Source organism: Dipodomys spectabilis, unplaced genomic scaffold (assembly GCF_019054845.1).
Source record: "Dipodomys spectabilis isolate Male_0828 unplaced genomic scaffold, ASM1905484v1 ptg000054l, whole genome shotgun sequence".
In the NCBI taxonomy this organism is placed as follows: Eukaryota; Metazoa; Chordata; class Mammalia; order Rodentia; family Heteromyidae; genus Dipodomys; species Dipodomys spectabilis.
Window position 1 is genome coordinate 16,098,443 of NW_024870731.1, and position 72,089 is coordinate 16,170,531.

A 72,089-nucleotide genomic window follows, 5' to 3' on the forward strand; every position below is an offset into this window, starting at 1 on the left:
TTACAACGTTAGTGCGGGGGGGGGGGGGGGGAAGGGGGGGAAGGAGAAGGATTGGGATTAGGGGGGAGGGGGGAGGCTGGGAAGGGATATGAAGGGTAAACAAAGGAGGAGGTTGCAATGCTTGGTAAGAAATGTACGCATTATCCTGCCCATGTAACTGTAACTCCTCTGTACAGTATGTTCACAAATAAAATTAAATTAAATTTAAAAAAAAATACAATGAAAACAGGGATTATACTGTGGGGGAGGAGCAGAAAAGGTCAAAAGCTCTGTACATATGACCAGATAAGATGATGTTAAGCAAAATTAACCCCAAGATAGGGACACAAGTGGTTTTTTTTTCTTGCTTGCTATTGTTTCTAACGTATTTATAAGGTACCGTGTGACTTTTTTTGTTGTTGCTTTGTATGTCCCTCCTTTATTTTTCATGTGTGTGTGTGTGTGTGTGTGATTTTTCTAAATAAGAATCTAGACAGCAAGTGTGCTGTTGGGTTTTAATTATAGCAAAACAAACGGAACGTCTTTTTTAACACTAATAATTATGCACATCCAAAAAATAGCTGTTGTGTGGCAGTTTACAGAGCTTTGGGAAATGGTAACAATTGGTATCTCTACATCCAATTAGAGCCCACTTAAAAAAAAAAAAAAAGGAAGACGGAGGTTGGAAAAGAAGTGACTGACTCCACGTGAAAAATATATCAACTAGCAAGTTTGCTATTTTCCTAAGCCTGCTTTGACATGATCAAGGAACTCTAAACAAATGGATTTTTTCCCCCTCGATGTGCAGAGAGCTGGGCACCGCTAGGAGGCCATGCCAGGCAAGACTGCAGGGGGCTGTTGTGAGAAATTCACTTTTAAGGATCACTGAGAAATTAATGAAGCACCACACTCACGTTCATCTCACATAGAAAGACGTGTTGAATATTAACCTAAGCTGGGGGCTCCCAGAGCTGAGCCATTTCCACATTCACCTCCTCAACATTCTCCACCTCAACTCGAACATTGGACCTGCTCCTCACTGGCCGGGACAAAGCTCAGCCCTGAACTTCAGTCATGTTTTCTGTACTTATTATCTGACTTATGAAATGGCAAGCCCTCTGCATAATCATCTTTATAATAACAAAATAAAATTAGATATGTGGAAAAAAAAAGTTATTGTCATGATTAGGTACTGGCTTCAGTGCGGGGGGGGGGGGGGTTGGAGATATAATTTAAAGATATAACCAAAATGAAATTAACAGAGACTAAAATTCTACATGTTACATTCTGTCTCAACAGACAACATTATCCCAACTCACCATCCTTCAACCAGGACTCCCATTTTGGACACTTTCTGGAGTGAAGGACACTATTTACACCAGGCTTCATGATCCAAGATACAGGGGTGGCTTGGCCACCGTAGCTGGCCTAGCCTTCAGGCATTGTCCTCTCAATTCCTGTCCCACACACCACAGTACCACTCATTCTTCTTATTCCTAGTAATGTCATGCACAGAACCCTTCAACGGCTCCTTCACTGGTGCCTCAACAGTATCTCTCTCTCATTCTTCCATCTAAGACCTTCACAATCTGATCCCACGCTACCTATGCACGTCGATTGCTCACTGTGGTCCTCTATGAACCAGACCCTTCAGGTCAGGGACTATCCTCCAACCCCCTTTTGTATCTCCTCAGATCTCTGCCTTGCTCCTGTTCCCTGTGCCTAGTACGCCCCTTCCCACTCACCCACCACGACTCCAAGCTTTCCCCTTGTGCAACCTCATGCTTGAAGTCTTTCCTTGTCACCTCTACTTCAAGTCCCTTCAATTCCTTTTTGTCTCAGTTCCAGCAGTTTTCTTTTTGTTTTGTGTTGAATTGCTAGCTATATAACAAGTATATGTTAAATTACCTGCCTCCTTCTAAGATGAGAAAGTCCTACAGCCTGCTGCCTCCCCCCACGCTGTAACAGGCACTCCATAATTACTTAGTGAATCAATGAACCACATAAACAAATTATAACCTCCGTGTTCTCTGCTAGTTTTATGGATTCCATATTTAGGAGCTTAAGTTGATCTTCTACACATTTTTGCACTCTTTCCCCCTACAGGGAAGCCAACCACATTTTTTTTTAAATGAAGCAATTCCGCAGAAGTGACAATCCTGTAAAATATTGGTTAATTCACAGCGCCCTCCCAATTTGACATAAGCGCAGCCCTCTGAAACACAGTGCCTGATCTGAGGAACGGCACGACTCATTTGCACTGCAAGCTGACTTCCAGTTGACTCATCAACCTTCAGCAAATCCCGGAGATCAGAGCCTCTGGCGCAGGCTGGGTTGGGATTTTGTGCGGGGTGTTTATGAAGAGTGCTGTCCAGAACGCTGCCTTCACAGGTAGGAAAGAAGGGGCAGGGCAGGGGGAGAAGTTGTTCAGCAGCCCCGTGCTCATGGTGAACCCTGGTTCAAATCCCAGAAGGGACATCAGGCCTTTCACCTGATCTGAATTGGTTGGACACAGGATGTGGACCACCTTGAAGAGGAAGCACTCAAGCCAGGTGGCTCTTTTCAGTCGAGGCCATTCTCAAATAGGGCTGAGACGTTTCATGCCAACAGCCTTCCCAGCAACTAAGGGAATAAATCCTTCCATTCAGGAAGGCCAGCACAGTCCAGCTCCCATAACTAGGCCTGAATATCAATATAGCTAATGTCTCTTTCAGTAAGCCCTAGAGTGGTTTTTTTTTTTTTCTTACTTTACATGCCTTAATTGTACAAGGCCAAGAACAATCTAGATCTTGTTTCCCCTATATACTATTCCTGTCCAAGTATGAAACATATATCATAGTACATTCCCTTGAGCCCCAGTAGGTTTTATTTTTAATAAATTAAGCACATGTTTCTATCTCTTCCGTTGCTCTCACGGTCACACTGCAAGAAGAATGATGAATGGGAAGGCTTATATTTAGAAAATAATGAGGAGAAAGGGAGAATGTGTACCAAGTGGCTTCAGGAAAGTTCTTTTGATTACAGTTAAGGCTGGGTTGAGGGTAGTATTTTATAGAACAAAGCATTCTGAAGAATCAACAAATATCTGGCAATTTGGGACAAACAGATGACCCGGTGTCCTATACATATTTACTTGTCCCTTTGCATGACTATCTTCGTTTCAAGTCTGCATTCGAGTCTAGAAAGTATTTTTCCCAAATATTCTTTCATCATTTTACCAAAGATGTGATAAAATAGTTGAACATTAGCAGGGGAAGGAAGGGATGGTAGGGGAAAAACAAAGAAGGAGGTAACAATGCTGGATAGTTACTCATGTAACTGTAAGCCCTCTGTACAGTATCTTTACAATAAAAAATATATATTAAATAAAAAAATAGCTGAACATCATAACTATTTCTCCCGGAAAAGGTACACACTAGCCAGGTACTGATCACTCATGCCTGTAATCTGGTTCAAAGCCAGTTCAGAGAGCAAAGTCTCCAAATACTCTTATCTCCACAATAACAAGCAAAAGGCTGGGGTGGAAGCATGGCTTACGAGGTTGGGTATCAGTGGAGCAAGCTAAGCCAGAGAGTATTGAAGTCATCTTTTGTTTTTCAACTTTATACAGCCAGCAGAGAGAAGATCCTTCAGCCCCATGACTATAAAAACATGGACAAGACCCTGTCAAGCAAGAGCTCACAGAAACTACCCTCCATCTACCCTGAAAATGTCAAAAGCATTGGATGGAAGCAACAGAGAAGCTTATATGTAAGGCGTGTGTGTGTGTGTGTGTGTGTGTGTGTGTGTGTGTGTGTGTGTGTGTGTGTGTGTGTGTGTGTTCACACGTGAATGTCTGTCTTGTTTGTGTTCTGAAATGCTTTTTTCAGGAAGGAGGAGGAGTGGGAAAGCATTGAGGCACTGGGGGAATGAATTGGACGTGAGAATATCATTCATCAAATGACTCGTGGTGGCCCATGGCACCACACCACTCTGCCTCCAAGATCCACAACCACAGCTCCTTTTTTTCCATTCGCCTCTGCCAACAGCTCCCGAAGCCTGACTTTGCATCTAAAGAGTCCCTTTTCAAGGCAGGCTGAACCATTAGTGTTTCTGTTAAAGCTACTCATGAGTTGCTTGTAGCTTTGTCCTAACCAACGTTAATAAAGCTCACCCTCAGTCCCCATTTATCTCTTCATGCCCAGTCCCTTGGAGTATTCTACAGCTACTTCAGTGGCAGGTGACATTTCATCAGGAAAATGCTTATGAGGTTTAGAGGACTGAACTCAGATTAACAATGAGAAGGTTGGCCCATGAGTGATTGTGAAATCCAGCCCACATATCAAAGAGCAGGTTTCCACTTGCAGGAGGCCGGGTCAGGAGTCAGAGAAGGCTGGTCACAGCCATCGCCAATCAAGGACACTGGAACATTTCTAAAAACACACCCACTGTGTTTTGTACACAGGAAGTAAGACAGCAATCAGAAAGAGAGATTCCTGGCTAACAAAATCCGATGAACTATACAATAAATGAGAACTGTGTCTTAACCTATGTTAGTATAGGAAGTCCTCAGAACTCCCTGGGCTCCTCAGGAGGTGGTCAAGAGGATTGTGGTTCCAGACTAGCCCAGATCAGAGAGTTACTAAGAACCCCCATCTCAACAAGAATAAGCCAGATGTGGTGGCACACATCTATAATCCCAGCTAACGGAAAGGCATGCATAGAAGGATGGCAGTTCAAGAGAACCTGCTTAGCAAGGTTAACACTCTGAATTCAAAGCCCTGGATCACCAAAACATAACAAAGGAAGTTCAAAGAACTCCTTCAAAGCAGACTGTTTTCAGGAGGTGATGCACAATTCTTACTTACCTGAGCCTGATATTATCCAGCTGGGGAGGTAGAGGTAGGAGAATTGGAGTTTGAAACAAAATTTGGGAAAGACCTTGCCTAAAAAGCAAACTAAAAAAAAACCAAAGCTGGAAGCGTGGCCCAAGCAGATGAATACTTGCCAAACATATACAAGGACCTGGTCCAATAATTAGGAATCTAGAAACAAAACAAAACAACAACAACAAAAAAAAAACAAAACAGAAAACAACCTAGGCATGATAGCATACACCTGTAATCCCAACTACTTGGGAGGCAGAGAGAGAAGAATTACGATGAGGTTCAAGGCCAGCATGGGCCTTATCTCATATACAGGCTGGAGGCTACCACTTACTAATAGTCCCAGTTACTTAAGAGGCAGAAGTAAGAAAACTACTATTCAAAGTCATCTCTGATGTTAATCCCCAGTAACACACACACAAAAAAAGAAGAAAATGGAAAGTAACGATGCCTATTGCTGTTGCTATAAGATAAGGAATTCGATTTTTAACAAACTGATTCTAAACTACAATCAGACAAACAGGTGTTACTCTTAAGAAGAGCTGCCGGCTGGAAATGTGGCTTAGTGGTAGAGTGCTTGCCTAGAATGCATGAAGCCCTGGGTTTGGTTCCTCAGTACCACATACACAGAAAAAGCCAGGTGGCACTGTGGCTCAAGTGGTAGAGTGCTAGCTTTGAACAAAAGAAGCTCAGGGACAATGTTCAGACCCTGAGTTCAAGCTTCAGGGCTGGCAAAAAAAAAGGAAAAGAAAGAGAGAAAGAAAGAAAGAAAGAAAGAAGAGGAGGAGAAGGAAAGGAAGGAAGGAAGGAAGGAAGGAATCACAATGAGAGATAAACTTGCATTAAGTCCAAAGCTACATATGAAAATAAGCCTCCCCATGGTTCAAAAAGAATTGTATTCATTACCTGACTCCTGTAACTGTAACCCCTCTATATATTATTTCCACAATAACAGTAAAATGTTTAAAAAGAAGGAGAAAAAGTCTCACTTGTGATATAGCTTCAGCCTAGAACAGTCTACAACTCTCTGTGGACTATTTCATATCAAATGGTAATTACCAATCACAGCTCTGACAACGTGCTGTGCACAGAACAAACAATATGACCTTTTGCAAAAGCTGCAGGACAGGACATGGCTCTCATGGCTGTCATTACCTACAGGTTCCTGATGCAAAAAACTGAGGCTCACAAAATGGTAAATTGAAAATCGCAACAGTCCCCAAGACTCAGAGCTAACAAGTGAAATCGCCAGTATTTGCACCTAAGTCTTTCCTCTTCCACACTTTCTGGTGTAGACACATAGGTGGAATTTGTTCTGATTAATACTGGGCTCTTTCTAAAAAGATGGATCTACCTGCAGGACAAGGCTTCCCCACTCCTAGAGGAGATTTTTTTTTTAAATGGGGAAAGAAAAGGTGATGACAGCCAAAATTCAAAATGTAGTGAGTTACTTGCCTAGTATGCATAAAAGCCCTGGGTTCCAATTCTAACACCATAAAGAAACAAACAAACAAACAAAAAAGATACAGCTTCAAGGATCAAACACAGCATGTGCTGAAAAATGATTCCAGATTAGACTTAACTGTGAAGTCTCTTGAAACAGGATCAGACTCACACAAAATTCCATCACTTAGCCAAACATCAGTGGCTGTAACCCTACTTTTCAGGAAACTGAAATCACAGAACCACAGTTCAAAGCAAACCTGGGAAGAAAAGTCTACAAGACTCCATTTCCAATTAACTAGAAAAAAAGCTTGGCTGTGGGTATGACTCAAGTGGTAGAGTGCCAGCTGTAAAGCAAGCAAGCTAAGCAAGTGCAGCACTCTAAGTTCCAACTCTAATACTGGCAAAAAAAAAAAGTAAGAGAGAAAGAACTTCAATAAAGCTAGTAAAAAGCTCACTGTGTCAAGTTCTTCAATAATTTTTTATTTACCTTTTCTAACTTGTGCAGTGCTTTCACACTTCACCTAATTTACAATACCTTCCTGGGACAGATAAAATGAAAATGAGAGAGTACAATCTATCCAACTTTATATGATTTCAAAATGCATCAAGCACTGGAAATTAGCTAGAAAAAAAAGAATTTGGATAACTGAAGATAATTATTCAAGCTAGAGACCAAGGAAATTCCAAGACCAAGGAAATTCAATTCTTGAACTACTGAATAATTGTCCTCAGTCTTCAGATCATTAATTGTGAAAATAACACAATATTGAGACTAGAAATATTTAAGAAATATTTCACACTAACTTGAGAAAGAATTTCTAAATTATAGCAAGTTTGTTTTATATCCCTAGAAAATGTTGCATTGTGCAAAAATAAACCAACTTGGCAAGATTTTTCAAAAATCCCAAGGTGCTTTATTAAAAATTAGTATCTTTGGCTGGGCACCAGTGGCTCAAACCCAGAAGGCTGAGATATGAGGATCACAGTTCAAAGCCAGCCCCACAAGAGATACTTATCTCCAATTAACCATCAGAACGCCAGAGGTCAAGCTGTTGCTTAAAGTGATAGAGTGCTAACCTTGAGCAAAAATGCTCAGGGACAGAGCCCCATCCTATTTTCAACCCCAGGAGTGGTATAAGATAAATTAAAAATGAACATCTTTGTTAAGTACAAATTATCCATTATCAACCTAATTGACTTCTAAAATTACCCAAAATAAGAACAAAGAAGTAAAAATATAATAAAGGAAGAATTTTTAACAGTTTTCCTTATGGTCATTGCATCTTAAATGAAGAAATGTGTACAGGAGATAGAATCCAAATATAAAGTCAAGCTGGGAAGGGATGTGAAGGGTAAATCAAAGGAGGAGGCTGCAATGCTTAGTAAGAAATGTACGCATTATCCTGCCCTTGTAATTGTAACCCCTCTGTACAGTATGTTCACAAATAAAATAAAATTAAATTAAATTAAAAACAAATATAAAGTCAATTATTACCACTAGATGGCGCTCTACAAATTAGAACACTTCTTGATGACTAAGATACCAAACCAATGATCTTGGTGTTTCATTACATCATTCTGATTTTTAAAATTACTGTTATCATAAAAAAGTAAGCACTCATCTGATTCATAAACTTATGCAATTGGACTAGGAAAGCATGCTTCTAAAGAGATTGCCTGTGGATATAGGAAAACTAATTTGTATATACTGTTTGTCTTTGGTAAATAGAAAGGATTGAGTAATAAAGTCATGCCTGAGTCAGGCACTAGTGGCTTACTCCTGGAATCATAGCTACTCAGGAGGCTGAGATCTGAGGATCAGAGTTCATAGACAGCCAGCTTGAGCAAAAATATCCAAGGGAGAGTGTGAGGTCCTGAGTTTAAGCCCCAGTACTAACACACACACACACACACACACACACACACACACACACAAACACACACACACATACACACACACACACACCATACCACAACACATCACACTGAAATGCCTGCCTAAAAATTCAAAGATGAATAAGACAAGGAAATTCAGTTGTTTCTAATGCTGTCTGTGCACTGCATTCTGACAGACTTGCTATTCATAGGCAGGCACTGGAACAGCTGTATCAGACTTATTAAAACCGTAAAATACTTTCCAGCCAGCTTATAAATAAATGCTATGTTTATCCCCCCCCTTTGCCCTCCCACAGCCTGACCACCCCGCATTCTTCCCTAGCCCTCACCTCATCACCAACACACAAACATTAAAACTGTCCCAACAGGAAATCTATGGCTTTGCTTCTTTCTGGTTGCTATATATTTTTAATATCATCCATGCAGAGAGACCCAGAGTCCATTGATTTACTCAGAGTATTTTAGTAGCCATTTCTTTGCATTTGCAGAGTTTGAAGGATGCCAAAAAACAAGCAAATCTCAGAAAGAAATCCCCGACCAACAGAAAATGTTAGTACGAGGAGGGACATGTAGGTAAAACGTGTGCCTTGTGAAAATCTCCTTGTGGGCACAGTGATGACAAAACTTGAAAGACCATAATGCTATGATTCAACTTTAAATTCTGCTGAACTATGAAATAATCCTCTACGTTTGCCCTCCAGAAGTTTAAGCAGCAGGTACAGCAGTGTGTTACTGCTGTTTGGGGGAATGGAAACAAATGCAAAGATTCCCCTGGCTGGGAAAATATGGAACCAGTGATAAGAGCAGAGGCAACAACGTAATCTGCAGCACAAAACCGTTCAACCGGGAAGATTAATAAATGTGAAGGTGTAGTACCAAAGCCATCCAAAATGAAAGACAGAAAAAAAGACAACCCAAGACAGTAAACAGCTATGGGACAATTTTATATAGCCTCATAAACATGAAATCGATGTCCTAAAAAGAAAAAAGATAGAGGTAGGTTGAGGAAAGAATATTTAAACATACTAGCAAAAAAGATTCTAATTTTAAGGAAAGCTATAAACAATGTGTCTAAGAATCATAGCAAACTCCAAGCACAAGTAGTATGAAGAAATTTGTAAAAAGATAAATCACAATCTACTAGTTTAAAAACACTAATAAAGAAAAAAATCTTCATTGTGCTCAATAGAAGAGAAAAAGACATGATACATATAGAACAGAAATGAGGATGGTAGTGCTTATTCCTCAAAGAAAAATGGTGCCACCATGTTAAAGTGCTGAAAGACAATTAAAGGCAACCTGTAACGCAATTACTAAGTACTTTTCACAAAAATTACATTAAGAAGCTGGAAGTATTCATTCCCCACAGCTAAAGAATATTCTTTAAGGCAGGATAAGCATGATTTTTTAAGGTAGAGATATAGATTTATTCAAATCTGTTGAAAGAAAACGTAGAAAGAAGGAACGATGAGCAATTAATATAATAGCTTGGCAACAGTTAAAAAGTCTGAGCATACAAAATGCTATGAGGAAATCTCCTACAATAACCACACAATGAAATACTCCTTGTTCACAAAAATGAATGAATAACCACACAATGAAATACTCCTTGTTCACAAAAATGAATGAATTCTTGATACCCACTAACATCATGAATGAATCTCCACCTAAGTATGCTTAATGAAGGAAAGCAGGCAAGAAAGAATACTGACTGTGCAGGTGGGCACAATGGCACAGAGCTCTAATACTAACTACTTGGCAGGTGGACCCTAGTATTACAGTTGATTTGAAGGCAGCCCAGGAAAAGTATTCAGAAGACCCTCATCTTGATCAATAAAAACTGGGCATGGAGGTGCCCTTGTCAACTTAGTTCTGCAAAGGGGTATAACTAAAGGGGAGCTGTGGTCTAGACCAGCCTGGGCATTAACATGAGACCCTGTTTCAAAAAATAACTAAAGCAAAAAAGGACTGGGGGTGTGGCTCAAGTGGAAGAGCACTTGCCTAGCTAGCACAAAGCCTAACCCTAGTACCACACAAAAGGATTGTGATTACATTTATATAAAGGTCTAGAACATGAGAACCAATACAGGCTGACGAATACATGTGGTGGTAGTGAAGGGAGAGGAGGAAGGACAACATTACAAAGGAAACTTTGGGGCGTGGTGAATATCTTTATTCCCTTCATGCATACCTCTGTCAAAGCATATCCATTGTTAAAGTTCACTTTAGGTCAACTATATTGTAATAAGTGGAGTTGAAAAGCACTATGTGCCATGACCCACACGGCGCCTTCACCTCTGAGGAACTTTGCCTCACATATGTTTCCTGCCAAGTGCTTCTGCCGTCTGGATCATGAGCAAAAGCTGGAGGGATCCAACACGTGGGCACTCACAATCAGGTGGAGTACTTACCTTGCATTCACAGGCCCCGGGTTCTATGGGGAAAAAAATCCCTTATTTATTAATAGAAGCATGTCTCATAATTATTTGGGTTTGGGGGCTTTGATTTTTTGCCAGTACCCAAGTTTGAACTCAGAGCTTGCTCAGCTGGAACTCTATCACTTGACCCAAGCTTCCAACCTAGTTTTCTATTGATTATTTTGGAGATTGGGGGGAGTCCCCTGGACTGTTCTGCCCAGGATGGCTTCAAACCATGATCCTCCAGAACTCAACCTCTTTAGCAAGGAGTATTACAGGTATGAGGAGCCACCAGTGCCTAGCTAAAGAAGAGAGAGAGAGAGATTAGGGGGAGGAAGGTGGGAGGGGGGAAAGCAGGGAGGGAAAAAGGGAGGGGGAGAAAGGAAGGAAGGAAGAAGGAAGGAAGGAAGGAAGGAAGGAAGGAGGGAAGGAAGGAAGGAAGGAAGGAAGGAAGGAAGGAAGGAAGGAAGGAAGGAAGGAAGGAAGGAAGGAAGGAAACTTGATGAATAGCTCAGGTGATAGAACATTGGCCTAACATGTGCAAGGTACTGAGTTTAATCCCCAGAACAAATAAAATTAAAGTTTTGCTCTAGGTTATGTTTCTGTACCTACTTTTAAATCCTTGAAGTATGGGGGTCATCATGCCTTAGTGGAATTTTGCCCGAGGTGAAATCCCACCTGCAGCTGGCATTGAACTGAAACTGCACTATCTGTAATACCCACCAGTTGATCAAAGTCTTCTCCTGTGTAACCTACACAAAAATGGTTCTTCATAGGGAAACAAATCTCTCAACATGAGACTAAGCCAAATAGCAAGATAGTTATCAGTGGTTACATACTTTACTACCAAATTGGGGTGAAGTTTCAACAAAACAAAATGGAACCAAGCCAGGTGCCGGTGTCTCATGCCTGTAATCCTAACTACTCAGGAGGCTGAGATCTGAGGACTGTGGTTCAAAACCAGCCCAGGCAGGAAAGTCCATGAGACTCTTATCTCCAATTAACCACCAGAAAACTGGAAGTGGCGCTGAAAAGCTGAGGGACAGCACCCAAGCCCAGAGTTCAAGCCCCATGATCAACCAAAAAAAAAAAAAAAAGGCACCAGAATCATTTAAATTATAATCTTAAAAGTGGCATGTATTAATTAACTATTAGGTTTAATTACAGAAGACCTGTAAAGAGTCTAAATCAATATGTGTATGAGGAGACACAAAAGTAGAAGGATAAGCAGTGAACGAAAGAAGCAATGGTACTCACTGGACGTTTATATTGAAAATGAGCTATACAACATATGGGAAGGGAAACCGTAGGAGAAAGCAAAAAGAAATGTCCAAAACAAATGTACTCTTCACCTGACTTATGTAACTGTAACCCGACTGTCCATCACCTTTATAATAATAATACATTCTAAATCAAAAACATCTTCAAAACATTTCTTTATAAATGGAAAAGCAAAAATGGCACCTAGGAGTAGATCAGAAGCAAAAGGGATGTGAAGGGTAAACAAAGGAGGAAGCTGCAATGCTTGATAAGAAATGTACGCATTATCCTGCCCATGTAATTGTAACCCCTCTGTACAGTATGTTCACAAAAAAATAAAATTAAATTAAAAAAAAAAAAGATCAGAAGCCAGATGAGCCAGTAGGAAGCAAGCCTGTGGGAGCAATGACCTTGGCAAGGTCAAACACAGGCCACGCCAGGTGTCAGACCATCACTGTTCTTGCTAACCACCCTCAGTTCTTCATCTACTCTATCTTCTTCAGGATTCCATTTCCTCCATCTAGCAAGACACACTTCAATATGAAAACATGAACATGTTCTTGATGAAGTCTGACCGGTGCACAGCACAATGAAGCCAGCATCCATAAATCTAACGCCAGATTCTTCCCGCACTCCCTTAACGCACTACCCTCCCAACAGCTGCATCTATATTGTGCAGCTCATAATCAACTGAAATCCTTTGCACACAAAGTGCCGATAAACTTAGCCTTCCTCCTTATAAACACTCACAAAAGATTTTATTTTTAAGTCACAATTCAAAAATTGTATCTGGTATATTCAGGTGATGACAACAGTCTATTCGTAGAGTTCTTATCACTGGCTTGTCATACCATATATCATCTGTCCTCATTTTTGTGACATTCAAAATTTGTTACGCAAATTATATACATCTTTCACCCATAGATGCCTTCATTAATTTTTTTAACAGAATAGGGCCCAAGGTAGACCAGTACCAGCCATCTGGTTAATCCACTCAGTAACATTTCTAGAACCATATTTTTTAGCCAGGTAGCTATCTTCTCAATGGACCCATTACTATGTACCCCATCTAACAGAACATCACCAAAGACATCATTCAAGCCCATCACCCCCTTTGAATGGAAGATGACACAATCCTCAAAGTAATTCTCTAACCATTTTCCATGACAGATAGTCTACTTTGTCTCATAAAACCATCTGAAGGTTTTTCCAGTAGCAGGAGATACCAGTTATATTACGCTTACCACACATTCCAACAGACCAGCTGTTCAATGGCCCGTGAAAGCACATTGCAAAAAAGAAAGTGAGCCACTTGGACAACCGATTTGTTTTAACTGGTACCAATGATAGATCCTCCGTGTCCTTCTTTGGAGCATCTCTGTCTCACTAATGGACACCCAGAGTTGTTTCCTCCCCCAAAGTTTGCACTAATGTTGGACTGAAGTGCTGTGCAAAAGACCCACCATAACCACACAGAGAGGAAGAATTAGAGCCAAAGATGAACATATAGAGAACTAAGACCAAGAAGAAGCTCTTACCAGGCATGGCAGAAGTGGGGACACTGGTGACTTTTATAATACAAAATTTACTTAAAAATAAAATAAAATAAAATGTCTGCACTCTGAACCAACTTCAAGTTCAACAAATCCCTGTAACAATTTTTCACAGCAAAGTACTACTATATGTAATTCAAAGGGATTGTCAAGGAAGTGTGACCACCACCACCACCACCACCACCCCAAAAAAGCAAGCACTTTATCAGTTTCTTCACCTACGTTTTAGGCAATTTAATTTTATTACTCTCTCTTTTCAAGCTTCCATTTTATTACCAGTGAATGGAGTCCTTTGTCCATACCCTGTCATGCTACACAAAAGATAGAAGATAAATAAAGATAATCCTCTCAATCCCGGATACTTGGGAGTTGGAGACAGGAAGAGGAAGAGATGAGAAAAAAGGAGAAATAAAGGGAAGGGCATGGAGGGGAGGGGAGAGGAGAACTCTAATGCTAGATACTATATTATGAAATATTCACAATGAAGTAATTCCACGGGGGGGGGGGGAGGGGAGAATTTGAACTAGGAATAAAAGCTTACTTTATATTACCAAATTAAAACAGGTGCATAAAGTGGCCTCCCCAAAGTCAAGTTACCTTTTAAAAAAAATGATGCTATAAAAAAACTAGATTTCTACTGATAAAGTCCCATGCTCTTTCTGCTCTACTAGAGATGACACAATCAGAATTTTCCATTCAGAATAAAACTAGGACTGTTGCAGCACTGCCAAAACCTGTCAGCCTCATCTTGGTGTAATGTCTTGTTGCGTAATCCAGAACTGGTGAATGAATGTGTCATCATTGCCACCTTGCTTTTCTCTCCCATTGACCAGAAAGTAGCATCATACTCTTGCATATAAATAATAGTCTTGACTGTCACTATTGATCAGGCACTATGTATATCAGTTTGCATGATGAATGAAACTCATTCATGCTTCTTAGATATGTTGGGAACATAATAACGAGAAGCAGGAAATAATGAATTCTAATCCAATCCTATCACTCCCTAGACATGCCATACCCAGAACCCTCATGGTGTGTTTTCTTCATGGATAAAATTAAATAGCTTGATTGACTAGTCACACATTCTTTCTATCACTAACGGCTGTAGCCCAGTTAGATGAAAGGAAAGAGAAATAAGGCTATGACTATTGCAAATAAATGTGTATTCTGAAAGGAAAGAAAAAGTTCTCAACAAGTACACTTGCAATATGTGGCATTTCCTCCTTTTTCCAATCAGAAAATTACCACTACAACAACTAAACATATTTCTGTTTGTTGGAGTAGGCCAAACACTTGTAACAAACCTCCAAAACCGATAGCTCAAATAAATCGAAAGTTTATTCTGCTCTGACTGAAAAACCCAGATGGTGAGTGTCTCTCCTCCATACATTCAGACATCCAGCCTGAGACAGACTCTAAGTTTACTCCTTCCAAAGTTAATCTGGGGGCTGGGAAGGTGGCTCAGTGGTAGAGCGCTTGCCTTGCATGCCTGAGGCCCTGGGTTTGATTCCTCAGCACCACATAAGCAAAAAGAAAAAAGCCAGAAGTGGTGCTGTGGCTCAAGTGGTAGAGCACTAGCCTTGAGTTGAAGAGCTGAGGGACAGCGCCCAGACCCAGAGTTCAGGCCCCACGACCGGACCCAAAAAAAACAAAGTTAATCTGGTCATTGTCTTTCCAGTTCACAGGAGATAATGTGCACACAATCCATATTTCTGAGAGCACTACGACTGAGTACAAGAGCCTAAATATGAAAAGGCTAACTCAGGCTTTTACTGTATATATAAATCTGTTTCAAGTGGAATGTAAGAGACATGCCAGAACCAAGGAAATATCAACCTAGAGATCTGGCCCAGTGTGGTACACCTTACTTACTTCTGTATTCCACCAAAAAATAAATTCACTTAACGGTTATATCAGTTCAAGGAGTTGAAAACTTAACCCTTCACTGGCCAGACCCATGGCAAGCCTGATTATTACTATTAGAGAAAGGAGAATATATTTCTGCCACATTGTTAGCTCATTTGAGGGCCTACTATATAATCACATTACAAAAACAATGGTTGTTAAGTCCTACTATTCACTCAGGAAACCATTACTCAATGCATGAATTTAGAAATTATTAGCTTGCTTAAATGTTAGCAAGAGAATAAATCCTTTGAATAAAGTGGCCTACCTGCCGTCATTACCTTTAAAAAAAAATGATGCTAAAAAAACAACTAGATTTCTACTGGTGAAGTCCCATGCTCTTTCTGCTCTACTAGCAATGACACAATCAGAATTTTCCATTCAGAATGTCACTCTTCAAAATATAAATAAAACTAGGACTGTTTCCACTTTGGGATCTTTCTTCCTGTGCATGCCATAGAGACCTAGCAATCAGAAATGTATTCCATGTTATCCAAAGGAGGAGCTAGTAAATTATCCAGCTAACCAACTCTTTTCTAGTAATCCATAGAAAGCAGTTCTTCTAGCATCAGAACTAGAATCTATGTTTTAACATGTTGTCTTCTTCTTGGAGTTGAGGCAGAACAGTGAGCAATCTGACTGTGTGATACTCAAGAGAAATGCATTCATCTGTTACACTTGGCAAAGTTACTAGTGCACAGTGATTTTGTTATGTATTTTATTTAGCTCATAAGTTTAAAAAAGAAGAAGAAGAGACACAAGATAAAATAGAACCAGCACCATCTACCCCATCAGGCTGCTCTCCCCTGAGCCTCACTCAGCCCTTCCACTTGCAAACGACAGCAGATGGAATGTTAAATCTAAACTGTAATTCTCTTGCATTCCTAACTGTCAAAACAAACCATGTGTCTCTGCTTCTCAACTCTCTAACCCCATAAAAGCAAAGAAGCTATTTCAGATACAGATGAACTATTTTGGAACATGTACAGCCAAGTCTATTTTAGGTAGTTCTTTTTTAGGTGCATGTGTTGAAAGATGAATGAGTGAACTGAAGCAAGAAATATATTTCCAGACCTGATGAAGATATATTGGCATTTTAATTATGATTGTGCTGTAAAAAAAAATGCACTTGGTTTTGTTACCAATAAAATAAGTATTTCTCAATTACCATCTATGCTAACTATATATTACCATCTATGCTAATATATATTAGACTCATACTAATCTTTATTCACTGTTTTGAACAGGGAGACCCCGTATAGATACAAAGGAAGTCACAAAAAATGTGTACATAATTTTATTTTTTGTGTGTACATAATTTTAAATGTTCTTAATTTCTACATTTAAGAAGGGGAAAGAGCAGGTGAATTAATTCTAATCATCTGTTTTCAACCCAATACATTCCAAACATTGACATTTCAACAAACAACCAATATGGAAGTATTAAAAAATGTTACATTCTATTTTTATATTAACTAGGGAACATCTCATTTTTATATTAACTAGGGAACATCTCATTTTTATATTAACTAGGGAACATCTCATTTAATAAGATAGAGTAGCCATCATTCAAGTGCTCAATAGTTGTGTTAATGGCTACTCATATTTATGACTGAGAGCTTATATGAATATTATAAGAAAGCATATAAAGTGTCACAAAGTAACCAATTGAACTCATCTAAGTCCTGAACCCTTTCCTCAGGCACACAGTGATTCAAATTTCATGTACCAACCATAAGTTGCATAAACATTTTAAATGTTCATGGCCAAGTATACCATAGGCCTTAAACCTACCTACAGCTCAAATCTTGACTGTTGTTAATGGACTCATAATGTCAGTAGCTGACTTTTAATCCTACACATAGTTCTGGTTGTGAATACTGGACCCAAGACAGAAAGTAGGCCTGTATCTTCATCAGATGTGACAGAATTTTGAGAAATTCCAAAATTCATGCATCTGATAAGCTGGTCAGCTTCACTGTTGGAAAAATAAAATAAAATAAGAAATTCATCTTCTGTAAACTGAATGTCATTCCTGGTTACTTTCTAAGAAACGAGTCATAAAACAGGTCAGATGAATTAGGGAAATGTCTACCTATACATTTAAATTTTGGAGAATATTGTGTCAATATGTTGATCTTACCCAGCCCTGTGGGTTGGGTTGCCTTTTTATGACATACCTCCCAAGAGAACCTCATAATTACCTAAAGAGAGTCCCCCATTGCATACGAACAAGAGACACTAAGAATTTTGAAGGAAATAGGAATCTACAAAAGAACCAAGTTGGGGCTGGGAAGGTGGCTCAGTGGTAGAGTGCTCGCCTTGTATGCCTGAGGCCCTGGGTTCGATTCCTCAGCACCACATAAGCAAAAAGAAAAAAACTGGAAGTGGCACTGTGGCTCAAGTGGTAGAGCGCTAGCTTTGAGCTGAAGAGCTGAGGGACAGCGCACAGACCCAGAGTTCAGGCCCCACGACCGGACCTCCCAAAAAAAAAAAGAACCAAGTTGTTTTAGCAGCTCATTTTTCTGGCAATCTGAAAATTGAATAGCTTGCTAATAATTTTTCAACCCTTTTTAGGATAGCTTATGTGTAAATAGTAGCAAATGGATTTGAGAAGTGCTGGATTGTAGTACTGACTAAATGAACTCAAAGATGGTATTTAGGGCCACTTCATAAGCATTCTCTAATGGAATAGTGCCGATAAATGTAAGCTAAATACCAGCACCTTGTCTAAAACACTTACAAACAAGCTTTGTGCACATTAGTTATGAGATATTTCTTCCAGAGTATAATTTTCATAAAACAAACAACATATTCTTGTGAAGAAATAGTTTTATCTAAGTACTCAAAAAGTATCATACAAAGAATACAAGCCTAAAGTCTACAGCTCAAAATCATGTTTATTCAGCACATCAATCCTTTGAAAACAATATTAGCAAGATTATGAGCACTAGTAGAAAAATTCACAGGAAGCTTATGAGCACTTATAAAGATGCACTATGCCCAAGTTACCAAAAGATATGTGCATTATTCTTCTTGTGAAACTAAATGGGAAACAATGTAAGGCAAATCTAATTTGTTGCTGAATTTTTAATATAGAGAAACAAACTAAAATTTTCTCCAAAAAATGCACAAGCAAAAATATCATACCAAAGAGATTCTCCAAATTCCCTACGAGATATCTGACATAAAGGGCCGTGGAAGCCCTGCTTCTTACACTATTCAACCTCTTTGTGTCTCAATTTCCCCATCTATAACAATGGCAATACTACCTACTTGGTAAATGTCCTAGAAAGATTGCAATCATCTATATAAATGTGTTTAGAAGATACATAGAAAGTATGAAATAAATGGTATACTATTTTATTTTTAATAATCATGATATTTATAGTTATTTATGGAGCACATAAATGATTACATATATTTATACAACACATAATGATCAAATCAGGATAATTAACATTTCCATCTCCTCAAATACTATCATTTCCATGCACTTGAACCTTCAAATGCTTCTCTTCTTTCAAAAGGTGTAATTAATGTTGTAGACTATACTTGGCCTATATACTACATTAAAATGACTCCTTCTGCTCTATGATTCTATATCCCCTGCCAGTCCCCTTCCCACTTTGTAGATCTTTATGACCTGTATCCTATTTTCCACTTCTATGTGATCAAAATTAATATGGTATTTTTATAAATAATTGTAGAACAACATAGAGGCTGGACCAAGCTACCTAGTCAGAAGTTTTACAATGTATAAACTACAGCTCCAGACTATACAGGCCCTGAACATTCTCCCTCTATTTATAGAATGAGTCTTGATTTTTGGTTACAAACCTTCACTCAAAAATTAAGTTATCCAAGTATCATAATGACTACTTTGGTTATACAAAACTGATATCAAGAAAGAAAATATGAGTGTAATGTTGCCACATATGATTTAGTATAAAGAAATCCAAACATGTACTCAGTGAACTGGACAAAAAAAAAAAAAAGAAAAGAAAAAAAAGGTGTAGTCTTTAAAAAGAGCAATAGTTGAGAATCCAACTTCTAGAAATTGAGGAATAGTAGTCAAATAAACAACAACCTGGGAAAAAGAAAACTGTTCATCAAGATAAATGGGTCATAGGACAGATGCCCAAGACAACAAATAAAAGACCACACTTTCTTGAGCTTCCCAGCTACAACCAATGCAGCTTTGTATTTTTTTTATAAAGCACACATTGCAGACCCATGAACCAGTAATGAAAGACATCATTTTAACTAATGTCCCACTGGGCTTAAGTTGATACCATTGGCTTTCTAATGATGTTCAAATTGTTGTACTTTTATTTCAGAGTACTATTTGGCTTAGTTTGTTGAGCCTTTGGAGCCTGTCTCCTCTTTCTTGCCCTCACTTTTGCCAACATCATCTCCCGTCTGAAATATGAAAATTGGTCCTAAGCTGATATCCCATTTTCCGCAGTAATCAGGAAAAAAATTCCTAGTATTTTTTTTTTACATTTTCATTGTTATTATTAAGTAGTTCTATATCTAACACTCTACAAGTAGAGTACAATGCTTCTTAGTGAATGTCACCCCTTCCTTCTACCTCCTTTTCTCCTGCCCATCCCTAAAATCACTTCTTAAGACTTAGATGATATCATCTAAGTCTTGCTGTATAACCAGCATGTGGCCCTCTACCTGCTCCAACATCAACTCTCTCTCCTCACTCAGTTATTGTGCTCCAACCCTTCCAGTCTTCATTTATCCCCTTGAACATTTTACTAACAGGGTAAATCTAGGTATCAGTTGTACTGAATACATTAACAGCATCTTAAATACACTAGCATGTTCTTTGTTTCATCCTTCAAATGTCACCTCCTAAGAGGAGTTTTCCTTGACTCCCCAGATAAATTAATGACCTTCAAGACTAATACCTATCACATGTGCTTACTTTGCTTTTTCAGGATATATATCAGTACCTAACATCACCTCATTTGCTTATTACAGTTTTCTGAATGTATCACCAGCCTCCAATTCCAGTGAAATGCAATTACCTAGTCCATAGTATGTCCTCAAAACAATTTGTGTTAACAACTGCAGCTATGAGCACACTTGCCCCAAATGTATTCATTCATAAAACCATTTACATGTGATTTTATGGGTTGGTAAAGACTCCCAAAATCATATATGGGTGCTTATGGATCTCTGAACTATTTGGAGTTCATAAGCTTGGAAATCAAATATTATGTGTATGATCAAGAAGCTGAGCTAGTTCAAATCAAATTTAGACTAGAAATGTGGAGATCTTTATTAAATACCAACACCTTTTAAATACTGACTTTCTGATTGTTCCATCAATTATTTTGAGTGTAATATTGAATTCTCCAATTATTAGTGTTTTTAGCTCTATTTTCTTTTGCTTCATGTATTTGGGGATGCTGTTGTTAGGTGCATGTGTGTGTTAGAGTAGCCCAGAAGCCTTTTAAGAACTATTCTGTTATCATACAATATTCCTACTGCAAGGAGCTCTGATAATCAAGCCCTCTAAATAGGAATTGCTTAATTCACACATCAACTCATTTTTACATTTTAATGGCTGAGGCCCAGAGAAGCCAGCCTTTCTGGTATCTTCTAAGATGATCTCTCACAGCTCCAAGTATATGCTAGTTTCTTTTCCATCACAACATAGACCACAAGCAAGTATGATCTCTAGTAAATGAATCCACTGCTTGACCTTTCTTCCAGGAAGGAGCCTCCACTCTCCAAGATCTGGACAGGACTCATAACTACTCTCTCCTCAGAACTTAGGCTCTTCTTCCCACCAAGATTTTAACAATGAAAACAACCTGACAGTAGACATTGGTTTAACAACAACTCTTTGGCTTTCTCTGTGATGATGTGAGCTACCCTGCCAATCCAGTAATTGCTATAAAGCAAGAGCTTTCAGGTTATTTTCAAGGGAACCCAGAGAGAATACTGCATGCTTAAGCATAACACAAAGCCTGGATTCAAATTCTACACTATTTGTGCATGTGTATACATATAGAGAGACTGTAATAAAAATCAGTATGAACATTTAAATGTGACATCAAACAGAAACACTCTAACACTGCAATTGTTGTACAGCTGAAGGAGTTGGTTATATACAAATACCAATAAAAATTACTATGTGTTTAATTTGATTTTCCTTTTCTATATCAATGATTATAGAGGCCAAAGCTCTGCAGTGGTCTAGGTTTTTTTTTATTCAGCTTTACATATATTTGCAATATGCAAAATGATTAAAATGACCCTATGATTCTTAAGTACCTGAGGGTGAGAGCTGTCTTAATCTATACAACAAAAGAAAATAAAAAAATATGCAGTAATTGTCCTCCATAACCCTCAATTTCATGCATTCCTTGGAAGAGCCCAATAATTTTCCTTAATTAAATTTTTCTTTGCATTTGTGAATTGAAAAGATAAGATTATAATAATAAAAATATGGCTGCTATCTCTTTTATTACCTGAGATCTACATTCCACATTGTTTTGAGAGAGCTCCATATTTTCAACAATCCCCTATATGACTGGGGTTGTGAGATGGGAGCATATTAATTACATATTCGCTTGTAACAAATTACCAAAAGTTTTGCAACAGAAAATAACATCCACTTATTATCTCATAGTTTCTCTAGATCCAAAGTGTAGGTGTACATTTACTGGGTTCCCTGACAGGTTCTTACAGGCTGAGACAATGATACGGTCTTGGACACTGCCCTTTGTTCAAGTCTATCTAATCTATAAGTCAAATCCAGTTCCTTATGACTAGCATTAGTTTTCTAGTACTTCATAATGCATAATCACTTTGTGACTCAAAATGACACCCATGTATTAACTCATAGGTCTATGTGAGAAGTCAGTGCATGGTATGGCTGAGTTCTTGCTCAGGACTTCACAGGGTATGATCTGGTGCCAACCATGCTCCTTTCTGGAGGTTCTGGGGAAAAATCTGCTTCCACATTCATCCAGATGGTCAGAAGAATTCAGTTTCTTATGGCAGCAGGCTGGCTGTTAAGAATTCTTCTCTATCCCTACTGGCCATTCTTAAGTCCTTGATATATATCCTTGCTCATCTTCTGTAGTGCTCTGTTACTTCAAATGTCTTTCCTGTTTGCTATATGACAGTCTCATATAATATAGCATCATTTCAGTGGCCATCTAACATATTCTAATCAACAGAACAACAGTTTTCTCATATTCACAAGGTGTACATGGACTCAGAAGACCATACAAAATGTGCATACTAGGGGATAGAAATCTCCTTGAATCTGAACACTACAATGTGGCAAGAGAAGATTTCTCCTTCCCTCCAAAAGGAATGTTACTTCTTATATGCCAGTCACGATACCCTTTTATGAGTGATCTGTTTATAGCTAGCATGTGACACAAAGGAAAAAAATACCAATTGAAGTCTATCAAAAGACTAATCCCATCCTAATTCCAACTCAAAATGTGTTTCAATATGGATAGGATGCTCCAAACCACTGCTGCCCTCTGGCTCTCCACCTGGGCAGTTGAGCATCACACAGAAAAAGAGAGAATTGAAAGAACTGTGGCAAGCATGCCTGGTATGCCGTCATCTCTGCTCATGCTTTCATAGGTGAGATGATTAACTCTTCTGCTCATCCCCGCCACCATCAATCAGGGTCCCATTACCTACTGTCCATCCAAGGTGTTCCCGAAACAAAAACAACTCAAGGTAAAGTTTAATTGGGGATGGGATGGGGGAAGAGAAAGTTCAGCTGCTAAAGGAAAAAAATTGAAATCATAGATCTACTGCATAGAGCCAGAAAGATCTGAAATTACTGCTTCATCTCCAGCCTTCATGAGCTAAGCGATTTTATCTACAAGTTCCAAAAGGAAAAACTAAAAGAAAAAAAATCCATGTATCAAGACTCAATGAAGTTGCATACGTATAATGAAGGACTCAGGGTGAACACAAGACTTGTTTCCAAGTGTCTATGACATGGAATTAAGGAGTGGGATGGAAACAGTAATACCACACTATGGACAACCAGGAAGGGTGAAGTCACACACACCGCAAAAAAGGGAGAAAAATACAGGAGGAGAGCTGTCTGAAGAGTTGGTGCTCTGGGTATGGTTTTTCCTATTCCAGACTTGTGTCTGGACTCTTCAGAGAGTGGAACTGCAAAGCTATATGAATGTAGAGTTTTCACACACACACACACACACACACTTTTTTTACACACACACTTTTGTAGTGGCCAATGGTAAGAGGTAGCATGATCCACAGATGAAGAAAAACTGTACCCAATGTGAAATATTGAAAGTCACACGATCACAGTTATGCACTTATAATTCACAGGGATGATGAGAATTGTGAGCAGTGAGTCAATCTACAACTTCAGTCCTGAGGGACTGGGTGTGCAAAAGACCTATTACAGAGGCAGGAGAAAGAGAAAGAAGGAAATACAATGATGCCAAAGACAAAGGAAAAAAGTTCTCTCTTTCCAACTTTGCCTTGGGCCCTTAAGAGCCATTACTTATCTTCCATACAAATATTTATCATCTGACACTTTTCCCTGCCCTTTACCAGCCAAGTACCCTGAGTGAATCACTGACCCTCAGACCTTGATTTCTTCAACCTCAAATAGGCAATATAAAAGCTTTAACTGTTCTGCTTGTCTGGTAAGCTATGTACATATGACCATATAAGATGATGCTAGGCAAAATGAACCCCAAGATAAGGACACAAGAGGTTTTATCTTTGTTGCTGTTGTTTTTAATGTACTATATGATTTTTTTGTTTCTTTGTATGTTCTTCCCCCATGGTATAATTCCTGTTTTCACTGTATTTAATTATGGTGCCCTGCATCTTGTATATACATTTTTCTAATTTGGGGAGGGGAAGGGAAAGAACAAAATGCTGAAACAAGGATACAGGTTTACCCATGTTGAAAACAAACTTTACAACTTCCAGGGCAGGGGGAGATGTTGGGGAGGTAGGGAGGGAAGGGATAGTAGAGGAAAAACAAAGAAGGGGTAACAATGCTCAATAGGAAATGTACTCATGTAACTGTAACCCTCTGTACAGTATCTTTACAATAAAAAATATTTTTAAAAAAGCTTTACCTCATAGATTTGTTGTTCTCATGGTAAGTTAATGCTGATCAAAGTTTCATAATAAATGAGTATTTATTTATTTATTTATTGTGCCAGTCCTGGACCCTGAAATTTTTGAGCTATAGCTTCACTTCCAGCTATTTTGGTGATTTACTGGAAATAAGAGTCTCATGGACTTTCCCATGCTGGCTCTCAACTGTGATCCTCCTGACTTCACCCTCCTTCCTAAGTTGCTAGGATTACAGGCATGAGCTACCAGCAAATGAGTTTATTTTTATGAACGTATTTAATATTTTTACCTACTATAAATGTTATTGCTGCACACTGTCTTGTGTTTCAGGCCCAATGCTGGGAATCTTAAAATACACTTGTCACTGAAAACCTTATTGATCACTATTATACAAATTGATAGAAGATCAATGCCAAGTAAAATAATAGGATATTTGAAATCTGAATAAGGTGTGACAGGCGGACAGCAAGAGAAGGAAATTACAGTTCCTAGGAAAAACAGAAGAGGTTTCATTAAGCAAAGCTGAAATATAAGCTAAGATGTCCAGTTTGAGTAGATGCACTCTAGCCAAACTCTTAGGAGTTTGATGGCAGGTGGGTGTGGTCAAATGGCTCCTAACAAGCACAGTTGAAGCCAGTTTAATGGTAGATCCTTCTGAGCTCTTTGAAGTTTCTGATGTTCTACTTACAAAGACCATCACCTGTGCATATAGGTATTATGAGGAGAGAAACTCACAGTTTCAAGCCAAAATAAACTTTGCACTAGCCACAGATTTATGGGACTCACTGTTCCCCTGTGGGAGACCTGTCTTGGTAATTTTGCCACAAGTGAAGAGTCTTTCTCTGTTTGATGTATTTTTTTAATTCATATCCAATAATAAACCAAGAAGCTAAATCAGACTAGGCTATTCCTCTTCCTTTTCTTAAAAGCAGCTGGTGTTCCTCCCACCGACTTTCTGAACACTGCAGTAAATAATGCCTCCACTGGGAATGTCAAACAAAATGTATGTGAAGGAAGGAAATACTTATTCTTTCCCCTTAGTTAAAGAATACTTCATACACTGCTTCTTTTGTTCCAAAATGGATAGTCACTAAACCTACCTAGAAGGCCTAAGAGATGCTGTAAGTAAGCACTCCTTTTTATTTCCCCGCAGTACTGTAGAAACATTCTAATAATATCACCTCACATTTCCATAGTGCCCTGCATAGGGCAAAGTGCATTTGCTCTCATTGTGCTTGTTAATCCCAAAATAATCTTGGGAAGAAGATAATACATTTTAGATAAGAGCCAACTGAGCCTCTGAAATCAGATCCATATTTGAAATTTCCTTTACCAATAAGCAGTAGATAGAATTACCTGGATCACCAGTACTCTTGGCCTAGCTAAGTGGAACACTTCATATCCAGGTTACCTTATGGGTTTTGGATTCTCCAATCTCTTCTGTGTCAGCTGTATGTCTCAGAGAAATTATTGTCTGTTTCCTCATCTCTTATTTGAGTTTGCTTAGGGCTGTGAGGACAAAGTTCCACAGACCAGGTGGCATAAACAACAGAAAGTCCTGAAATATAGAGTCCAAGAACAAGGGGTGAGGAGGGTTTTTATCTTGTGAAAGCTTTTTTTCTTGGCCTGAACATAGACATCTTCTTCATCTTCACCCTACTGTATGTTCCTGTGTCTTAATCTCCTCTTGTTATAAGAACAGTGGTCACACGGGTTCCTTAAGGAACATTAACTTAAAAGACCCTGGCCCCAAATATTATCAGATATATAAATATCTCATATGAGAAGTTCTATTACTGCCATAATAAATTACCACAAAGTTAATGGCTTGCTGCAGATTTATGACCTTTTAGTTCCTTAAGTCAAAAATCCTACACGTCTTGCTAGATGAACATCATGATGTCAGCAAGACTCTGCTCCTTCCTGGAGATCTCAGGAGGGCCTGTTCCTTATTCATTTGAATTGTTGGCAGAATTCAGTTCCTTAGGGTTATCTGGTTCCCCGTTTTCCCACTGGCTATCAACTGAAGACCATTTCCAGCTTGTACAGCCAATCATATTCCTTGGTTCATGGGCCTCTTCCTTCATCTCAAAGCCAGCTACCAAGTACGGAATCCTTGCCACATCACATTTCCCTCATGGCTTTTCTGAGATCATCTCTCTCAACGCAGTCATAAAGGCTTCTGTACTTGTAAAGGCTCATGTAAGTAGACCAGAATCAATTAGATGATCAAAACGTAATCTTCCCATATTAAAGTCCTTAATCTTAATCACATCTGCAAAATCCTTTTTATCATGCTTAGTCACAGGTTCCCAAGATTGAACATCATCGGGGGCCGTTATTTGAACAACTATATAAGTACTTGATAAAGATAACTATTCTCTCCTTAAGATTAAAAATAAACCTTTGCAAGCTAGTAATCTTATACAATGTTAAAGTGAATGATTGAACTAAGTTGTTCCAACCCATAGACATTGTCTTTAGAACAATGTCTAAAGACGGTTTCAGTTGTCATAAGTGGAGAGAAGGTATGGCACAAGCCTGTTAGGTCAGGGCAGGGATATTGCTGAGCATCGCACAATGCACAAAACTATCCCCACAACAAAGAACTATCCAGCTCAAAATGTCATCAATATCATGGTTGAAGAATCTGATTTACCTGAACCTTTGGGGGAAGCTAATTCATGAGAATAAATCAAGTGATAATCCTTTGTTCTCTAAAATTTTTATCAGTTGAGAAAACACGTGTTTGCAACATAGTATATCAGATGACTTTATTCTTATTGTAATTTTAGCCTCATCTCAGAGATGGGGGTAGACTTACTCTAGAAATCTTTTCTTTATTGGAGACCTCATAAGGGCCAGGTATTGTTCTGAGTATTTAGGATATCAATATACAAAATTATCTTTCTTTTCTGGAGCTGAAATTCTAGAAGAGGGAATACAATCCATGAGTAAAATGAATAAAAGAGTGAATGATATATTACATAAGAAATTATTTTTAATAGTCCAAAATCAGGGAGATCAGATCAGGGCTATGATAAATCGGGAGGGGAGAGAGTTTACAATGCCCTTAGACAGGTGTCCATAAGAAACTTAACTTGTCTATCTATGAAGGCCAGATGCCACCTTGTTTTCTTTTTTTTTATTGTGAAAATACTGTACAGAGGGATTACAATTACATGGGCAAGATAATGAGTACATTTCTTATCAAGCATTGTAGCCTCCTCCTTTGTTTCCCTTTCCCATCCCCTCCCATCCTCCCCCCGCCCCCTTGTTTTCTTAATCTTATTTGTAAAACATTTGCAAATTATATTTGTGGGATATAAACACTAAGAGAGTTTTGCCCTTTTATTCCCATTGAATGAGAAAAATTGAGCAGAAAAGAAATGAACAAGTCAATATCAACCCAGTTTGACCCAGTATAACTTAAGCCCTTGAGTTGCAAATTGCTTTTCTCTATATCACTCTGCCTTCCCTCTCCACTTCAGCTCCAGGAGCAAAGAAGCATAGAAGCTTCATGAAGCCCCAAGCTAGGGAATAACCCCCCTCGTCTCCTCTCTCACCCCAACTCCTCAATCCCTCTCCAAAAACATTAAACAGACTCAAAAACAGATCAAACGACTTACACTGGAGAATACTGGTGTTTCTATTTGTTTGTACTCTCTAATATGCATTATGTTGATTTCATCATATTTATCATGAAGTTGAATAAGGTAAAAAATGAAAACATTTAATTTAGTGCTTGTACAAAGCTATAAGATTCTACAGGAAACTTAACCTGAAATGCTTAAACAATTCTTTTTCTGGTTTTTGCAATAAATTCTAATTTCTGCCATTGAAATCAAAGTAACCAGGTACTTTCTTAATAATAGGTCCTAATAGCACTATACCCTGAATTCCTTCAGTTTGTACCCCTCTGCAATTTTTAACATTGTTCATCTTTTTGGTTCTAATTTGAACACTACACTCTGAAATACTTTCAGAGAAGCACTCCCGTTTACTGTTCTATCATAAAAGAACACAATGGGGCAGTCTGTTATGAGCTGTGTCTGATTATGGCCATGCTATGAAAACCCCAGTTAGCAAGTTAAAACTTGTTATTGAATGTGCTGCTTAACAAATCAAAGAGACAAATCAATATTTTCCTAATACAGCCTGAGGGAGCCTGGAACAGAGGAGAGCTGGGATTTCCAGTCATCTAAGGAGTCTGCAGCCACACAGTCAGAGCATACATTTAAAAATTAACTTGCCCAAACATCCCTTTGTGGCCTATTTTGAAAATATTTCTGGTTACATATTATCCTGCAGTCGGGCTACTTTTTTTTAATACTCCCTCTCTCTAATTCATTCCAGTGGGAGCTGCCCGTTGGCAGCATAGGCCTGTGATTATCTCACTGTGTATAATTCATTTTAGCAGCATAATGCGCTTTTCAATTCTGCTGTGTGCGCGCGCGCATACGCGCGCACACACACACACACACACACACACACACACACACACACACACACACGCACACACCCTGCCAACACGAGCATTCCCAAGCTATGCGGCCCACCCCTTGGCACTTTGAAGAGACCCTCCAGCAAGCATTCCCACATCATGCTGTACTGGGACATGACCTAATGCTGTCCAAAACTCCCCGAGAGGCAGATGCTCACATGCCTTCTTTAAGAACTGGAAATGTAAAAAAGCTGTGCAGAGAGCTAACTTCCACAGCCTGGTGACAACACAGGCCCCAGCCCAGCCCTGTGAATCATTACATTTTAACAAGATCCCCTGGTGACGGGCCAGCATGTGAACGGTGGAGGAGCTCAGCTCTAGGAGATGGAAACCAAGGGTTTCAAAATTCTTCCGCATTGCTCTTTGAGTTGTCATGATCATTGTTGATCATGTCCTCAATGGTAGTCCTTATCATGCTCATCCATGATTGGTTTCACACATCAGTGTCACCCACACCCCTCCACGTATTACACTTCTCTATGTGTACCCTTCATGCTGTTCTTATCTTCTTGGACTTTGCTCCTTTCAGTGGCTCTCAAATGATAAAAGATATTAAATGAGGGTAAACAAATGATTTTATCTTTCTTCCTGGACACTCAGGAAGACTGTAGTAGACCCATGTACCTTAGCTCTCCCAGCATTCCTTCCCTCCTGCCTTGGATCTCAGCTTCCTAAGTCACCTTTGGGAGACCACAGTTCTCTGATCTGAGGCTATGAGTTTCACAATGTTCCTAGCTGCGTCCTCCAAGGTGGTCCCATGAGCTCTCTCATCTCTCTGGTGGCCTCTCTGTGCACAAAACTCCACGCCTTTCAGTAATGCACCTCCTGGAAAGAAGACAAAGACCCATGCTTTCTTTATCGTCACTAAGCTGGTAAAAGAGCAAGCTTAAGCAGCCTCTTTCTAGGGAAGGCTGACTGACGATGATGCAGATGCAAAGCTAAACAGCCTCAAGATGAAGACAGATGTCAGAGACATGCCAAGCACCTGGATTTTCCCATCCAGAGCCACACACCATCTCTGGGCAAGGGGCCAACATTTACTGGAGTAGAGTCAGATCACCTCTAGATAATCATCTCTAGTTACATACTCCCTGATAATTTTCCTGCTTTCTATAGGGTTGGCTTTCAGGTTTTCTGAGAGCCCTGTATTGTGAATATTCTTTGGTTTTAATATGGAATAGCCAACCTATGTACCAGCAACATAATCACCCAGAAAGCCTCGGTTTTCTTCCTAGAAAATCTTTTGTATGAGTCATATAGGGTAGACCTGAAGCTACTTTTGTCGGTGCGCTAGTGCCATGGTCTAGAATTGCCAGATGAACATGCATCCTGCCACTTAATCCCCTAGAACATATCTCATTCAGGATGAGTCACCCCCTAAACACAAATGACACCCCAGGCAATGACACATCCCAAGCGTCGCTGCATCTGAGTTTTGGAGAATATCCCAAATCTGTAGTACCCACTGGAGTTCTTCGTAAGGTCAATGTGATTATGTCTATAGGCAACCTACATGCACTTTGGAGCATAATGTCATATATACTTTAATCAGGGTCCTCCTGGTTCAGTTCTACCTCAGCTGAAGACGATTCCACCTGGCTGCAGTCACCACTCGCTCCCACTCAATCACTGGTGGCCACTAACAATTAAAAGAATCAGAGAAAAAAAATACCCCAGCCATCTCCCTACCCCTCAGCATGCATGGTTGGGGAGGGGGGCAGGGAATCTGCTCCTAGACAGGCAACAGAGGAGAAGGAAACAACTCTTGCTGACACCACACTTAAGCATGCATGTCCTCTTTCACCTTGTCTGACCACACACTGCTGACAGGGCTGGGGGAAGCCCTATAGGGAGATGCTACGAGTTCTGCCCCAGCCTCACCCCATGGAAAACACCCCATGGCACTCACACCAATGGGCAATGGCTCCAGGCCCCTTACCACCACTGAAGCAGACAACATCAGACACCAGGTCAACAATGGAGCCTGAGGAGAGCCACACCACCCTATAGGTGACATCCTTCCCTTGGGAGGAGGGCCATATCAGGTGCACCCCACACATTGCTGTCTATCCCACACCTGCCTGAGCTGCTATAACCTTCAGAGACAGATGGTGTCCCCCAACTCTGACATGGTAATTGTTATGCCCAAACTCACTAAAAGCATAAAGAAATCAGATCTTGCATCATTTTTTAAATCACGATGGAATAAAACCAGAAGTCAAAAATCAACAGAAACTTTAGAAGTTAGACCGATGCATGGAATCTGAGCAACACATTTTTGAACAAGGGTATCACTGAAGAAGTCATGGGGAAATTTAAAACTTTCTTGAAGCAAATACAAATGGCAACAGAGCATACCACAACCTGTGGGAGCTAGGAAAAGTAGCACTTGGAGAGAAGTTTATAGCAATGAGCTCCTGTATCAACAAAAAAAAAGTCTCCAATGAACAGCCTAATGATGTACTTCAAGATCTTTGAAAATCAAGAACAAACCAAACTCAAAATAGCAAAAGGAAAAAAATAATAAAGATCAGTATAGAAAGAAATGACATAGTCTAAAATAACCACCCAAAGATTATTGAAGCAGAGTTGGTTCTGTGAAGAGATTAGCAAAATTGACAGCCTTGAATTAGACTAACCAAAAACACAGAGAGAAGTCCAAAGTAAGTAAAATTTAAGGAAGAAAGGACACATTACAAATGATACCACAGACATTCAAAGGATCATTAGAGATTGTTTTGATAAGCTATACATTAACCAGTTAGAAATCTAAAAGAAATGGACAGTTTAGCCCTACCAAGGATATTTTCTTAACCTCAATAGACAATAACAATGAGATTGAATCAGTACCAAAAGAAAAATCTCACCACAAATAAAAAAATTCTAAAACTAGATGACTTCCATGTGGATTTTACTATGATGTTAAAGAAGAACTAGTAATTCTCCTCAAATTATTCCATACAATTGAAAAGAAGAAATCCTTCCAAACTCTTTCTATAATGTTGGCATTGCTCTGTCAACAAATCTGACAAAGACACACATCAAAAGAAAACTCTACACCAATTTTCCTCGTGGATATAGAAGCAAAAATCCTCAACAAAGCACTATAAATTGAATTCAACAGCACATCAAGCTCATTTACCACGATTAAGTGGATTTCCTTCCAAGTATGTTACAATGATTCAACATATACAAGTCAACTAACATATTACATAAATAGAATGGGGAATAAAGACCATATAATCATATGATCATATAATGATATAAGTAGATTAAAAACAACTGCTAAAATTCAAGTCATTCATGATAAAAGTCCAGAATGAATTAGATACAGAGCAGTGGTTATTTAGATATAGAGCAGTGGTTATATGTAGCCTTTATATAATAATATATATAATGTATATATATACATTATATATATATGTGTGTATATAATATATATATATATATATATCATGCTGAATAGGAAAAACTAAATACACTTTCCCTAAGATCTGGAATGAGACAAAGCTTCCACTCATACTATGCTTATTCAGCATAAAACTAGAAGCTTTAGTCAGAGCAATTAAGCAAATGAAAGAAATAAAGAGCAAACAGGAAAGAAGGACTTCAATTTATCCCTTTTTACTAATAATACGATTCATAGGAAAACTTAAAGCCCCCACCAAAAAAAAACTATTTGAACATATAAATAAATATATATCTTTGCCACCTAACTGAATATATATATATATTTGGGTGTGGGAGAGGGGAGAGGGGAGGAGTTTGGGAGGTGGGGAGGGAAGGGATGGTAGGGGAAAAACAAAGGGTGGGTAACAATGCTCGATAGGAAATGTACTCATTACCTTACTCATGTAACTGTAACCTCTCTGTACAGTATCTTTACAACAAAAAATATATATTAAAAAAGAATGAATTTACACTAAACACTGGTGGCCCATGCCTGTAATCCAAGCTACTCAGGAAGCTAAGATCTGAGAATTGTGGTTCAAAGGCAGCCCTGGCAGGAAAGTCCTTGAGACTCTTATCTCCAATTATCCATGAAAAAAACAGAAGTGGCACTGTGGCTCAAAGTGGTAGAGCACTAGTCTTGAAAAAGAACACAGGGACAGTGTCCAGGTCCTGAGTTCAAGTCCTACAACCAACCCCTCCCCCCAAAAAACAAGTGAATTTGTTGAGAAAAACAATCATGAAATCAACCCCATTCAGAACAACCTCAAAAATAAGCCCTATGAATTAGCATAACTAAGGAAGTGAAAGACCTCTGCAATAAAAATTATGAAACACTGAAGAATTTTAAAAAATCACTGATAAGTGAGAAATCCTCTGACAGTCACAAATTGGAAGAATCACATTGTTAAAATATCCCTACTATTCAAAATAATCTAGAGACTTATTGCAATACCATCAAAATACCAATGATATCATACACAGAACTAGAAGAAACAATGCTAAAGTTTATCTGGAAGCATTTCTGAGCAAAATGAGCAGAACTAATGGATTGTAATACCTGATTTCAAGACTTTGTACACAGCCAAAGTAGCAAAAGTAGAAAAATAGCATGATACCGGAACAGAACAAAGCCATGGCCTAATGGAATAGAACAGCGAGCAGAAATAAATTCATACATCTATAGCCAACTGATTCTCAATAGAGTTACCTCTTAACACATGCTGCTAAGGAAAATGAATATACATGTGTAAAAATTTGGAAATTGAACCCACCTCTCACACTGTACGAAAAAATTAATCAAAAATAGATCAACAACGTAATAGCACTACTTGAGAAAAACATAGAGGAAACACTTCAAAATATTGACATGGTGACTTGAAGCACAGGAAACAAAGCAAAAAAATTGACAAATGGGATTACACCGAATTCTATAACTTCTGCACAACGTCAGAGACAATCAAGAGAAAAATCATAACCTGAAAAGTGAGGGGAAAAATACCAATGATTGAATATGTAAAAGCCTCCAAAAAACAATTTAAAAAAATAAGTGATTCAACTTAAAAATGTGCACTTCACAGGAAAAAAAAAATCCTGATCAATATACATGAATAATTCTCAACAAAATTAAGCACAAAGGATATGCGAATTTAAAGCGACACCAACAGCTAAAAGTCAGCAGCCCTGTCACAAGTCATGAATATTTTACATCACAAATGTATCGCTATCACATGATTAATAGCACCCAGAAAGAATTCATCTTAATTTGCTCTTCAGTCATCCAATCCAGTGTTGCAGAGCGACTGAAACATCTCCATCAAAGAAACAAACCTCTCTGTCTCTGTGAAAGCCCTGTGGTGTTTGCTCTTGCTTGCCTGTGTCCTCCTAAGTAAGGCTTAGGAGGAAAATTCATATTCTCTTTCAATTGTGGTTGTTTTTGTAAACACTCAGAAATACAAGATAGTTTTTTTAAAAAAAAGCCCACTTCCTGACAAAGTGATCCCAGAGAGCAATAATTAAAACATACACAAACATAAACTTCTTTTGTTGTTCTGAAATTTGTATGATATGTGTGTGGGTTTTTGGAGTAATCATTGCAACAAACAGTGCAGGCCACTTGCTTCCTGTGAAAGGATCCAAACAGAGTTCCACTGGGAGCCTTCTTGAGTATATTTCCAGAAGCATGTCTTTATTTTCTTTGTTTTCTTTTGAGGTTCGGTGGTTGGGTTTTTTTTGTAATTTTATTTTTGAATTCGCATCAGCAAGTATTTATTTTCTTGGTAAATAAATTGACTGCTTTGGAAAAGTTTCCTGGGAAAGAAGGAGAAAAGTAATCATGTTGAATAACTACTGATTGTTACTGAAAATTTCAGAAGCATTTTACAAAGCTCAACGTAAAGTGAAACATAAACTATACCTGGTGAAATGCTAAAAAGTGATGGAAGCTCAATTTTAATGTACGCTATGATCCCAAGGCAGAACTTTCTTCAGCATAAGATTTGTACACTAGTAGGTCCTAGTGGGGAAAAGACGTCAGTGCAGCCTTTCACGTTAGACAGAAGAGTGTCAGCTGCATGTGAGCCAAACAGATTTGCTCTTGTACTGGTTCTATCACTTGAGGATGCTAGAGACACAAGAGAGGGTCAGCTTCCTTAGAAGCCAGCTCTCTTTCCCACAGGGCAAGGAACGCACACAGCTGTGGAAGATGTTGGCTTCATTTGCCCCGTGTTCACTTTCTTTGTCCAACAAAGACGCTAATAATCTGTCCTGGTAGCCCTTTAGATTTGATTATCAGCATTTGTTCCATCTTCTTGACGTGAGTTGTTGGGAGATAGGAAAAGCCCTTGAAACAATAGCAAAGATCATTCAGATGGGGGAGTAATTTTTTTAATTAAGTTTTTTATTGTGAAGATACTGTACAGAGTGGTTACAGTTACATGAGCAAGGTAATGAGTACATTTCTTACCCAGCATTGTTGCCTCCTTTATTTTTCTCCTACCATCCCTTCCCTCCCATCTCCTCAGCTACATCCCCACCCCCACCCCCAGCCTAACTTGTAAAATTCATTTTTCGACATGGCGTCTTGTCCATCTCATTGTTGCAATGGGTCCATCTGTAGGGGGAGTAATTTTTTTCCACACTAGGGATAGAACCCAAGACTGTCCACAGGGTAGACAAGTACTCTACTATTGAATTATATTAGTGATGGGGACAGATCTTTAAATTCTGCTTCTGTGCCTGATAATTCAAGGACACTTGGACCACCCTATTTTTATGAGCATCCATTAGTTGTATAAAATGAGTTCGTTTCGACCTGTCCATTTGTGTAGACGATGCATCCTGCTCAGTTTTGCTTTCTCTGCATCATCCCCTCCCCTTTCAATATCTACCTCATCTTGTTCTTTTGTCCCATGTTCACACTTGGACAAACAGTTCGCTCAACAAACTGTTAGGGTTCCTTTTTTTCCTTCATTCTGGACCGATTTCTGGTGGTTTGTGTTCTTGATGATGGCTATCCTTGCTGGAACGCGATAGAATCTCAATGTCATTTCAATGAGCATTTTGTACAAGGTCAGGGCTATTGAGAAATATGCATGTGAGAATACTTCTCCCTGACTAGTCCTGAAGATGCATTTCCTTTTCTTGTGAAGGTCTATATAGCCTACGTAGGGTAGCCTCAAACTTACAATCCTCCTGCGTCTGCTTCAGGGTGCTGCAGCAATTGAAATATGCCACCACACCCTTGCATGTTTAAAGATCTGTCCCGTTACTGGGTGAAGAAGAATAAATTATACCTATATGATTCTATTTATTTAACTATGCTTGTTACATACCAGCATATCAAGGTAAGGTCTCCAGAGTAATAGTAATTTGTACAAAAAACCCACAAGTCACTTTGCCTCCATAAGAGAGTAAATATTGTTTTAACACGTTGCTCAAAGCAGCACAATATAGACTTCTGTTTGTGTTAATTTTTCATTTGATGCTTGAGCTCCTCCTTGTGGCTATAAAGTAGCAAGTTCCCTGGCAATGCCAATTCCACACAGGGACCAGAAATTGTTGTTTTTAGCCTCTCCCTATTAGCAAAAGATAGACAAAGCCTCGTATGTAAGTCTGAAAGTCAACACGATGGTTTGGGGAAAATCAGCTTTCTCGTCTGCTCTTGAAGCTTCGTACTCAATAACATATACTCATTGCCCAGTCTATAGTGTGATGGGGCTGCATTCCTATACTGCTTTCTACAACATTCTCTCCAACATCTGGCACAAATTAAAGTAAGATATATAGTGTGTTTGGTCCTCCCCTCAAAAGTAATAATTTCTCAAATAATAGAATGTCTTCAACCAATATGCAATCATCAAACAGAAGGAATAAATCTTACTGCTCCATCTTTATAGTAAAAAAAAATGAGCAGAGACATTTATCTACTGTAGAAGATGTGGATAAAAATAATAGCTCTCTTCATTAGTCTCCATATGTGGCTGCTGACTGACAGCTTGAAGGGAACGAAGCTGGTGCAGTTGGGCATTGGGGACCCTCTAAGTGTTGTGTTCCTCACTTAATAAGAATTACAGCTTGGAAAATTGCTCTCCGAAGGCACATCAACTCCAAAATAATCATTTTCAACCTATTTTGATGTTTAGAAAGCTTTTATGGCATGAGGATATGATCTAAAAGGAGGAACACCTGCTCAGCCCTGGAGACTTGGAATGTGTTACCTGAGAATGAAGTTATAACTTTATCATCTTAATTCTCTGAATCTGTTTCCTTAGCCCTACTTATTATTCCCCACGGATTTCCCATGTGGTTAGAATTTCCAAGTCACGGCAACTATAATAATAAAAGCCACGAGGAAGTCATCCAGGCCCATCAGCCGAGAGGTTTCCATAGCGATGGCACCCTGCCTTGGACAAGGAAAACATCCTGTCCTCAGAGCATAAACTACAGTCCGACAACTCAAAGTGGAAGAATAGCACATTACATTTCCACGAAGGTCACACTCCTCACATGCGGCTGACACAGACCTATGGACCACCCTGCAGAAAACTGTATTTGGCTATCAATACTTTAAAAGAGCAATAAGGGGAAACTGCTCAGAGAATTTGATTCAGCTAAAGAAACATGCAAAAGCTCGCAGTTCCCTACAGGACTGGGAGTGAAGGTCAGTATTTCCATCTGACGCACTATTGTCCTGTGACACGCGAGGGCAGAGCAGCTAGGTCTAACCATCTCATCTGTCTGTTGCTCCTGTCCATAATGGTTTGGGCATCGTTTTGCTCCTTAGGGATCCTATATTGGAAGCTTGGTCTGCACTGTGTCTGTACCAAAGTGACGAGATTAATAAGGAGCAGACTTTTTTTTTTTCCATCCCTTCCCATCGACATAACGACTTGTACATCTCATTGTAGCAATGGGTTCACCTGTATCCCTACTTAAACGATTTGTTTTTCCCCTTCCCCTCCCCAAATTATACCCACATCAAATACAGTGAAAGCAGGGGTTATACTGTGGGGGAGGGACATACAAAGCAACAAAGAAATCATCTTATAAATGCGTTAGAAACAATCGCATGAAAGAAAAAGAACATTTGAATACATATCTTAGGGTTCATTTCCCTAACATCACCTTATTTGACCTTTTCTGCTTGACTCAGACATATACTAGATATTGCAAATAAGGGAAACCATGGGACCTATGTTTCTTTGGGTCTGGTTTACTTCACTTAATATAATTTTTTCCAAGCCTTTCCATTTCCTAACAAATGGCGCAATGTCATTCTTTCTGATGGAGGCATAGAATTCCATTATGTATATATATGTATATATATATATATATATATATATATATATATATATATATATATATATATATATATATATATATATATATGGAGCAGAACTTAATGGGAAATCCTTAAATCATTGGAAGGCATGCCTTTAGGACAAGTGAACCTCTGAGTTAGCTTTCATAAGAGAATGGATGCAGGAGGAAGAGGAGGAAAAGGAGAAGAAGGAGGAAGAGGAGGAAGAAGAGGAGGAGGAAGAGGAAGAAGAAAAGAGAAGGAGGAGGAGAGGAGGAGGAGGAGGAGGAAGAGGAGGAGGAGGAGGAGGAGGAAGAGATGAACCTGATTATTAGCCTCTCCTTTTCTATTTCTATCTGGGGATATAATCTCTCCCTCTCCCACACAGAAAGGTTATCCACCATCACCAAAGAAAAACTGAAAACAATGCCATACCCTTGAATCTCCATAAGAATGGGCTAACTAAAACTCTTTCCTTCATAAAGCTCCTCAGTTTCTGGTATTTTGTTATAGTTAGGAAAAGTGAGCTAACACGCTGTCAAAATATTAATAGCTCACTAACAAATGGAAACCAATTCGGGCTGAGTTAATACATCAAAAATTCATGAATCAAAAATATTTGCAACAAAAAGAAAACTATGGGAAATACTTAGGAGAAAATAAAGTTAAACATGGTAGCACATCCCTGTAGTCCTAAATTCTCTGGAGACTGAAATTTGCAGCTCTTCTACACACATAATACTAAATGCTACTAGAGGTGGGGGCGTGGAGAAAGAATGGGAAAGAAAATAGCAGAGTAATAAATTATATATATATATATATATATATGTATAAAAGAAAATAGCAGAGTACAGCGTGTGTGTGTGTGTGTGTGTGTGTGTGTATTATAATGTCATTAAGTCAATCAATCATCAGCTTTAAGAAATTAGTAGGGAGGGGCTGGGAAGGTGGCTCAGTGGTAGAGCGCTTGCCTTGCATGCCTGAGGCCCTGGGTTTGATTCCTCAGCACCACGTAAGCAAAAAGAAAAAAGCCAGAAGTGGCGCTGTGGCTCAAGTGGTAGAGCGCTAGCCTTGAGCTGAAGAGCTGAGGGACAGCACCCAGGCCCAGAGTTCAGGCCCCACAACTGGACCTAAAAAAAAAAAAAAAAGAAAAGAAATTAGTGGGGAACATTTCACTTCAAATAAAGAGAGAACTTTCTAACTAGAAGATACCAAAAACACAATCACTATCCTTTATGACATAGTGAACGAACCTCTGGAGATATTCAATCCTTAGAGTAAAGGCCATTTGGCAGGGGATTTGGTGAATTGAGATGACACTAACGTTGAATATTTATAATTCTATAAATCATGGCATAGTGAATGGGATAATTTGTTTCCTTGGGAGTTGTTAGCTAATAGATTATTTGTTGTTGTTGTTCTTAGGGACTAAATTCTGGTGGAGGTGACATACCGGTAGTTTATATACATCTTGTATGTTTTAAATCTTTGAACTGACTTACTAAAACTCTTGCAATATTCACATGTTTTTTGTATAGGCCTCTCTTTAAAAAGCTAGGACTGCACTAGCTGGATCCATAGTAACGGCACCCTTAGGACAGGCTCATGTTCCCCTTGTTTCCAGACTCAATCTCAGTCCCACGTTTCTTTTGTTGGTCATGGGGCTTGAACTTTGGGCGTGGGTGCTGTCCCTGAGCTCTTCAGCTCGGGGTGAGTGCTTCCAGACCCACTTCCAGTTTTCTGGTGGTTAGTTGGAGATAAAAGCCTCACAGACTTTCCTGCCTGGGCTGGCTTTGAACCCCAATCCTCTGATCTTGGCCTGGCCCCACTTCTTTTTTTTAATAGGTTTTTTTTATTGTGAAAATACTGCACAGAGGGGTTACAGTTACATGAGCAAGGTCATGAGTACATTTCTTATCTTGTTTATATTTCACTTGGCAAGCTCTATGTAAGTCAGTTTAAATACAATTCTTTACTCTGGTTACCATATCTTTGCCCTCTTTCCCTGTCAAACTGTTATCTTCTAACACAATCATACACTCTTAGCAATGACAGAAACAGCAGTAATAATCTAATAATAAAAGGTATAATTGTACGGTAATACTCATTGAGTGTTTACGTTATACAAGAGAGGCACTATACTAAGGCTGTTATGTACTGTTAAGAGTGTAGACAAGCGTCCACTGGAATAACAAATAATTCCTAATCTCAGCACAGAAAGCCCATCTCTTGAACCTGTTTCATCTCCAGTGAGGAGTAGCAGGGTTTGAACTCACATTATTGCTCAGCGGTCTAAAGTAACCAAGTTTCTAGCACCTGGTGGCTTCTTTTTTTTAATTTTCCTCAAAAATTTAGTAGAATTCTTTTTTTTTTAATTTAGCAGAATTCTTTCTGTTACATTCCCCAAATTTCTATGGGCTCCCATCTTTCTTCGCTCTTATTTATGAAGTGTACTCTTAGGGAGCATTCTGCTTTTCAGGGGAAAACTAACATTAAAAAGTTCCCTAAACTGTGGTCTATATCTCAGGTGACAGTGGATGACATTTTGTCATCATGGAACAGGTCCACCCGTCTTCTGACCTCTGATATCAGGATCCTTGTCGCCATTTTCATATTTATGGAGTCAAGGCAAAACAGTTTTGGGTTTAGAGCTGGAAATGTGACTCAGGATGTGTGAGGCCTAGAGAGAAAGAGGGAGGGAGAGAAAGAGAGAGAGAGAGAGATGCAGAGAGAAAGAGAGAGACGCAGGACCAGTCAAAATATTTTGTGGGTTTTTTTTTTTAATGGTAACAACATCTTACTTTCTATAAGATTGATAGTTACCGTAGCCTCATTGACTCAACATCGTAAGAGTATATTTCTCTTTTTGCTGCCTAGCTATTTCACAGCAGCTGGAGCTCTGTTCCACACCGCCACGCAGGGTCCAGGCTGCAGCTCTATCTTCTTCCTTCTTGTAACTCTCCCCCCCCCCAGTAGCATCTACCAGCTGGATTGCCACAGTAAGGGAAGAAAGAGGGTAGCAAACTGCTGAATGACTTCTTAACGATTCACACCAGATAGTACAATACTTCACATTCCACTAGCCTGAACCAGGCACGCTGGCCACCTAACTACAGTGTGTCTCACCATCCTATTGAATCTCATTACAATTGTCACAAGTAGTTTTTCCTATTCCCAGTCCACAGATGGAGAAACTGAGAGACCTTGACAGAGCTGACAAAGAACACCAATTTGCACAAGATGCAAAATTGACTTTTCCGAAAGGTAGAACCAACCAAGCGGAGAATTACAACTACTCTAGACTATTTACATCTTTAAGGTAGCCCTAAATTTTTTTCACCATCAAGTTCATCCATTTACCAAACAGAAGTTTCCATTCTAAGTTTCACTCTCACAGTGTGATTCTGGACAGTTTACAAACCATCTCGTAGAACTTACTAGTGGGAGAATTAAAAAAAAAAACCACCTGAACCTTGGTGACTGAAGAAAGTAGATTATTCCTAGTTCTTGATACACCAACCACTTCTGACACTTACAAGTCGTTTCTAGAGCCAGTGTGAAATTGCTTTAGAATTGGAGATACCAGCCTTGTGATCAGTGCTGCTGAATGAGCACAAGATCCTGGTGACCAGAGTGACATCATACACTCTGCCACACTCCCTGCCCTCCCAGCTGCCTTCCTTTACCTTAAAGCAAACCAGATAAGCCAGACATGTTTATGGCCATTGATAGATACACAAGCATCACTAATGAAGGCAGGCTGATTCAGGCCGTTCCTGAGTGCGGCTGAATCCTGTTCTATTTGCACACCACTTCTACCCAGTCAAAACCACCTGCAGAGTATTACAGTAATAACTGTAATAATAGGAGGACTCCACCTGGACTCCCACTTACCACCCTTGCACTCTTATAACTTACTTGTCACTTGGACAATGTGAGTTAGAACCTGTCACTCTTCTGCTGAAATCCCTTCAGGGCTCCTTCTCTTACTCAACATAAAAATCTAAATCCTACTGGGGTCTGCTCCTCCTTCCTGATGTCATGTACCATTGGCCTGCTTCTCCCCAAACACTAGTCTCCAACTCAAATGCCCTACCTCCCCCGGGCGGTGGCCATTGTTTCTTCTGCTAAAGTTCTGTCTCCCAGAGTTCTGCCAGACTCCCTGATCTCTTTCCTGACATCTTAGCTCATATGATTCATGGTATCTTAGACCTCTTCTATTTTTCATCACACATTGTTCCTCTCCCTGAACAATTTTCCCCTTTCCTTTATCACCTTCTGATGTACCAGTTGCATGAGCATTTGTTGTCTCTTCTAATAGAAAGTGACAGAATATCCCTCTATCATAATCAAGGTCTTTGTTTGCTCACTGCTATATATCACCAATGGTACAGTAGATGCTTAGTACTTCTTTTTTTTTCTGTCATGGGGCTTGACCTGGAGGTCTGGGTGCTATCTCTGAGTGCTTTTGCTCAAGGCTAGCAGTCTGTCATGTTGAGTAACAGCTCGACTTCCAGTTTTTTGGGTAATTAACTAGAGATAAGAGTCTCATGAGGACTTCTCTACCCTGACTGGCTTCGAACTGTGATCCTTGTGATCCTCAGATCTCAGATCCTGAGTAGCCAGGATTACAGGCCTGAGCCACCTGCACCCAACAATACTTCTTTTTTTTACTAAATATGTTACTACCTTTAAGTAGTTGCATAAAGGAGGTGTCTTTCAACACAGCGGTTTATGAATACAGTGTGTCCCTATCAGTGTCCCGCCCCTTTCAATATTTTCACCCATCCCTCCCAGCCCAGCCCTTCCCTTACTTGTCTAAATTGTGTAGGACATATGTATTGAATTTTTGCCATTTAACAAAACAGTGTATGAATACAATGCATCTTGATCTATGTCACCCCCTTCAACATTCTTACCCCACTTTGACCCACCCCTTCCCTTATTTTTCTTAATATTGTGGTATATACAATGAATTCTTCACTGCATTTTCCCCTCCAGCCCACCCTCCACTTCATTTGCCTAGCCTTTTCTCCTCCTTTGCAAGTACCCATTTCCGGTACTTATTTTGTTGTGCTTTGACTTAGTCTTGCTAAAGAATTATACTACTGTAATAAATGTATAAAAACATTCTTAAAGACTTAGTGTAGTACCTGATTCACAGTAGAAACTAAATAAATCACCACTCTTCTTATCTGTCATTTTTTAAACTACATCCTGTACATTCCTGCTTGTTCTGCAGGGAAAGCAGTTGAAGAGCTACCTTCAACTTTGGAGATTAAGCCTTTAAATTCAAAAGGAAAGATAAACAACACAAATTCTAAGATCCAAACACACCTGGACACATTACCTTGACTAGTCAATTAACCTCATAAATATAGTCATGAAGACTAAGTGAAATAGTGTTTTCAGTAAAATAGTTACTAACCATATATTTATATTTAAGTGGATTGAAGTAAATAAATTTGGAAACCAGGTACTTATTGAACTAAGCTCATTTCAAATGCTCAGTATGCACTATAGCTGATGGCTACCTATTAGAGAAGGCATATACAGACTATTTCCATCATTACAGATGCTTCTCTTGGATAACATTGAGAACCTTTGTTCTGATGGAAGCCACAGAATCTGTATGAACAATGGGGTAGTTGTCCCTATTTCCATTGCTGACCCTCCTTGGAAAGAGATATCTTTTTGGGGGGGAGGGGGTTAATTCCATCCATTTTATTGGTGTTTAGTAGAAATTGATTCACCAGAAAGGGGACTTGAGGAATAATTTATCTCTTTTTTTTTTATTAAATCTTTACATGTGTGTAGAATCTAATTTAATATAGATTTTACTACTGTTCTAATTTCATTTCTGAGGGAAATATTTTAATTAGGATTTAAAACATTATCTCATTAATTATTAGGTATTTGAAATAGATTTTTTTAATTTTATTTTCTTGTAAAGATGCTGTAAAGAGAGGTTTCAGTTACATCAGTAAGGTAATAAGTACATTTCTTGTCAGGCATTATTATCCCTTTCTTTGTTTTTCTCCTACTATCCTTTCTCTCTTCTACCTCCCCTACTCCTCATTCCCCAAAGTTGTAAGGTTCATTTCCAACACCGTGTCTTGTGAGTATCATTGTTGCAGTGGGTCATCCTGTGTCCTTGTTTCAGCATTATGTTATTCCCCTTTTGTTATCAATCATGGAGCTTGAACTCTCAGCCTGGCATTGTCCCTGCGCTCTTCAGCTCAAAGCAAGAGCTCTACTACTTGAGCAACAGCATCACTTCTGGTTTTCTGGTAGTTAATTGGAGATAAAAGTCTCACAGACTTTCCTGCCCCGGCTGGCTTTAAACCACCATCCTCAGATCTCAGTCTCTTGAGTAGTTAGGATTACAATTATGAGCTACTGGTGCCCAGCAGAAAGAGATAACTTAAGAAGAGAGCTCCAGGTTTCAGTGACCCATGCCTGTAATCCTAGATATTCGAGAAGCTGAGATCTGGATAGCTATGACTCAAAGCCAGCCTGGGAAGAAAAGTCTTGGAGAGTACCTTTCCAATTAGCCAGCAAAAAGCTGGGCTATAGGGATGGCTCAGGTGGTAGAGCACCAGCCATGAGCAAGTCAACCAAGAGAGAGTGTAAGACTCTGAGTTTAAACCCTACATTAGTAAAAGATTTTTTTAAGACAGCATAGTTATTAATTCACAAGACTTTGGGAAAACGAGCTTATGAAGTTATGGCCTGCCTAGGAGATCATGAACTCGAGAAGCCTCTGGGAGTAGGAGAACATTGAATACAGCTATAGGCAATCTCACAGGTGGACAGAGAGGCAGCTGCAATAAGTGTGAAACTGTGGGATCTGTGTGGCCAGATGAGAAGTCAGCGGTGGAGAAGGAATGAATTATCTTCAGTGCATCCAATGATGGTTTATAAGCAAAATAATACAAAATGGTGGTCCAAGGAAGCACATCTAAGAAAAAGAGGGGACCTGGAAAGAGACATTGATGCTGCAATTCTGCCATCACATGGGAAGAAGTTTTCATAATTAACTCACACTTAAAAGATAGCAAGAACTTAGGTAGGGAGAGGTGTGGATGTGATCAGGTGTTCAAACACATGAAAGTCACAATGAAACATCTAGTCCCACTCCATTACACCTCATGCCATCCCTAGCCAATAAATGTCATCCCTTTCAATTTGTATGAGAAACATTAAGGTTGAGATAATAAGTTAGAACTAGCTGGAACTAACTTGTCTTCTCTAAATGGAATGTGGTTGTTGACACAGGTGTAAAGAATGGAGTAACTTCCAACACTATTACAAAGCCATAGAAATAAAAATAGCTTGGTAATAGCACAATAATAGAATAGAAGATCAAGAAATGAACCCATAGACCTGTAGCCACCTAATATTTGAAAAGGAAGCCAAAAACATAGGTTGGAAGAAAGACAGCCTCTTCAATAAACGGTGCTGGCAAAATTAAATAAACATACACATAAAACTTTTATATCACCTTGCACCAGAATCAATTCTAAGTGGAGCAAAGACCTCAGTGTAAGGCCAGAAACCATGAAAGTATTACAAGGAAGGGTAGGGAAACACTAGGCACAGGTTAAAACTTTCTAAGGAAAGATTCAAAGTCACAACAAATCAGAGAAAGATTGGATAAATGGGATTGCATCAAACTTAAAAGTTTCTGCATGGCAAAAGACACAGCTAGCAAGATAAATAAAAAGCTCATAGAATGGGAGAAGATTTTTACCAGCTATATATTAGACAAGGACCTACTACCCAAAATACACTTAGAACCCAAAAGTTAAACCCTGACAAAATAAATCCTCAAAGGAACAACAATCCAATTAATAAATGGACTAATGACTTAAGAGACCTCAGAAGAAGTGAAAAAACAAACAAACAATAGATACATGGAGAAATGTTGACTATCTCTGGCCATAAAGGAAGTACAAATCAAAAGAACATTGAGTTTCCATCTCACTCCAGAGTTAGAATGGCTATTACCAAGAAAACTAACAATAGGGGCTGGGAAGGTAGCTCAGTGGTAGAGCGCTTGCCTTGCATGCTTGAGGCCCTAGGTTTGATTCCTCAGCATACATAAGCAGAAACAAAAAGCCAGAAGTGGCGCTGTGGCTCAAGTGGTAGAGTGCTAGCCTTGAGCTGAATTGCTGAGGGACAGCACCCAGGCCCAGAATTCAGGCCCCACGACTGGAACCCTCCCCCCCAAAAAAAGAAAACTAACAATAGCAAATGCTTGCAGGGTTGTGGCCAAAAGGGAACTCTATTACACTGTTGGTAGGAATGTAGACTTGTTTAACCACTTCACAAAGCAGTATAGAGGGTCCTCAAAACCTAAACATAGAACTACCCTATGACCAAGCAAGTCCACTTCTGGACAATTATCCAAAAGAGCACAAACAGGAATACACTAAAGCCACCACCACAGTCCAGATGTCCCTCAATGGACACATGGGTCAAGAAAATGTGATATATATATATATATATATGTATATATGTGTATATATACATATATATATATATACACACACACACACACACACACACAAAATGAAATTCTATTCATCCATCAGAAAGAACAAATGTTGTACCATTCATAAGGAAATGATAAGACTTGGAAAAAATTATATTAAGCAAAGTAAGCCAGACCCAGAGAAATATAGATTGCATCGTTTCCCTCATTTGTGGTAGCTAGAATGTGTCTATAAATCTACAAGTTAACACACTGGGTGGCAAGCCAGGGGTTCATAATGAATTAACTGAAGTATAATAGATTCTATGAAGAACATAAATAGTATGATTCTTAAAAAAAGACTAAGTCAAAGCCCAACAAAATGAGTACCAGGAAATGGGCATTTGCAAGATGGTAAGATGGGGCCAAGGGGTGAGGGGTAGAAGGATGAAGGGAGAAAGAGGAAAGAATGCAGGCAAGAATGCATTGCATGTATCACAGAACTGAGAAATGTAAGGGAAGGGGTAGGTCAGAGAGAGGTGAAGATGTTGAAGTGATGATATGTAAACTGACTTGTTAGATGGCAAAAATAATATTCAGTACACAACCTAAACTTAAGCAAGGGAAGGGGTGGGATGCGAGGGGTGGGTGAGGATTTGCAAAGGGGTAACCTGTCAAGACGCACTGTATTCATAAACTGCTTTGGTCAATAGCAACTCTTTGTTCAACTACTTAAAGATAAGAAAAATATTTTAAAAAAAAAAATGTTTGGAGAAAAAAATGTTTGGAGAGGATATGGAAGAGGCCCTGTGCACCTCAGTGTACAGACAGGACTTTCAGCTTTCACGCAGTAAAGAACTGAATACAGCCCATGGGGAAGGCAGCTGTAGAAGGAGCTATTCTGAGTATGAGTGAGCTCAGAGGCACAAATGACCCTTCTCAGGCTCCCCTGACAAAGCAGCCCACAAACCCCAGCGGGGAGCAAGGCTTCCTCTCCAAATATTATCATTGCATACCAAAACATCCCAAACTGGCAGTATTAAACAACAGTTACCTGATTCTTTCTCATGAGCCCAAAGGTGAGGTGTTTGAATATGACACTGTGTGAAAGGTTTAGCTCTGCTCCATAAGGTCTGAGGCCTTAGCTAGGAGGAATAAGAAGTCTGGGAATAATCCAAAGGTCTGGGTGCTAGAAATGAAACATCTCTTCCCTCGCATGTGGGATGTGTTGCCAGACCATCCAAATGTGACCTCCCATGATGATGCTCTTCTTATTCACAGCAACTGAGTCTACACAGAAAGCATACCAAGAAGAGCTCTTAGAGCATGAACTACCAAGAGAACTAAGGCACAGCTCATTTTGAAGGTATAGCTACTGAACCCACAGAATAGTATTTCTGCCATATTCTATGGGTCAAAGCAATGTCCCACCACCCAAAATCAAGAGGAAGAGACATAGAATCAATTTCTAAATGGAAAGTACAAGAGGGAAAACAAAATTGTATTTTAAAGCCATCATGCATCTTACCCATTTTTGGCCTTCCTTCCTCAAAGATTGCAGGGCCTGGTGCAACAAGTATGTAATTTTCTGTTGACATGGCGGTGCCCAGTATAAGCATGGCTAATTTCTAAGTACATGCAAGAAGCCCATTGGGTACACCAAAAAAATACTTGACGAGTACCTCACAGGAACTTAAGATCCTATGTGGACAGTAAGAACAAAAGCCAGAGAAACAAGTTTATTCCCGATAATAGAGCTCCATTTGTAAGCTCCAGCTGGAGAAACAAGGGCACAGGGTAGAGGGAACATGAATTATAAATAAGAATGATAAGATAAAACAGAGCAATCAGGAAAGAAAACTCCAGGGACTACACAAGACAAAAACTAAAGTACCTCTTCACGCAATACTACCCATTTTGGAGGGCTACAGATTACACATTAGATGAGCTATTTCATTCTGTTGATATAAGGAAACAAACTGTGCTTTTCAAGCCAACTCTTTAAGCCAAGCTTGAGTCTTCTAAAAAGCATGACATGCATGATGTTCTTTGAAATGCCAGCCACAAATGCTCATGGAATTGTAGGCTTCATGTGCAGAGCAGACGTGAGAAAGAGGCTTGATGTCAGGAATTGACTTTTAACCAAATCCCCACATCTCTTCAAAACTAAAACCAACTATACAAAATGTATTTTCAAGCATCTGAGCATTCTGAAAAATCAGAGATAATTTGGACCCAAAAGAAGAAGAAGTGAGCCCCCATCTACAAAAAGAGAAATATCTAGTCCCCTAATTTATGGAGAATGCAAATCATCAAAGCAGTGGTCCATTGGCATTGCCTGTTATTTCATCTAATTAAATGGTTGTAGAGCTACAGAATGCCATGTCTCCTGCCAAGTGACCCTATTCCCACGACCTTCCCTACACAGCATTTGAGGAAATGGGATACTTAAAAGACATTGCATTTTCAGCCAAGAGAAAAATATGTTTTTTTTAAATATGAAAAGAGGGGATATAGGTGATAAAAGCATTTCCCTTGATTACTTTGTACCATGGAAGCTTCTTTGAAAACTAAGCATGAAAAATTTAAGCACATCTATTAAAAAAATGAAAGGTCACCCTCATTGCTTTTTGTTGTCACTGCAGCTAAATTTTGCATGCAAAGTGTGCTGCTGTTTTTTCAAACATCCAGAGCTCCGTAGTTCCAACCTTGCTTTTGCTGCTGAAGTCTTAAGTCTTGAGCAACGGTAAGCCTCCTAAGTTTTCTTTGGACACTAGAGTGGGATCCTACGAGTAAGTATTGGAGGATATGTGGGTGACTTCACAAGACGTTTTAGCTCATCTACCCATGCAGTGCAAGGACAATAAATCTATGCAGGATACACCCTAAAAGAACCAACATAGTCTGATTGTTTTTTCTTTTCTTGTCCCTCATGATCCTTTTACTTTGTCATTTTTTGTAGTCACCTCTATATTTTTAAATAGTCTATTGAGTTATATTAAACATAATAGATATATATTTGTGTGTGACACATGTGATTACCGCTTTGGTCAAAATATAGAATATTCTCACTGAGCTCACACCTGTAATCCTACCTACCCAGGAGGCTGAGATCTGAGGATCACAATCAAGGCCTTTCAGGGCAAGAAAGTCCACGAGAAACTTATCTCCAGTTAAGCAACCAAAAACAAACAAACAAACAAAAAAAAAAACAGAAGTGGGGCTGTAGCTCAAGTGGCAGATGTTAGCCTTGAACTAAAAAGCTCAGGAATAGCACTCAGACCATCAGTTTTAAGCCCCACATTAAAACATGTATGTATGTATGTGTGTGTGTATGTAGGAGGTGGGGAAGAGACAAAGAAAAGGTGGAGTAGAGAGACAGAAAGAGTGTTTTCAACATTCTACAAGACTCCTACATGCTTCCTTTGAGGGAACAGCTCCCTTCTAAAGTAATCACCGACTTCAACCACCGTAGATTAGTTCTGCCTGTTCATGAGCTTCATAAAAATGGGTTCCCACTGTCTGAAAATGCAGCAGCTTGTTTGGGGATATTCTAGTGTGACAGATCCATTCTATTGCTGAAAGTGCCAAAGTCATTTTCTCCAAGCTCTGTATTCTATCAAGCAGCCCCGTCTAGTTCTGTCGGAAAGTTCAGCCATCCAAGACTCCATGCAATGAGTCAATAAAGAAGATATATCAGGCCTTTAAGGTCCTGTGTTGGAGGAGATTTTAGGTCCTTTAGCATCTTCTAAATAGAACATAATAATAATAATAAAACTTTTCTTTGTTAAGTTAGCCTCTTTCAAAGTTAGCTTTATGTATTTAATTAACAGATTTTATTATGTGCCAAGAATGTTTTAGGATCTAGAAACAGAGCCCCAAATAAAATAAACCTGGGATACACTATTCTTCTGAGGCAAACCTTCAAAGAAAATATCAGATGGTGATAAAAAACTATGGAGACTATCAGACAATTCAATAACAAGGCCAGGAAAAGCTTCTCTAAGGAGAACCCAGAATGACAAGCAAGAGCCAGCTGCAAGAGGATTGGAGAAAGTCTTTAGAAAGAAAGCATGGTCTTACCAGATTGGACAACTAGATCAACACTCTTGAGACTAGAATGAATGGTACCTTCTTAAAGAATTAAAGGAAGAGGAGAACTATGAGGCTACCCTGTAGTGGGCAGTATAAAAGCAACAGGAGGTAAGAAAACAGGGAGGGAAGTAAGGACACTTTCTCTAAGGGTGATAGGAAGCAATGGTAAGGAGCTATGGAAGTTGGCTTGAAAGTGATCAGGAGAAGCAGGGTGCCAGCTAAGAGGTCATTTCCCTCAGTGACAGATGATGGTGTTCTTGTACTAAAATGATAGCGAAAGAGGCAGAAGAGTGGGTGGAATGCAATGCTTCAAAGAGAGAATGGGCAGAATCTGATGTGACATTGTACTCAACACATGTCTAGCTTCTTTCTGTGGATTTCTCAGGACAGTTCCCCCCCCACACACACACCCTCCACATCTGCTAATTTGGTGAAGGAAAGATGAAAGATTACAGGAAAAGAAAATCTGCCTCACAGTAATGATTCTCATTGGGCATGACAAGCACAGATCAGTTGCATATACACATTTTCATTTGATTCTCACAATTGTATTTTGGTTGATTGACTGAGTGAGTGCGTGAGTAACTGACTGACTGACTGAGTGATGTGGCAGGATTAGAGTTTGAAATCGGGGCCTCAAAGCTGCTGGGCAGGACCTCTTCCACGTAAGTCATGCCTATTATTCTCCCAATAATTTTATGTGGAAAGGAGGGAGACATGCTGTGCTGAGTTTTGCAAATTAAAAAAAAAAAAAACAACATTAAAACATTTAAATTAACCCTTTAAAGATGGCAATGGATTAACCCAAAGATGCACATGTATTAATTGTGAATCCAGGACTTGCACACATCGTTTGCAATCTTGCCCTCCACATTGTTTTCCAGAGATATTTTCTCTCATGATTATCAATGGTTTCACCGCATGCTCTCTCTTTGCCAGACACTACAACACTGTAACAATTCATGTGTCCCCTCTTCAAATCCTACAGTGTAGTATGTATACCATTATTGCTAACCTTATTCTGCAGACCTACAAATTTAGGACTCAGCGAGCTTTAAATCCTCTCTAAGCTTCTACTGATATTAGATGCTAGAACTAGAATTTTAGCCATGGCAAACTCACTTCGAAGCCTGTTTGCCCAGTCATAACACTATGCTATTATAGACAGAGTAAGTAAAATCTTTCTCCATTTGTCACCTCCAATGTAAAAGCATAAAGTAATTTTAAACTCTAATACTCAGTCCGACCTCTAGCAACCCTGCAGTGGTAAATAAATATACAAAGATTCTGGACATTTTTATCTTCATCTGAGACATTAATTGAGGAGTCTACTTGTCAGTTTCTCTCTCTAACCTTTGAAAAACTGTCAGGATGTGAGATCCAATGGCCTGCCCATTTACCATTTCATCCCTAGCAGCATCTATCTATAACCACCAGTGTAATTAGAGATGTGTCATAATATCAGGGCTGTTGGCAGGGTTGAGTCTATCATTTGCTCAGAAAATACAAAACATCCATTACAGTGCTAGCACTATATAATTATAAGCATTTCTTAAAGACAAAAGTTCAAATGGATGTATCAACTCACCAGATAAAAATCGTTAATTGTGAGATTTCCTTCAAGGTGCCTATCATCTATGATTTAACCCACCATATCTTTTTAAAAAGTCAGATTTAGCTGAATATCAGTGATATTTCTGCAATTCTAGCTATTCAGGGGAATGAGATCTGAGAATCAGGGTTCAAAGCTGGCCCAAGCAGGAAAGTCCATGAGATTCTTACCTCTAATTAACCAGAAGTAGAGGTATGGCTCAAATGGTAGAGCACCAACATTGAGTGAAAAAGTGAAAGGACAGTGCTCAGACCCTGAGTTCAAGCCTCATGACCAGCACACGCACCCACATGCGCGTGCATGTGCGCACGCACACACACACATGCACACACAAAAATTCGGATTTAGAATGATTCCTGATTGAACATTTTTTATTTCATAAATCCCGAATCTACTATTTAAATGTATTCTATTAAATTATATATCATTTAGAGCTGGAAGAGATTACAGGGACTATGTAATCTAATTGCTCTGAGTAATAGACAGAGATGCTCAGTTCCACAAAGTTTACTCCATGTCCAGGGTCCCCCAGGGAGCTGATGATAAAGCCAAGGATTATAGCCCTGTCTGCTGACTCCCAGATGTGATGACATTTGCCATGTCTCTTTGTGTTTTACCTTCCTTAGTATATCAACTGTCTGCCTTTTGAATAAAGAAAGCTATTCAGAAACTTAGTCTACACTCATCTAGATAACCTTGTCTATAGACAGCCATGCAGCCATCTATATAAACAGATTTTCACAGCTGAGCAAACTCTCCAGATCAAGTTCAAACGGCACTGCTTCAGCTCCCTCAGTCAGAATGAGTCATACTGTCAGGTACTCTCACAGAGTACGGTTTGCTTCTCAATAGTCATCATGCTGAATTCTAATTCCTTTCTATTTAAACATCAGCCTCCTGTATGCCTGAGTTTACCAAGACATAGATAGCCTTAATCCATCTTGAATACTCCCGTATCTTACATGAAATACCAGGCTAGTCTGCCTTCTGTCACTGCAATAAAATACCTGAAGTGAACAACTTACAGGAAAGAAGAGTTTATTTTCATTCATAGATTCCGAGATGTCAGTGTATAGTCACATTGTCTGGAGGCCTATGGTGAGGAAGAACAGCAAGGCAGGGAGTATACGAAGCAGGTGATCTGCTCATCTCATGGTGACCAGCCAAGGGCCCAGACCCCACTCTCTCTATCCAGGAGATGCCTTCCATTCGGCCTTATCTCCTTCAGGTCACAGAACTTTCCAACAGCACCACAGGCTGGCAGCCACGCTTTTTGTTTGTGGCCTTTGAGGGACATTTCAGATCTAAACCACAACAGACACACTCTCATCAAAAGATTTTAAGAAATTACACATTGTTAAATTTACTAATAATTAGAGATCACCTTGTCTGTTTTCTAAACTCAAAGATCAGATGATCAAGGTTGGTGTCATTCAAGAAAAAATAATAACACAGTCTAAACAAATCATAAATAAAGCAAAGTGAACAGTTAAGATTACTCTGTAGGAAATGAGGAATTATAGCAGTGTGGGTACAATCAGGAAATTTGGAGACAATAAACCATAATTAAATTCTGGCTTCATATATTTATTTAACTGTGACAGAAGAATAATCATACAGATGTAAAGAAAATGCTATTTACATACCTTGGACTAGCTGGGTTTCAATAGCTCAATCCTAGCTACTCAAGAAGCTGAGATATGAGGATCCTGGTTCAAAGCCAACCCAGGAAGGAAAGCCTGTGAGATTCTTAACTCTTATTAGCCACCAAAATGCTGAAAATGGATCTGGGCTCAAATGGTAGAGCACTAGCCTTGAGCAAAACAAAAAGCTCAGGGATAGTGCCCAGATCCTGAGTTCAAACCCCAGATGGGCATAAACACAGAAATCAGTACATTGAACAAAAAATTAGAGAGAATCTAAAGAAGGAGAATTTTGGAAGGGAACTCTCCTACTCAGTTCTGAGTTTTAGACTTTATCAAAGGTGTGGTTGATCTTTACTGCTTGGATAGGTCTACTGGGCAGCCTGGGGAAGATGGGGATTCTTCAAAAAAAGGAAAATAGAATTACCATACTATTCAGCAATTTCAGTACTGGGCGTATATCCAAAGGAGATTAAGTATTTATTCCAAAAAGATACTTTCACTCCTATATTTGCTGCGGAACTGTTTATCAGAGCTCAAATGCAGAGTCAATCCAGTTTCCAATCTATGTATAAATGAGCTAAAAATGGGTAAATATATAGAGTGAAGTATTATTCAACCATAAAAAAGAAATACATCCTGCCATTTAAATGAACAGAGAAGGATCAGTAGCAAATACATTAAGTAAAATAAGCCAGACAGAGAAAGAAAAATAACTTGTAGAAACTAAAAAGCCAATCTTATAGAACAAAATGGAATTAGTCACTAGACACCGGGAAGGGTAAAATGAGAAAGAAGGGAAACAAGTCCAATAAGAGACACCAAAGAAAGCATGACCAAATCCTTTCTGTTTACTAATATTGTTTTAAACAATATTTCAAAATGACTAGAAAAAAGAGTAAAATCCTCAGCACATAATAATGGTTATTCTCTGAAGAGATAGAAATGCTTATTATCTAATTTGAGTACATATTATGTGCCATACTATATTCCATAAAGATGTACAAATATTACATCTCAGAAGAAAAAAAGAAAAAAGAGAGAGAATGAGAGAGGGAGAGAGGGAGGGAGAGGGGAAGGAAGGAAGGAAGGAAGGTAGGAAGGAAGGAAAGAAGGAAGGAAGAAAGGAAAGAAGGAAGGAAGGAAATAAGAAAGGAAGGAAGGAAATAAAGAAGGAAGGAAGGAAGGAAGGCAAAGAAAGAAAAAAGAAAGTGAAATAGAGTGGAACAAGGGAATGACCTTGATCAGAAGTAACAGAACTAGAAACCAAATTATTCAAGCTTAAATTTAACAATAAAGACATTAAAAAGGTCCTATTGCCTTAAATTATCCTCCATCACTAGCCCCCCACACACACCCTAAATCAGCCTTCACTTATTCAATAGCAGAGAATTGACTGTGTTGGATTGCAGGCAAGCATGGGAAGAATATTGCATTAAGTTATAACTTGCCCAATAAACATTACTGTGAATGCTTCTTCAAATGTCTCCCACATGGTCCAGAATGCAAGCATATGTTCAAAGGCATGAGGCTGGGGATATGTCTGGCCCCCAGAAGCAAGGCTAGAGAACCCCAAGAAAGAGACTAGAAAAGCTAGCTTAACAAACATGGACAACTTTAGGGTTTATCCTGGAGCTGAATAGGAACATCCCCTAAAGAAAGAGGCTCACCAGTTCTTTCCTGCGGACCCCCAAGTGTCTGAATTTTCATCCTTTTTAACCCTTGTACTAGGAAAAAAATCCAAATCTGTCTAATTATCAGAAACACCTAGGGTGCTTGTTAAAAGCAGATACGCTTACGCTACCATCTCAAACTTACCAAGTTGCCTGCTACAGAGAAAAGCCCTGGGAATTCATAGGAAGTCCTGAGGTGGTTTTTATAATCAGGTTAAGTTTGGGAACTAGTAAAGTAATAAAATGCCTTACCATAATACTCCTTAGGGGAGCTTGTATGTATAAACTGATTTCTGGGCCACAGAGATTTTAGATAGAAAACACAGAAACTCTTAAGAGTGCCAGGGGCTGGATATCAACAGGGCCTTACTCATCTAACTCAAGACTCTCTCAAAAATGGGAAGTGTTTATTTCTCCCAGCTCATAGGTCTAACTTTAACATCAAGATGTGGCAAGGTGTCTCTTAGGTAAAAATCCCCCTAGCTTTGTCTATCCTTGAACTTGATATAAATAGATTAGTAATTTTCATATGCACTACTTGTCTAGCTTGTTTTGCTTACTATTGAGTGAATGAAATATTTCTACATGGTTGTGTGTGTAGACTTATTTTCAATACATACTTATTTTAGAATATTTAAAGATTTACTAAAATACTGAGAAACTAGAACAGAGACATACCATATACATTTTTCTTGTTATTAGCATTGAATAGTAGTAGGTACATTTATCACAAATAATGAAAACAATATTGTCAAGATAGGTTTCACTCCTTGGAGTATAAGCAGCTACCATCTTGCTAGTACTCACATGACCTCTTCTTGGTTCTCTGTGGAGACAGAACATTTGGTTTTCTCCAGGATACATAGACACAACTCATAAAATAATACTCATCACTTCATCTAACCCTAATTCCCTGGCAAAGGCATCACCTCCTAACATCATTGTTCTTGGGATTGAGCTTCCATATATAAGAGGCACATGCTCAATCTGTAACAGTCAGATCTTTTAAAAATCCTGGTTATATATGTATATGAAGGACAGCTAGGAAATAATAGCATGTGCCAATCACCATGTGATCAGTCATTAGGGAGCTGTCATTCAGTTGGAAGGAGCAAGGCTCCACGCAAGCTGAGGATAGAGAAAGTCAGGGAAGGGGGCCTCTCTCCATAAAGACTGGCATAGAAGGAAAAGTCAGCAATGGAGCAGAGCTGCTCAAATTTCTTTGGACCGGACAGGCATGGTGCACATGTCTATAATCTCAGCACTCAAGAGGTGGAGGGGAGAGGATCATGAATTCTAAGCCTGCCTGGACTATATAGTGAGACTCTGTCTCAAAAAAAAAAAAAAAAAAGAAGGAAGGAAAGAAAGAAGGAAGGAAACATGGATGGGGTTGGGACAAATAGGGAGAATTGTGATAGAAGTAATATTGATCAAGTTCGTACTCAAACTGACATGCTGAATTGAAACTCATTTGTATAAGTACTTAAATAAATGATAATAAACATAAATATACAGTATTTATATTTGTATATTGGTATTTGTAACAGGAGTCACCTGGAGTCCTGTTCCAAATTAGATTCTGATTTAACAGGCTTTAGACAGAGCCTGCGAACCTGCATTTCTAGTGCCTATAATAAGTAGAGCAGTGTGGGCAAACAGTTCAGGTAGTTCAGGGGCTTGATGCCTCTAGAAGGTGATTTGGGTGGGAAGGTGGTCTTGATTGACATTTTGTTTTATTTTATTTATCTTTTTAAATTTTATTTTAGTATAAAGATACTGATTTTTAAAAATAGACTTTTCAACCTAAAATGTCAATGATAGAACACAACTGCAGGTAGCTAGCTTCAAAACTATTATCTAGAAAAAAAGAGCTTCTGAAAGTCCATCCTTGAGCTCTATTGTGCCCAACATTTAAAAATACAACTTCAAACACAGTAAGTCAAATAAACATGATATCAGAAATTATTTCAAATGGCCATAGATTATACCAGGGGTTTCCAGATTCCTTATACATAATCTTTCATGTGAAAACAACATTTTCATCATCTTCCCAAACTAGTCCTTGTCCGAAATGAACGCCAACCGTAATTAAATAGTCCAGTCCCTAGAATTCAGTGAAGTTTTTGTCTAATAACTTAATAGCCATTTGGAAAACTGCCTATAAACTAAGAGGCAAATATCTTATCCTTCAAGGACCACAATAACTTAATAATTGGGACAAGTGCTTATTAAAGGACGTCGTACAAGTTCTCAAACTTTAGAAGCTTGTTGGACACTATCACCTTTATTTCCCCTTGCTCCATGCATTTAGCATGATGATTGCTGTTTATACCAACAAGTAGTAAGAACTCAGCTTCAAATATGCAGAACTCCATTGAACAGAATGTGGTACAATTTATTAAAGAACATATGCATTATCTTGGGCTAGTAGCTTATGTGGCATACAACAAACATTGAATCATCCTGGACTTGCCTTGAAACTGGATATTTCTCTTTTTTTCCTTTCTCTTTCTTCCTTTCTTTCTCTCTCTCTCTCTCTCTCTCTCTCTCTCTCTCTCTCTCTCTCTCTCTCTCTCTCTCTCTCTCTCTCTCTCTCTCTCTGTGTGTGTGTGTGTGTGTGTGTGTGTGTACGCTCCACAGCTCTGCTTTCAGCTTTTTTTGGGAGATAATTGACTACTAGAGTCTCATAGAATTTCCTGCTAACATTGAACCAGAATCCTCAGATTTTGCCCCCAGATTAGCTAAGATTATAGGTGTGAAACACGGGTGCCCATCTCAAAACTGGACATTTCTTCAGTACCCCAGAACTGTGGCTGATACCCTTCACAGCCTGCTAATGGACACCAAAGGCAAAATAAAAATTCAAAAGAAAAAAAAAGAGAGAAGAAAAGAAAAGGCTAGAGCCAGATGCTGGTAGCTCAGGCCTGTAATCTTAGCTACTCAGGAGGCTAAGATATGAGGGTAGAAATTCAAAGCCAGCCCAGGAAGGAAAGACCTGAGAGATTCTTATCTCCAATTAACCACAAAAAGCTGGAAGTGTTGCTGTGGTTCAAGTAATAGAACCCTAACCTTGAGCAAAAGAGCTCAAGAACAGTGCCCAGGCCCTGAGTTCAAGCCCCAATACCAGCAAAAGAAAGAAACAGGAGTGTTGGCAAGAAATAGTTACAAATAATGTGACAAAATTTCACTTACATATAAAAGAACCATTAGTTATTCTCTGACTCTTTAGTACAAAAGCATATTCTTCTTAATGTTAGAATTTTTAATAAAATGTTATGATCTTTCGAAGGAAGACTGTGTTTCCATTGAAAATTGTGTTTCTATTATTTCCCCAATAACAATACTTCACTTTCCCACCAAAAAAGCAGGGGAAAGGGGAAGACTTGTCATCTTGATGACTTGTCATCAACAATTAGTATTGTTCTTTTATTTTCTTACATTCACCTTCTATTTCCTTGGCATTAGATTTCACATTGAAACATAAGGTATAATTTCAAACATCCAAGCATCACCAAAAAGGGAATCTTGATTGATTCAAAGTTTTACTTCATGTACCTACAATTTCCCAGTAGTCCTATTTCTCAATCAGAATTTGAATCATCTTTACAACACATATTCCCCCTGAACTCAGATTTAATGACTCAGTAGCTTCAGAAAGAGAATTAACAGCTGCAGCTCGTCCCGCGGTGCTATTCTGTAATGACAATGTTATACCACATTAGCAATTGTGACATTAATAAAAAGAAGCCCATAAGATCAACCAAAGACAGCTGACTTTAGTCAAATGTAGGTCAGGCTTTGTTTGCGCAGAAGCTGCTAATAAATTCCCAGGTAAGTGTTCTCAAGTGCCACACATATATGTCAGGAGCATAATTTCAGCCTCACTAAATGATTCACATTTTTAAGTTTCTGTAAGCCGTTTTTGAGTTATTGTTAAGCATTTAATTCCACTGCCAGGCTTAGAGACCCCTTCAAATTATTAACTTATGTGACATTGCCGCGTGTCTTTCCTTCAGGCAACACTTAAGAATACCTTCGAGGGTTTCATGTTCACCTTCCCCATGCTGAAGTTCTTACTAGAAGAGACTCCAGGGTCACCTCTAATTCACAGCTTAACCACAGAGGAAATGATGCTGATACTAAAGATAGCCATCTGTGATCACTAAGTTCTCATTGTCACAGGAAGTCATTGGAAGCTTAGCACTAATATTGCAATCTTAAATCTTAGAATTGTTTTTCCAGAACCACACAATCGCAAAATATACTTTCAAATATAGTACTGCAAAACAGTTTTGCAGTTTACTTATTTTTAATGCTGGGGACTGAACCCAGGGTCTGGTGCACTATCAGTAAATACTCTATTGCCTCAATTCCATACCTACCTTTGGATACCACCATTTTCTCACCAGGTACTAATCTAAGAAATGAAAATATATGCCCACAAAACAGATGTGCACAAAACTATCCATAGTAACTCTATTGATAATGGAATCCAAATGGACAGGAGAAAGATAAATAAGTGGTAAGACGTTTATTTGGTATACCCATTCAGCAATAGGAAGAAAGAACCACTGGCCCATACAGGAATCATGAACAAATCTAAAAAGCCCCACAATCCATGAAAGTAGCTTGACCCAAAACAGTATACACTGTGTGACTCCATTCATATAAAATTCTAGGACAACCCCTCTGCAGTGACACAAATCAGTACAGGGCAGGAGTTGTCTGGAAGAAGCAGGAAAGCATGCTCTGGAATGGTGAACTCTTCTATATCTGCTTGGAATGGTGTTATGTATACGTGTGTGTATTTGCCAAACTCATCAAACCGTACACTTAAGATTTGTATGTGGGGATTTATGTCTAAATTGCACGTTAATGAATAACATGTGTGGGTGTTCTGTAAACTCTTCAATTTTATACTTAAACTATATTAAGTCAACCATCTTTATTAAATCCTTAAGCACCTGCAAAGCATTATGAAATCCTTCAGATTTGAGGAAAAAGATGTGACTTAAGTTACCAACATAACTAAGGATAATATGCAGATAATTTCAATTGAGCTTCATTTTAATTCCTGCTACATGCCAATGGCATCATTTGAGAGTGCTGTGTTTATAAATTAGAAAGATTAGTAATAATATCTATGGGCATAAATGCAATTAAGTACTTAAGGCTAATTTATAATAATGTGCAGAAGCAGTTGAAAGACGATACAAAGCCAGTGAATGAACAAAAATTATTTGCATTCCTAATATTCAGCAGAATTCTGTTGATTTTTCCAGCACAAATCTTGTCCCTACCACTTTTGTGATTCGGGCCCCATCACCTCTGTTTCTGGTTGGTTTGTTTTGATTATGGTTATAAAGTTCAGTGAATTCCTTATTCCTGATTCTACTGTCTTTCTCCTTTGAAAGCCACTATATCAATCTAACATTACCACCTGAGCATTTCATGACATTTCATGCCAGTGAGGGTCAGCTTTGAGTACTTAGCATGATATTCAATGACAGGTGTTGGTGTGACCAGGCCACCTTTCTTATCCTTAATCTCATGGCCACTTTTCGCCTACCTCCCACCAGTCCACAGAGCTCTGCACTGAACAGCTGAATGATCTCCCATTCCCCCTGCTGAGCCATTGCTATGCTCCAGACCCTTTGAACTTCATACAGAGCCCAGCTCATCTCAGCTTTCAACACCCACTATAGCGATCTCCTCTTTGGTTTTCCTGATTCAACGTAATCCTTCTTCCTTATAAGCATGCATCCTATTGAATACACACTTCTCCTATCATGGTCATTACTGTACAGCCTACATTGTGATGTGCTTTGAATTCTAATGTCAACTAGAAGTTCAAAGAAACCCACAGCTCTAAAACTTAACTCCCTGTCTGTCAGAATTTGCGCAAGTATGTCCTTTCCTACTTCTGTTTTTTTATCTGTTAAAAAAGTATATATTATTATAGACTTTATATGTAGAATATTTGCTCCTGGTTATTCAGGAAGCTGAAATCTGAGGAGGGTAGTTAAAAGTTCACCTAGGCAGACAAATCCAGGAGAATCTTATTTCCAATTGACAAGCAAAAAACCAGAACTGGGCATGCAGCTCAAATGGTAAAGTGCCTGCAGTAGAGTTTGAGGCCCTGAGTTCAAGCTCCAGTACCAGCACCTCCAAAAATTAATTTAATTTAATAAAAATAGTCTCTCCTATGAAAAGAAAATTATAGGCCTTAGTCTGCTACACACGTTACTGCTCAAATATATATATATATATATATATATATATATATATCTTACTAGCTAAAATAGAATATGTTCATTAGGTAGGCAAATTATATTCTAAGAATTGAAAGAACTAGTAAATGAAAATCATGGAGAAATATCAATATATCCAAAATATTAACATATCATAACAAATTGAAGACAGAAACTTTTGCTGCTATTTTTCAAACTAGGGCATACATTGGATTACAGAAATCATAGGATGATGATACTTAGGTTCATTTGAGGCAGAATGATCATGATTAAGAAAGAAAATGAAAAAAAATAGAAGTATATAAAAAAAGAAAAGCAGTGAGTCCTGGTACCAGACAGAAATAAAAACAAATATGTCTCTACCAATATTTGTACATGAATATTCTTATTGGCCAACTATGACAAAGGTCCATGATAGAAAGATGGAGACACAAAACGTGCTTCATTTATCCTACAACAGAATAGCACTCAGCAATGCAAAGGAGCAAATACTGATAGAGTAGCAACTTGGATAGATTTCAAAATCTTTACATAAAGAAATTCTAACACTAAAATAAGCACTTATTGAGCAACTCCATTTAGATGAAATCCCCAAACCTAACAACATGTCATGGATAAAGAGGTCATTGTTACCTGATGTGGGGGTGAGGCTAACATGAGTGCCTAGGTGTGGGAGGAGGGCCTGTGGGGACAGTCATGTTTGAGGTGTCCAGTAGGGTGACAGTTTCAGGCTATAGACATGATTCTGTGGAAAGTCACCCAATCATCTACATTATGTGTGAATTTGCTCTTCATTTTAAGTCAGTAAGGTGTATGAAATCAGGTCATGCTGATGGGAACATGCCCCATTTGTCTGACAGATTTTCCCTTTTTGTCAAGGATGCTGGGTCACGGTTTGTGGGAACTGCAGCAGACCTGGTGTCTGGAGCACAGCGGGCTACTGGGAGCCATCTTTCATGTTACTCTGTGGGATCTGACGAAGCAGGATGGTCTGGGTCAAAGGACAACTGGAGAGTGGAGTGAAGATTCCCATGTCACCCTAGATGCAAGGTGTCAGACGGCAGGGTGGACGCTCAGCCTGTTTAACCTCTTGATCAATTATTTGTCTGAGCAGCTAAAGGATCATCAACTTTGTATTGACTGAGAAAAAGCATGTTGGATGAGAGATGAATATCTAAATCATCTTGACAGGCTAGAGCAGAAGTTCAGAAATAACAAGGTGAATCTTTTGGGTTTTTTTTTTTCAATCATGGGGCTTGAACTTAGGGCCTAGACACTGTCCCTGAGGTCTTTCACTCAAGGCTAGAGCTCTACCACTTTGAGCAACAGCTCCACTTCAGATTTTCTGGTGGTTAATTGGGATGAGAGTCTCACAGACTTTCTTGCCCAGGCTGGCTTTGACCTGTGATCTGATCTCAGCCTCCAGAGTAGGTGTAAGGACAGATGTGAGACACCAGTTCCTGACTCACAAGGTACAATTTTAAAGAATGACTCTTACAGAGCTCATCTAAGTCTAAAATTTAGCTTTCCAAGTGAAAGAGAAAGAGACAGAGAGAGATGTCACACCATATCCATAGGACATTAGAAAAGCAGTCTTAGAAGCCAGGAACTGGTGGAGTGGCTCACACCTATAATCATAATTACTCAGGAGGTTGAGACCTGAGGATCACAGTTCAAAGCAGCCTAGGCAAGAAAGTCTGTGAGATTGTAATCTCCACCAGGAAACTAGAAGTAGCGAAGTAGAGCTGTGGCTCAAAGTGGTAGAGTGCTGGCCTTGAGCAAAAAGAGCTCAGGGATAACACCAGGCTCTGAGTTCAAGCCCCACAATCTACAAAAGAAAAGCAGCCTTAAGGTCTTCATCAGTGATAAGCTCAGGATTAACCAACAATGAAGCTAACTGTTAAAGATATGAACAAGACCTCAGATTTCATCAAGGAAAATATACACTTTAATTCAAAGGAGGTGAAAATTCATCCGGGAGCCAGTGGCTCACAACTATAATCTTAACTACCCAGGATGCTGACTGAGATCTAGAGGATTGTAATTTGAAGCCATCCCAAAGAGCAACGTCTGTGTGATTCCAATTCCAAAATAACCAGCAAAATGCCAGATCTCAGGTGTGGCTCAAATGGTAGTGTCAGCCTATGAAGCAAACCAACCAAGAAAGCACAGACCTTGAATTCAAGCCCTCATGCCAGAAAAAGAAGAGGGGGGGGGAGGAAAAGAGAGAGGGGAGAAGGAAAGAGAGAAAGGGAGGAAGGGAGGAAGGGAGGGTAGAGGGATAAAAGAAGGGAGGGAGGGAAATGAAGAAAGGAAGCAAAGGAAAGGGAGGGGAGGGAGGAAGGGAAAGGGAAGGAAGGGAAGGAAAAGAAAGCCTTGTTCTCTTTTCCATAATAAACTTACGTTTTTAATTTTCATACTGTTTTAGTGAGATGCTTAGTTAGCATTCTTTCAGGGAAAAAAATCCTTTCCACATGTATGTTCATAGTTTGGTCCCTCAGCACCATACCACCTACCTTTACTCCTGCCATGACCATAATGTCCATTACCAAAACAAGTGGTATTATGTATCAGTAAATCTGGGGAGTGGTTGGGGTAAAGTTGGGGAGTGGCAATAGTTTTTAACCCAGGGAATAGAAGAGTGAAGGAGGGGTGAATATGCAGAGTAGCACAAGATAAGCCCATACTCAGGGCAGTGAGTTACAGGTAGCAACAAAAACTTTGTCACTTGCCAAGGTAGTCATCTAAGAGAGTCACTTGGAATGGATCCTGATCTCATCAAGCCATCCATCCAGCATTCCCCACTGCATCTTGTGAGAAATTGTTAACAAATAAATCACACCACAAAGTGTTGGGTTAAACCATGAAGTGTTGGATGGTTTTTGGTGTAGTAAGAGAGAGCAAAGACAATATCTTCAAATAAATAAAGAAGTATCTAGGTCTGGCCCCCTGCATTAGAGTTATAATCAATATGCAAAACTAGGACCAAGATGTATATCTTAGTTGAATTGTCCAGGAAAATGAGAACAGGCAAGGGTGGGGGCTGCTTTTCAGCATCCTTGGCTGACTGGGCAAGGACAGGGATTTCTGAGAGGACCCAAGCTGCCGTTTAATACAAGAATAAGTTTTGTCGTCTGAAAGAGATAGTGCTATGTGTGCAGATGTCTGCATTGTCACACGGGAAGAAAAGGTAGAAACAATGTGAGGAATAACATCTAATAAGAAAAATAACATCAAATGCTTTTTAAAACTCTTTTGCCAACCGACAAAAAAAAATGCCTATGAAAACTCTTTTGTGACCTGACATTTGCTAACAAATACATAATGTGAGGACTGATTGCTTGCACGCACAGAACACCTAGGTATTCTGCAGGAATAGATAGACAGGTGGGTAGATGGATAAATAGATGAACAGATGGACAGATAGGTAGATGGTAGATGGATAAAGCAATCCAACATGATTAACATTATTATTATTATTAACTATGCTAGGTGGAAAAAGGCAGAAAAAAGCAACTAAAATGTACCTCGAAGCAACTGCCAAATATTTGCCTTTGAGTAGCCAAAATATGCTATTTTATATATTATAAAAAAATATTATATTCTTTTACTTACGAAAGCCATTGCCGAAGAAAATGTCTCATGGGAATTTCCTCACTGATTCTGACTGGCCAACTCAGCAGGGATCCCTTTAGCCTTGCTACCTTTGGAATTTGGCACAGTGGGCGCATCTCTTCTCTGACTGGCAGAAATCCACTCTTGAGAAGGACAGGAGGCTCTGAGCAACAGTGCATCGAGCAGCCAGGACGATGGGAACAGTGACCGGTCATCTCCCCCCGCCCCCGTCCCCACCCGTGTCCTCTCCCAGAGAGCGTCTTTGTACCTACTTTTTATCCCTGTTCCTGGCACATGATCCCAAGTATGAGCTGTTTCCATGAATCATGACAGTACACTTTGTACTTTCCATCCCAGAAATCTTCTTGGCTAAGGTTTATTTAAATAGATTTCTAACTCCTTCATATACAACATCTTGCTGTTTAAGGCAGAGAAGGAAGCTCAGAGTTCTAGGAGAAGAGGTTTCAGATTTTTTTTGAGACAAACACCTACAGTTAAAAAGGAAAAAAAAACCAGTAATACTAATAATCTCATTCACAGAACTGAGCTAAAATGACGTTTGTTTTACTGGGTATCATGCATGCCAGTATTTTTATTCTTTTTTAGGCTATGGTTTGGTTTTGTTCTTTGTGCCAGTCCAAGACCTGGGCACGTAGCCGAGCTTTTGTACTCAGAGCTAGTCCTCTACCACTTGAGTCACCGCTCCACTTCTGGGTTTTAGTAGTTAATTGGAGGTAGGAGTCTCATAGACTTTCCTTCCTGGGCTGGCTTTCAAACTGTAACTCTCAGATCTCAGTCTCCTGAATGGCTAGGATCATAAGCATGAGCCACTGGTCCCCGGCTCTTGTTCAGTTTTTAAGCTGGTGCTAGCCCACCAATCTGACTTCATAACACAATGAAGCTCTGCCTAAAGGACTATGGTCAATCACAGTATTTACCAGAAATGTAGCAGTGGCCAAGTACCCCAAAACTGTATCACCAATATCAGCAGCAAGAACCATGACCCCTGAAACCTATAAGTAATGTCGCCGCTTTCTAATAAGGAAACGAGTAAGAGTTCATTCACACAATGATACCATCTCCTAAATTCATAATGAGTTCACGAAAACATGAAGCAGCCAAAATCAGAAACACTCAAGTCTAGTCCAGGTGCCTGATTGTACAGTTTGAGAATAGTCCTACCGGATTATGCTGCTAACCTGAACATTGGAGACCTACAAGTTTTGTTTTACCCTATCTGAAGAAATTTTGTTAATAGCAGACACTGACAGCACTGGGGTTTGGTAAGCATTAAGACAAAAGACAAGGACTTTCTGGCAGGTACCCCATCTGGGGGAAAGATGGCTGAAGCTCCTAAATACAAATATCCAGTCTGCTTGACAGCTAGGAGCCCGAAGGAAATGGGAGCATGGGACTCTCATGGTTCAGTAATATCAACCCTTTCTCTTCATCTGGGTCCACTAGGCAACTTGGGATTTAAACATTGGTCTCCATTTTTGCTTTCCTATGGAGGTAAGAACAGATCATCCAGCTAAGCTATATGTCTCCTCTGTTTGCCAGTTTTATTTCTCAAAGTAAATTACTCACTGGAAACCTTGATTAATACATATCTGTCTTGTGAGTTTGGTGACACGATCATTCCTGGGCTGAATGAAAAATCAAGGTTGAGGAAGGCAAAGAAGCAACCCTGGACCAGGGCAGCTGCACTCCCAAGAGTCTGCCTGGGCAGCCAGCCAGCCATCCCAAAGAAATCCCTGGCTCAACTCTTATCTCTTGACCTGTAACAAGTTATTCAGAGGTTGGTAAGTGACAAACCAAATGAAAATGTATTGGTTTGAAGAGAAAAGCAGTGTGTTAGCATTACTTTAGCCAGCCAGAGTGAAGGAGTATTATTGAGACCTTGTCACATTTGTCTTCACACACCAGAGCTGGGTATAGTCCAGCTTCCACAGACTGCTGTTAATATTTTTAAAGGGAAGACATAATAATTTGTGTCATAGAATTTGATGGCCATATCATGCCTTACTATTTCCAGCCAGCTACTGAGTCTGGCTTTTCATTGCTTTTCAATACCATGTATTGACTCCATACACACCTGAGAGCAGGACCATCAGATTCAGCGGTCACAAAAGAGATAAAGTCTCTTCCTCCAAGGGCTCTAACTTTGGAAAGTTACCCACGGGGATACTTACACATCAATATAAGAAATAAAGGCATATTCAATATAAAGTCATGGCATCAAGTAGAATCAGCTCGGCCAGGGATGTGGCACACACTGTTTCAGCTATTCAGGAGGCTGAGGTGGAATGATCACTTGAGTCCAGGAGTTTCAAGTCTGCCTGTGCGACACAGCAGAGTCCCATCTCAAAAATAAACCAAAACAAAGCCAGGCACCTGTGACTCAGGAGGCTGAGGTCTGAGAGCCACAGTTCAAAGCCAGCCCAGGCAGAAAAGTCTGTGAGGCTCTTATCTCCAATTAATCACAGAAGAAGCTGAAAGTACCATTGTGGATCAAGTGGTAGAACGTTAGCCTTGAGCAAAAAGGAGTGCAGGGACAGCGCTCAGGCAGAGAGTCCAAGCAAATAATAAACTGAAACAAAGCTAAGTAGAATCAACTCAACTTGAGGGAAGGAGGTGAAAGACTTCACAGAGGAGACATGGGAGTTGGGTATGGGGAAGAATTGAAGGTCACAAAGCAGACTCCTGAAGAACAACCATGAGAGGATAAGAACACCCACAAGAAGATAAACTGTATCAGGAGTTTGTCTGGGATGGTCATGGCAGCGTCTGTGTGCTTAAATGGGGACACTTGTCATGACACAATGGTTTACTTTCAGAAGTGCATCACAATCAACCGCACTTCTTAACGACCCTCCTCTGGCAGAAATGGAGGAGTTAATTGGAAGTAGCAGAGTCAGGCCTCCGAAGGTTACTTAGTACTGCTGACATTGTATTTGTGAGGGCCATTTAGGAGCTAACACATGCACATAGATTGTTGTATTGATTTGGTTTCATTGTGTCTTGTTTTGCTTCCTAATAAAAGAATTAAAGCCAAAATAAACTCTCTTCACCGGAGTCCTAAGTCATTTTGGTGATTGTTTTCATTTCTTCTTTCAAAAATTACCTAAAATGATAGGGAAATATTGTTTTTAGTAGAAAAGCATCACAAGCCTAGCTATTTTTTTTAATTACTGTGATTTGTCCACTTTTAGGTAATCTGGAGTGACATTGATCAAGATGAGCTGTATTCAATATTTGACATGTTGACTCTCCTTCGCCCACCTACTTAAAGGTAACAATAATAATAATTAAAGAAGTAATTTATGAAGGATACTGGTTAGAAGTGTCCGTGTGCAGTAGCTTTCTATAACTTATGTTCAGGAGAAGCACCAGCCTATTGGAGGGTTTGTGGTGGCCAGGAGCACTCCCAGAGTGCTGGATGCCTAGGACCCAAAACCAGCATCAGGGATAAGTAAGAAGTAACGGTGACCTCAATGGCTGCATGCAGAACTAGGATGCTGTCAAGCCCAGGACACACAGTCGAGCAGAAAGGGCTAGGTATGTAGGCAACAGGTTGGATTCTAGGTTGATGATCAATTAAAGCAACAGCAAATGAAGAGTATCCAAGACTTCTTACAGCATTGAGTGTGAAAGATGGATCCGGAGAGGATTGCTTCGACAAGATTTTCTCCCCTATGATTCAAAAGAATCATGCTAGGCACTAGTGACTTCCGTCTGTAATTCTAGCTACTCAAAAAGCTGAGATCTGAGGATGGTGATCCAAAGCCAGCCAAGGCAGGAAAGACCCTTATATCTAATTAATCAGAAAATAAAACCCTGAAAGTGGAGCTTTGACTCAAGTGGTGCAAACCTCCAGGCTCTGAACTCAAGTCCCAGGACCAGTATTTTTTTTAAAAAGGCATGCTTCTGCTGAATACAAATTCTGTACATTACTTTATAAATGGCATCTTCCTATGATGCCAGGAATAACCATAGCTAAGCAAATTTGTTTCTAAATTTTAAAGAACCTGAGGGCAAGAAAAAAAATGTACCTACCTATCTTATAAGTTTGAGAGTTTCTTACAATTATTTATAATACAAATGAAGAATAAACTTGGATTAAGGTTAACTTCAGTCTTCTTAGATGTCAGGTCATGGACAAGTTGTCAATTGCTATTTATACTGGCATTTATTTCTTTGCTTATGTTTGTTTAGGCATAACTTGCTCCAGGAAAGATTGGAGGGACTTTCTCAAGTGAAAAAAAAGGCAAAATTGTTTGCATACCACTTCCTGAGCTTATACAAGTTAAGTGACTTATGCAAATACCTAGAAGATGAAATGCTTTGAATTTCAGATTTTTTGAATATTTTATATACATAATGGGATATCCTTAGGATAAGTCTCAAATCTAAATAAGAAATTGCTGTGTTTTAGATACACACATCTATGCTGAACACGATTTTATGCAGGATTTTTGGTTCCATTGCATTTTCACTGGGAATAGTTGCGGAAGGTCAGGTGTGGAGTTTATTTCCTCTATTCTTACATTTGTGCTCCAAATTTCGAAGCTTTTGTAGCATTTGGATTTAGGATTTTAATATTAGGGATGCTCAGCTTGTAGCTCAGATGCAGCATGATTTTGTTTAAATGATACTTACAGCCAGATGAGGACGCTCAGACCTGTAATCTTAGTTACTACAAAGGCAAAGATCAGGAAGAGCCAAGTTCAAGGCTAGCCCAAGTAAAAAGTTCCTAAGACACCATCTCAACCAATCAAAAAAAAAAAGAACTGAGCATGGTGGCATGTGCTTGTCATCCCAGCTAGGCAGAAAGCGTAAACAGAAAGATCAGGGCCCATAAACATAAACAGTAACCATACTATAAAAAAATAACAAAAACAAAAGGTCTGGGGGACATAGTTCAAGAGGTTAAGCAACTGCTTAGCAAGGTCCTAGTTCGAACCCTATATAGTCAAAAGGTTAAAAAAAGGGGAGAAAATTTAAGCCAGGCACAGTGATGCACACCTGTAATCCTAGCTACTCAGGAGGCTGAGATCTGAGGATCGAGGCTCAAAGTCAACCCAGGCAGGAAAGTCTGTGATACTCTTATCTACAATTAAACAAAACAAAACAAAAAAAAAAAACCAGAAAGGGAGCTGTGGCTCAAGTGGCAGAGCACTGGCCTTGAGCAAAATGCTCAGGCACAGCCCCAGGCCCAGAGTTCAAATCCCAGGACCAGAAATAAAAGAAAGCCTGAGGTGAACCTAGGCTACATGGCAAGACCCTATCTATTATCTATATGTATATATACATGAATATTTACATAAGCATTAAATAATAAAGAGGCAGTCAGCTAATTGAATGCTCTCTTGGGCAGTATATACAATTATAAGCAATTGCATAAGGTATTGGTTTTCCACTTACATGTTTAGAATAAAAATACTATAGCATAGGGAGTCTGCCGCAGAATTCATTCATGTATTTAAAAACAAGGTAAGTCAATAGAAACAAAAGACCAAGGGGTTCCCAGATTAAAATAAGTAAATTCAAAGATATAATTTATTTTCTAGTTTTTAGAAATTTTAAACTGTCAGGGGTAATCAATATCATAAACTGTTTTGCATTTCACTTCGTCTAAGCTATGTTTCTAGCTGTTTCCTGTTTATGTACCACACATTCAATTACCACTAAGCATATGCTGTTAGGCTAGCAATCTTAGAGCCAGCTTTGAGCTTCCAGAGAGGATCTGGCAATTCTCACTCCATTCCACTCTGAGCATCAGCTTCAAAGCAGCTGAGTTACTCCCCAAATTCAAAGCAGTGATGAAAAGAAATGAATGAGCTTTGCCAACCACAGGAATAACAAGGTACTTGATTGTACTACGTGTAGTATTCCCATGGATAAGGCTTTCTGAAAACCACAAATGTTACCTTTCATTCAAAGTTTTCTCAATGATTTCATGTAAGAACTCCTCTGTGTTTATCAAAAGCATTTAGATAAAGTTGCGACTTCTGGCTGGACTCAGGCCTGTAATACTAACTACTCAGGAAGCTGAGATCCGGGGGATAGTGATCTGAAGCCAGCCCGGCCAGCCAAAACTGGGAAACTTTTATTTCCAATTAACCAGCAAAAAGCAGGAAGTGGAGGTGTGGCACAAGTACTAGAGTGTCAGCCTTGAAGAAAAAATCAAAGAGAAACAGAATGCCATAAGTTCAAGACCTGTTATCGGCACAAAAAATAAAGTGTTTGCTTAAAGATTTCTAGTGAGTGGCAAGTTGTTGGTTCATGAACTGATTTTTATTAGTATTATTCATTTGCTTTTATTTCATTTTTGTTCATGGTTCATTTGGAAATAAAAAGAGTCTGATCTTTCAACATGAAGTACATAATGTAGAGAAGGATAAAGATTAAATTTGCCTAGGAAAAAGAACTTTGAATATGATTAGGACTGACACTCTGAAATCATTTTTTACTATAATTGACTCTGAAAACAAATATACTTTTCAGATTCAAAGAGTACAGT